Raw genomic sequence first — 72089 nt, 5'->3', positions numbered from 1 at the left:
TGTTTATCATAGCTCCCCTCCACCCCTCAACCCAGAGAATTGTGCCCAAGAGACCATTTTAAATGTTATTCTCTCTTCCTCTGCAAAACTCTGCTGCTTGAAACAAAAAAGGAAAATAAGTCTTTTTCAAAGAGTTTCTTCCATTACTGGTGCTGTAGCTGGTCACAATAGACAACAAAGAAAATTACAGGCCCTTCAGCCCTCCGAGGCTGCATTGACCATGTTGCCCGACTGAACTAAAACCCCTGACCCTTCCAGGGTCCGTATCCCTCTATTCCCATCCTATTCATGTACTTATCAAGATGCCCCTTAAAAGTCACTACTGTATCCGCTTCCACTACCTCCCCCGGCAACGCGTTCCAGGCACCCACCACCCTCTGTGTAAAAAAACTTGTCTTGTACATCTCCTTTAAACCTTGCCCCTTGCACCTTAAACCTGTGCCCCCTAGTAATTGACTCTTCCATCCTAGGAAAAAGCTTCTGAATATCCACTCTGTCCATGCCCCTCATAATCTTGTAGACTTCTATCAGGTCGTCCCTCAACCTCTGTTGTTCCGGTGAGAACAAATCAAGTTTCCCCAACCTCTCCTCATAGCTAATGCCCTTCATACCAGGCAACATCCTGGTAAATCTTTTCTGTACCCTCTCCAAAGCCTCCACATCTTTCTGGTAGTGTGACGACCAGAATTGAACATTATATTCCAAGTGTGGCCTAACTAAGGTTCTATAAAGCTGCAACATTACTTGCCAAGTTTTAAACTCAATGCCCCGGCCGATGAAGGCAAGCATGCAGTATGCCTTCTTGACTATCTTCTCCACCTGTGTTGTCACTTTTAGTGACCTGTGTACCTGGACACCCAGATCCCTTTGCCTATCAATACTCTTAAGGGCTCTGCCATTTACTGTATATATGTTCCCTAACACCCCACTTCAATGATGGCAATTGTAGATGATGCTGTAAAGGCAATTTGTTCATGTTGGAGATCTGACCCATTTGCCTTTTCCCTTGTTTGCAAAGGGAAAAGGCTATTGATATTGTCAGAACAACTGAACACTTTGCTTTGAGCTTGTCAAACATTCATTTAATGGACCGTCGTGTGATGCTGTTTACAACAGACACAATTATGTAGATAAAGTAAGGATAATGTTTGAATTACATGTTACCAGGATATTACAGACATGGTGCCAGGAAAGTTCCCTGTTCCTTCTTTGGATACTTTGTACACTGTAGACCTGCCAGTTTGCAGTGCACAATCATAGTCATAGAATCCCTACAGTGCAGAAGGAGACCATTCAGCCCATTGAGTCTGCACCAACTCTCTGACAGTGCATCTTTCCCAGGTCACTCTTTGTAACCCCACCTATTTATCCTGCTAATCCCCCTAACCTACACATCCAGGGACACTAAGGGGCAATTTAGCATGGCCAATCCACCTCACCCGCACATCTTTGGACTGTAGGTGTTCAGACCTTGTCTCCTCTGGAAAGGAAATAAAACAATCAGTAGCAGGTCACAGAAATAGCTCGACAAAGCACAAACTGCACTTTTTATTTTAAGTAACAAACACGTTCATTATTGTGGTTCAGTTACGTATCTTGAAGTCAGAAGACTGTGGGTTTAAATTCAATGGTGGGACCCACACACAAAACTCTAAGGCTGACACTCGAATGTGGGGCTTTTGTAATTTTAAAAGTGCGGACTTTGGATGAAATGTTAAAGCAAGATCCTGTCTGCTCTCTCAGGCTGACATAACTGATCTCTACTGTTGCAGAATCACAGAATTGTTACAGTGCTTAAGCAGGCCATTTGGCCCATCGTGTCTGCACCAGCCCTCCAAACAATTTGATTTGATTTATTATTGTCACATGTATTAATATACAGTGAAATGTATTGTTTCTTGGGCACTATACAGACAAAGCATACCATTCATAGAGAAGGAAAGGAGAGAGTGTAGAATGTAGTGATTTTACTCGATTTACAAGTTTGCTGACAACACCACCGTGGTAGGTCGGATTAGAGTCATAGATGTTTACAGCATGGAAACAGGCCCTTTGGCTCAACTTGTCTATGCCGCCCAGTATTTACCACTAATCTAGTCCCAATTACCTGCATTTGGCCCATCGTACCTATGTAACTGTCTAAATACTTTTTAAAAGAGAAAATTATACCCGCCACTACTACTACCTCTGTGTGAAAACATTGCCCCTCTGGGCCCTTTTGTATCTCTCCTCTCTCACCTTAAACCTATGCCCTCTAGTTTTAGACTCCCCTACCTTTGGGAAAAGATGCCAACTATCTACCTTATCTGTGCCCCTCATTATTTTATAGACCTCTATAAGACCACCCCGAAGTCCCCTACGCTCCAGTCTATCCAGCTTCTCCTTATAACTCAAACCATCAAGTCCCGGTAGCATCCTAGTAAATCTGGGTTCTGCGTGATCAACTCAGCCGAGCCAGCACCCACAAAACAAAAACAATCCTTAATTAAGAATAGACCCTCACTTTCTGGAGTTCAACCAGATCTCACACCTTAAACCTATGCCCTCTAATTTTAAACTGACCTACCTTTGGGAAAAGATGCCAACTACCTACCTCATCTATACCCCTCATTATTTTATAGACCTCTATAAGATCACCCTAAGTCTCCGACGCTCCAGGGAATAAAGTCCCAGTCTATCCAGCCTCGCCTTATCTTTTCAATCACAGATTTGAAAAGAAACAGCAAGTGCATTCAAGCATTCAGAAGTATTCCAAAGTGTTTGTAACCCAAGACAGAAAAAATATATCGTAAAAGTCAAACAGACGCAATGGAGAAGGTTTTCAGGGCTGGAACTGAAAACATGGGGGCAAATGTTCCCGTTCCGCCTGCCACGGGAATTGTAGTGGGCAAGAAGCGAACCATGGAAAGGTCCGTTAACCTCGGGTGGGATTTTCCGGTTTTGGGGCGAATGCAGCTGTAAAATCCCACCCATGGTGTTCCTCCCAATTTCTGTGATAAAATTCACTTGGACTAGCATTAAATATTTAAAAGGGCCAAGGTAAGAAATATGTGCGAGTTTCATCAAGTACAGTTTTGACATTTTAGGCAGGTTAATCACAATTATATTGTCTGGCATTCTTGTTGCAACTTAAATTACCAATGTTTCACTGTGCCCTTTACACAGAAATGTTAAACACATTGCTCTCCTTTGCCAAGCTTGACACTTAATCAGAAAAGCATTCAAGTACAAGTCTTAGCCAAAGACCAACAGTCGAGTCTGTGTGCCATATGTTTACTGACTTCAGGAGTGCTTATTACCAATGGATAGATATTCATCTGAGCCACTCACACTCAGGGTAGCAGAAGATTAGCTCAACATTTCATTCAACGCTAGGTTAATTAAGCTGGTCTAAGAGCCATCTCTCTGCCTCTCTTCATGCTCTGGAGGGAGTGCAGAGAAGGTTTGCCAGACTGATTCCTGGGATGGTGGGACTGACTTATGAGGAGAGATTGAGTTGGTTAGGATTGTATTAGCTGGAATTCAGAAGAATGGGGTGCCGGGGCCCGGGAGGGAGGGGGGGGGGGGTGGTGGAGGGAGGCGGTGAGCCCGTGGAAATCTATAAAATTCTAACAGGACTGGACAGAGTCAATGCAAGAAGGATGTTCCTGATGGTGGGGGTATCCAGAACCAGGGGTCACAGTCTGAGGATACAGGAGAGACCATTTAGGACAGAGATGAGGAGAAATTTCTTTACCCAGAGAGTGGTCAACCTATAGAATTCATTACCACAGCAAGTAGTTGAGGCCAGACATTGAATGTTTTGAAGAAGCAGTCAGATACAGCACTGGGGCTAAAGAGATCAAAGGGTAGGGGGGAAAAGTGAGATCAGGCTACTGAGTTGGATGATCAGCCATGATAATAATGAATGGCGAAGCAGGCTCAAAAGGCCGAATGGCTTCCTCCTGCTCCTATTTTCTATGTTTCTATTGTTTTCATTGTCCAAGGGTCGCTCACCAGGGTTTAATGAGACTATGAAATCACAATGAGGCAAGTAGAAGAGACAGGCCCCAAGAAATACCTCAGCCCAGCCTGAGGATTGAACCCATGTCATCAGCACCAAACTCTTAACCAACTGAGCTAAGCAGCAATACAGCACTAATGCCAAAGATACATTAGCAGAGTACTGTTCAAAAGCAGGAAATACAGTTAGACCATAAGACCATAAGACATAGGAGCAGAATTAAGCTACTTGGCCCATCGAGTCTGCTCCGCCATTCAATCATGGCTGATATTGTTCTCATCCCCATTCTGCCATTTCCCCATAACCCCGATCCTCTTATTAATCAAGAACCTATCTATCTCTGTCTTAAAGACACTCAATGACCTGGCCTCCACAGCCTTCTGTAGCAAAGAGTTCCACAGATTCACCACTTTCTGGCTGAAGAAATTCCTCCTCATCTCTATTTTAAAGGATTGTCCCTTGACTCTGAGATTGTGCCCTCTGGTTCTAGTTTTTCCTACAAGTGGAAACATCCTCTCCACGTCCACTCTATCCAGGCCTCTCAGTATCCTGTAAGTTTCAATAAGATCCCTCCTCATCCTTCTAAACTCCAATGAGTACAGACCCAGAGACCTCAACCATTTCTCATAAAACAAGCTCTTCATTCCAGGGATCATTCTTGTGAACCTCCTCTGGATCCTTTCCAAAGCCAGCACATCCTTCCTTAGATACGGGGCTCAACATTGCTCACAATACTCCAAATGGGGCCTGACCAGAACCTTATACAGTCTCAGAAGTACATCCCTGCTCTTGTATTCTAGCTCTCTCAACATGAATGCTAACATTGCATTTGCCTTCCTAACTGCCGACTGAACCTGCATGTTAACCTTAAGAGAATCGTGAACCAGTACTCCCAAGTCCGTTTGTGCTTCTGATTTCCTAAGCACTTCCCCATTTAGAAAATAGTCTATGCCCCCAATCCGCCTTCCAAAGGGCAAAACCTCCTACTTTTCCAAATTGTGTTCCATCTGCCATTTCTTTGCCCACTCCCTTAACCTGTCCAAGTCCTTCTGCAGCCCCCCTGCTTCCTTAATACTACCTGTCATAGAGTCATAGAGTCATAGACGTTAACAGCATGGAAACAGGCCCTTCGGCCCAACTTGTCCATGCTGCCCTTTTTTTTAAAAACCCCTAAACTAATCCCAATTGCCCGCATTTGGCTCACATCCCTCTATACCCATCTTATCCATGTAACTATCTAAATGCTTTTTAAAAGATAAAATTGTACCCGCCTCTACTACTACCTCTGGCAGCTTGTTCCAAACACTCACCACCCTCTGTGTGAAAAAATTGCCCCTCTGGACACTTTAGTATCTCTCCCCTCTCACCTTAAACCTATGCCCTCTAGTTTTAGACTCCCCTACCTTTGGGAAAAGATATTGACTTTCTACCTTGTCTATGCCCCTCATTATTTTATAGACCTCTATAAGGTCACCCCTCAGCCTCCTATGCTCCAGAGAAAAAAGTCCCAGTCTGTTCAGCCTCTCCTTATAACTCAATCCGTCAAGTCCCGGTAGCATCCGAGTAAATCTTTTCTGCACTCTTTCTAGTTTAATAATATCCTTTCTATAATAGGGTGACCAGAACAGTACACAGTATTCCAAGTGTGGCCTTACCAATGTCTTGTATAACTTCAACAAGACGTTCCAACTCCTGTATTCAATGTTCTGACCGATGAAACCAAGCATGCCGAATGCCTTCTTCACCACTCTGTCCACCTGTGACTCTGCTTTCAAGGAGCTATGAACATGTACCCCGAGATCTCTTTGTTCTGTAACTCTCCCCAACGCCCTACCATTAACTGAGTAAGTACTGCCCTGGTTCAATCTACCAAAATGCATTACCTCGCATTTGTCTAAATTAAACTCCATCTGCCATTCGTTAGCCCCATGGCCCAATTGATCAAGATCCCGTTGCAATTGGAGATAACTTTCTTCACTGTCCACTATGCCATCAATCTTGGTGTCATCTGCAAACTTACTAAACATGCCCCCTATATTCTCATCCAAATCATTAATATAAATGACAAATAGCAGTGGGCCCAGCACTGATCCCTGAGGCACACCGCTGGTCACAGGCCTCCAGTTTGAAAAGCAACCCTCTACAACTACCCTCTGGCTTCTGTCAAGAAGCCAGTTTTGTATCCATTTAGATACCTCACCCTGGATCTCATGAGATTTAACTTTATGCAACAACCTACCATGCAGTACCTTGTCAAAAGCCTTGCTAAAGTCCACGTGGACAACATCAACTGCACTGCCCTCATCTACCTTCTTGGTTACCCCTTCAAAAAACTCAATTAAATTTGTGAGACATGATTTTCCACTCACAAAGCCATTCTGACTGTCCCTACTCAGTCCTTGCATCTCTAAATGCCTGTAGATCCTGTCTCTCAAAATACCTTCCAACAATTTACCCACCACAGATGTGAGGCTCATTGGCCTGTAGTTCCCAGGCTTTTCCCTGCAGGCCTTTTTAAACAAAGGCACAACATTTGCCACTCTCCAATCTTCAGGCACCTCACCCATGACTATCGATGATTCAAATATCTTGGCTAGGGGACTGTGGTGGACCTCAGTTGTGCCTTTGACTTATTTGGACCACCGTTGTGTGTGTTTGTCATACCTGGACACATCCCCTTCCGGTTTGGTTCCTCCCCTCGGCACCTAGTATAAAGGTGGCTGTCTCCTCCCCCTTGTTCAGTCCTGGTCGGTTATTTGTTGGGAACTGCTCCTGATTCTGTTGTGAATAAAAGCCTACACTTGTATTGGCACACCGGTAGTCTTTCGCCTTATTGACAGCGCATCAATTTTATTCACAACAGTTGACCAGCATGGAGCAGTTTCTAAAACCCGACAAGTTAGCATTAGACCCTCAAGAGGTCGGAGCCTCTGATAAATTCGATCATTGGCTGGACTGCTTCGAAGCATTCGTCGACACCGCTACGGCCATCGACACCGACGACGCTAAACTCCACGTGCTCAGTGCCCAGGTAAGCGAAGCTGTCTATGGAATCTTCCGGGACGCTGCTACATCCGCGGACGCTATCGAACTCCTAAAAGGGCAGTTCCGAAAGAGCCCTAACGTGGTTTACGCCAGACATCTCCTAACTACCCGTAAGCAGCAGCCAGGAGAATCGTGTGCCCAATTTCTGCGCGCCCTGCGGGTCCTAGCTCGAGCTTGTGACTGTAAGGCTGTTACAGCAGCTCAGAACACGAAGGACCTGATCCGCGACGCCTACGTTGCGGGCATTGAGTCTACATACATCCGGCAGCGCCTGCTGGAACAAGATGACCTAGATCTCTGAAGAACAGCCACGATGGCTGAAACGCTAGAAGCGGCCTCTCACAATCTCGGGTCTTACCTTGCATCCCGTTCTATCGACGGCTCCACCGCGACGGCTGTTCCGGCGGGGCCCAAATGTTACTTTTGCGGCCTACCCAAGCACCCTCGGTGTCGCTGCCCGGCGAAGGACGCGATTTGCTCCGGATGCGGTAAGCTAGGCCACTTTGCTAAAGTCTGCCGGGCAAAGCCGCTTCCGAAGCCTCGTGGCGCCACGTGTGTTCCGTGGGCGCAGCCATCTTTAAGGCAGGCGGTGGCTGCGCGTGAATCGCCATCTTTAATGCGGTCACCGGAAGTGTGGGAATCGCCATCTTTGATGCGGTCACCGGAAGTGCGGGAATCGCCATCTTTGAGACTGGCATCAAGACGCGCCGAACAGGAAGCTTTATCCGTGACGTCATCAGACGGGGACGAAGATGGATTCTTCTTGGATTCGACGGTGGCATCGATTTGCCTGGACCAGTCGCAGCCTCATCAACTCTCCAAGTCAATAATGGAGATCAAGGTAAATGGCCATGCAGAAAACTGCCTGTTCGACTGCAGGAGCACAGATAGTTTTATACACCCTCGCACAGTGCGTCAATATGCCCTTCCCATGCGACTCTGGAGCCAGACCATCTCCATGGCCTCGAATTCCCACTCAGTGGAGGTCCTCGGGTGCTGTTTGGTGACGCTGACGGTACAGGGCACAGTCTACGAGCGTTTTTGGCTCCTCGTGCTGCCGCGACTCTGCGCAGCTGTACTGCTGGGGTTAGATTTCCTCACCCATCATAGGAGCGTCACCCTGCAGTATGATGGCCCTTATCCCCCGCTCTTCGTCTGCAAGGCGCCGTCACTGCAGTGCCCCTCGCGTACCACCTGCAGTCTCTCGACCCTCAAGATCACCCCCCCCCTTATTTGATAACCTCACCCCGGATTGTAGGCCTATAGCTACCAAGAGTAGGCGCTATATTGCGGATGACTGGGCCTTCATTCGGTCCGAGGTACAACGCCTGCTCCGGGAAGGGATTATCCAGGCCAGCACCAGCCCTGGAGGGCGCAAGTGGTCGTAGTTAAATCGGGGGAGAAACACCGCATGGTGATTGACTACAGCCAGACCATAAACAGGTATACCCAACTAGATGCGTATCCTCTTCCCCGTATCGCGGACATAGTCAACCGCATTGCGCACTATAGGGTTTTCTCGACGATCGATTTGAAATCGGCTTACCACCAGATCCCTACCCGCTCGGAGGATCGCCCATATACTGCCTTTGAGGCGGATGGCCGCCTCTACCAGTTCCTCCGAGTCCTCTTTGGTGTCACCAATGGGGTCTCAGTCTTCCAGCGGGCCATGGATCAAATGGTAGACCAGCACGGGCTACGAGCCACTTTCCCGTATCTGGATAACGTCACCATCTGCGGCCATGACCTGCAGGATCATGATGCCAACCTACAAAAATTCCTTCGTACGGCCACTCTCCTGAACCTCACATATCATGAGGCGAAGTGTGTTTTCCGGACACGCCGCCTCGCCATCCTTGGGTACGTGATAGAAAATGGTGTCCTTGGTCCAGACCCAGCCCGTATGCGTCCCCTTATGCAGCTTCCCCTCCCTACTACCCTCAAAGCACTGAGGAGATGCCTGGGCTTCTTCTCCTACTATGCCCAGTGGGTTCCCCGTTACGCGGATAAAGCCCGTCCGCTTCTAAAATCGACCTCTTTTCCCCTGGCGGAGGAGACCCGTCGGGCCTTCGACGACATCAAAGCGGACATCGCGAAGGCTGCGATGCATACTGTGGACGAATCCATCCCATTCCAAGTGGAAAGTGATGCGTCTGACTTTGCTCTAGCCGCCACCCTTAACCAGAGGGGCCGTTCGGTGGCCTTCTTTTCCCGGACCTTACAAGGCCCTGAGATTCGACACTCCTCGGTCGAGAAGGAGGCCCAGGCCATCGTGGAAGCCGTCCGGCACTGGCGCCATTATCTTGCGGGCCAACGATTTACCTTAATTACGGACCAGCGGTCAGTTGCCTTCCTGTTTATCACCAGGCAAAAGGGCAAGATTAAGAATGACAAGATCTTGCGGTGGAGGATTGAGCTCTCCACCTACAGATATGATATCATGTACCGGCCCGGGAAGCTCAATGAGCCCCCAGATGCCCTGTCCCGGGGATCTTGTGCCAGCGCCCAACTAGACCAGCTACAGTCCCTCCATAACGACCTCTGTCATCCGGGTGTCACCAGATTTTTTCACTTTGTCAAGTCCCGTAACCTGCCCTACTCCCTCGAGGAAGTCCGGACGATTACCAGGCAATGCAGGGTCTGCGCTGATTGCAAACCGCAGTTCTACCAGCCAGGTAGGGCGCACCTTGTAAAGGCCACTCGCGCGTTTGAGCGCCTTAGCATTGATTTTAAAGGCCCCCTCCCCTCCTCTAACCGCAATGTTTATTTCCTGAATATCACTGATGAATACTCACGTTTCCCTTTTGCCTTCCCCTGCTCGGACATGACCACAGCTACAGTGATTCGGACCCTGAACAAGCTCTTCACCCTGTTCGGCTTCCCAGCCTATGTTCATAGCGATCGTGGGTCCTCTTTCATGAGTGACGAGCTGAGGCAGTACCTGCTCGCCAAAGGCGTTGCCTCCAGCCGCACCACTAGCTATAACCCCAGGGGCAATGGTCAAGTAGAGCGGGAGAACGCAACCGTCTGGAAGGCCGTTCTATTAGCGTTACGGTCTAGGGGCCTTCCAGTCAGCCGTTGGCAAGACATCCTTCCGGACGCATTCCATTCCATTAGGTTACTCTTGTGCACAGCGACCAATACGACCCCTCACGAGCGGATGTTTTCATTTCCCAGGAAGTCCTCCTCGGGTACTTCGCTCCCAGATTGGCTGATGTCCCCGGGGCCCGTCCTGCTTCGGAAGCATGTCCGGACCCATAAGGCAGATCCCTTGGTCGAGGAGGTCCAATTGCTCCACGCTAATCCTCAATACGCTTATGCAGCGTACCCTGATGGGCGGGAGGACACGGTTTCTGTCCGTGACTTGGCACCTGCGGGTGCCCCTGAGGTCACCACGTCCTTCCGCCCCACGGTCCCTGGTGTTGTCCACTCGGAGACTGCTACGCCTCTTCCTCCCTCAGTCCCTGTCTCCAATGTGGTGCGCCCAGAGCCTGTTGCGGCCCCCCACCCCCCAGCTCCGGTTCCCACTGTTCCCCATACGCCACCAGGGCCACTGCTCACTCCTCTTGCCCCTGTGTACAGCTCGCTTGAGTCGCCGGAGCCGTACCCGACGACTGGACGGGACGACGGATCGGTCCGCTTCACACCATCTGGCGCCTTCTCTCGACGCTCACTGTACGGAGCCTGGGCCGACATCGCTCCCTGCTCGGACGACTCTGCGACCTGCACTACGACGATTGCGACGGTGGATCAAGCCACCGGTTCGTCTGGACTTGTAATATTGTTTCCGCTTCACCCCCGTGTTGTTTTTTAAAGGAAGGGGTGAATGTGGTGGACCTCAGTTGTGCCTTTGTCCTATTTGGACCACCGTTGTGTGTGTTTGTCATACCTGGACACATCCCCTTCCGGTTTGGTTCCTCCCCTCGGCACCTAGTATAAAGGTGGCTGTCTCCTCCCCTTGTTCAGTCCAGGTCTGTTATTTGTTGGGATCTGCTCCTGATTCTGTTGTGAATAAAAGCCTACACTTGTATTGGCATACCAGTAGTCTTTCGCTTTTTTAATAGCGCATCAGGGACCCGCAATTTCCTCTCTAGCCTCCCACAACATCTTGTGATATACTTCATCAGGTCCCGGGGATTTATCTACCTTGATGCGCTTTAAGACTTCCAGCACCTCCTTCTCTGTAATATGCACACTCCTCAAGACATCACTATTTATTTCCCCAAGTTCCCTAACATCCATGCTTTTCTCAACAGTAAATACTGACGAGAAATATTCATTTAGGATCTCACCCATCTCTTGTGGATCCGCACATAGATGACCTTGTTGATCCTTAAGAGGCCCTACTCTCTCCCTTGTTACTCTTTTGCCCTTTATGTATTTGTAGAAGCTTTTTGGATTCTCCTTTGCCTTATCTGCCAAAACAATTTTGTGTCCCCTTTTGCCCTCCTGATTTCTCTCTTAACTCTACTCCTACACCCCCTATACTCTTCAAGAGATTCACTTGATCCCAGCTGCCTATGCATGTCATGTGCCTCTTTCTTCTTCTTGACCAGGGCCTCAATATCACGAGTCATCCAGGGTTCCCGACTTCTGCCAGCCTTGCCCTTCACTCTAAGAGGAATGTGCTTACCCTGAACCCTGGTTAACACACTTTTGAAAGCATGCCACTTACCAGGCATCCCTTTGCCTTCCCACAGACTCCCCCAATTAACTTTTGAAAGTTCCTGCCTGATACCATCAAAATTGGCCTTGCCCCAATTTAGAATTTTAACTTTTGGGACAGACCTATCATTCTCCATAGCTATCTTAAAACTAATAGAGTTATGGTCACTGGTCCCAAAGTGATCCCTCACTAACACTTCTGTCACCTGCCCTTCCTTATTTCCCAAGAGGAGTTCAAGTTTTGCCCCCTCTCTAGTCGGGCCATCCACATACTGAATGAGAAATTCCTCCTGAATACACAACAAATTTCTCTCCATCCAACCCTCTAATACTATGGCTGTCCCAGTCAATGTTGGGAAAATTCAAATCTCCGACTATTATCACCCTATTTTTCTTGGAGCTATCTGTAATCTCCTTATATATTTGCTCCTCAATTTCCCGCTGACTATTTGGGGGCCTATAATACAACCCTATCAAAGTGATTTCCCCCTTCTTATTTCTCAGTTCTACCCATATAGACGCAGTGGCCGAACCCTCGGATATATCCCCTCTCAGTACGGCCGTGATGTTTTCCCTAATCAAAAGTGCAACTCCCCCTCCTCTCTTACCTCCTGTTCTATCTTTCCTATAGCATCTGTGCCCTGGAACATTCAGCTGCCAGTCCTGTCCCTCCCTTAGCCATGTTTCAGTAATTGCTATAATATCCCAGTCCCACGTACCCATCAATGCCCTGAGTTCATCTGCCTTGCCCGTCAGGCCTCTTGCATTGAAATAAATGCAGTTTAACCTGGACTTCCCTTCTATCTGTCTTGCTTTTGCCTGATCTGTCTGGTACTAGGATTATTGACACTGCCTTTACTAATTAATGTGCTCTCTTTAACTTCCGTGCTGTCCTCAAACTTCCCTTCTGCCTCCCTATTGCTTTGGATCCCACCCCCCTGCCAAACTAGTTTAACCCCTCCCGAGTGGCAAATCTAGCAAATCTCCCTGCCAGGATGTTAGTTCCCCTTCAGTTCAAATGTAACCCATCCCTCTTGAACAGATCAGCCCTTCCCCAGAAAAGATCCCAATGATCCAAAAATCTAAATCCCTGCCCCCTGCACCAGCTCTCAAGCCAGGCATTCATCTGCCTAATCCTCCTATTCCTACTCTCACGAGCATGTGGCACCGGTAGTAGTCCTGAAATTGCTACCTTCGAGGTCCTGTACGTTAGCCTTCTGCCTAACTCTCTATATTCACATTTCAGGACCTCGTCCCCTTTCCTACCTATGTCGTTGGTACCAATATGTACAATGACCTCTGTCTGCTCACCCTCTCCCTTAAGAATGTCCTGCAATCGCTCAGAGACGTCCTTGACCCTGGCACCAGGGAGGCAACACACCATCCTGGAGTCTCGATTGCGGCCACAGAAACGCCTGTCTGTGCCTCTAACTAGCGAGTCCCCTATTGCTACTGCTCGCTTGCTCTTTGCCCGACCCTGTCCCACAGCAGAACCAGCTGTGGTGTCACAGGCCTGGCTGCTGCTGGTATCTCCCCCTGACAGGTTTTCCCCCTCAACAGTATCCAAAATGATATACCTGTTTGAAAGGGGAATAGACACAGGAGACTCCTGCACTACCTGCCTGCCTCTCCTGGCAGTCACCCATCTACCTGTCTGAACCTGTGGTGTGACAACCTCCCTGTAACTAGCGTCTATCACACTCTCTGCCTCCTGTATGCTCCGCAGCGCATCCACCTGCTGCTCCAACCAAACAATGCGGTTTGTGAGGAGCTGCAACTGGAGACACTTCCTGCAGACAAAGTTGTCAGGGAGACTAGATTGCTCCCTAATTGCCCACATCTGACAGGAGGAGCATGCCACTGCCCTAGCTGCCATATTGCCCTTATACAAGTCAAAGGATAAAAGAATTGCAACTCACCTGTCCCTTGCTTGTGGTCCTCCTGCCGACTTTTTTTTTGGTTAGAGGAGGAGGGACGGAGGGAAACGCTCTACATATCTTTGTATCATTTGCAAACTTAGCAACAGTGCCTTCAGTTCCTTCTTCCAAATCGTTAATGTATATTGTGAACAGTTGTAGACCCACCACCAACCCCTGAGGCACACCACTAGTCACCGGCTGCCATCCTGAAAAATACCCCTTTATCCACACTCTCTGCCTTCTGCCAGTCAGCCAATCCTCTATCCATGCCAGGATCTTACCCGTAACACCATGGGCACTTAACTTATTTAACAGTCTCCTACGCGGCACCTTGTCAAAGAGCTTCTGGAAATCTAAATAAATCAAGTCCACTGGTTCTCCTTTATCTAACTTCCTTGTTACCTCCTCAAAGAATTCCAACAGATTTGTCAGACACGACCACCCCTTGACGGAGCCGTGCTGACTCAGTCCTATTTTGTCATGCACTTCCAATACTCCGCAATCTCATCTTTAATAATGGACTCTAAAATCTTGCCAATGACCAAAGTCAGGCTAACCGGCCTATAATTCCCCATCTGCTGTCTTCCTCCCTTCTTAAACAGCGGTGTTAAACTAGCTACTTTCCAGTACTCTGGGACCCTCCCTGCCTCCAGTGATTCCTGAAAGATCACCACCATTGCCTCCACAAATTCCTCAGCAATCTCTTTCAGAACCCTGAGGTGTAGTCCATCCAGTCCAGGTGATTTATCCACCTTCAGACCTTTCAGTTTCCCTAAAACCTTCTCCATTGCGATGACTACGACACTCGCCTGTGCCCTGATTCTCCTGGAGCTGTGGCATCCCACTGGTATCTTCCACCGTGAAGACTGATGCAAAGTAACTATTCAGTTCCTCTGCCATTTCTTTGTTTCCTATTATTACTTCTCCAGCCTCATTTTCCTGTGGTCCAATGTCTATTTTTGCCTCTCTCTTACTTTTTATATATTGAAAAAAACTTTTCCTATCTTCTTTTATATTACTAGCTAGCTTACATTCATATTTCATCCTCTCCCTCCTTATTGCTTTTTTTGTTGTCCTCTGCTCGCTTTTAAGGCTTCCCAATCCCCTGGCTTCCCACTAATTCTCGCCACTTTGCATGTTTTTTCTTTTGCTGTCCTTGACTTCCCTTGTCAGCCATGGATGCCTCATCCTCCCCTTAGCATGTTTCCTCCTCCTTGGGATGAATTTCTGTTGTGCCTCCCGAATAACCCCCAAAAGCTCCTGCCATTGCTGTTCCACTGTCTTCCCTGCTAGGCTCCCTTTCCAATCAACTCTGGCCAGCTCCTCACCCATGTCTTTGTAGTCACTTTTATTTAATTGTAATACCATTACATCTGATTCCAGCTTCTCCCTCTCAAACTGCAGGATACATTCTATCATATTGTTGCCACTGCTCCTTTAGGGTTCCTTCACCTTAAGTTCCCTAATCAAGTCTGCCTCATTACTCATCACCAAATCCAGAATTGCCTGTTCCCTAGTAGGCTCTGTCACAAGCTGCTCCAAAAAACCATCTCTTAGACATTCCACAAATTCCTTTTCTTGGAATCCACTGCCTACCTGATTTTCCCAGTCCACCCAGTTGAGAAGCAAAGGAAGTAGATTGAAGGGATCCAACTAGTTAAGGCTTCTGCCAGATGTTGGGCCAATAGTGAAGGCTATCTCTGGCTAGGCAACAAAATATACACGGGTCCTCATGGATCACTTTCTTTGAAGTGTCCTGCAATAAGCATGCTGAAACTTTTATTTTGACACCCAGTTTCCCAAAATTCTGGTGACAGAAATGTTTCCTGAATGTTTATTGAATTCCTCAATCAAGTTTCAGAGTATAAGGGACGTATGGAATTAGGTCACAAATCAGCCATGGTCATATTGAATAGTGGAACAGGTTCTAAGATCGAAAAGGACGACTCTTGTGCCCAACTTCCAAGGTTAGAAAATGGGTCCACCTGTGAATGAGTGGTGGCATTCCAGGATAAAGTGAAGACAACTGGAGAGTGGCACAGTGCCTCACTGTTAGCACTGCTGCCTCACAGCGCCAGGGGCTGGGTTCGATTCCCGGCTTGGGTCACTGTCTGTGTGAAGTTTGCACGTTCTCCCAAGTCTGCGTGGGTTTCCTTCAGGTGTTCCGGTTTCCTTCCAAAATCCGAAAGACATGCAGGTTAGGTGCAGGTTAGGTTTGGCCATGCTAAATTCTCCCTCAGTGTACCCAAACAGGTCCTGGAGTGTGGCGACTAGGGGATTTCACAGTAACATTATGGCAGTGTTAATGTAAGCCTACTTGTGACTAATAAATAAACTTTAAAACTTTTCACCATGTTCACTGATCTAACTGCACCTGAAGCGTATGATGTCTCAGAATGCCTACCTTAAGCTTAAAATCATCACAAAGATCTCAAACTGAAGATTAATGGCCTACTCCTGCTCCTATTTTCTAAGCCTACTTGTGATGCTAACGCATAATAAATAAAAAAATAGAAACAATCCTGGGGGGTTGAGTTTATCTCTAAGAGCTTTCAGTATGTGATGTTAATTTGGCTGTTGGGTTGTTTTACATAAACCAACCAAATTATCCTTATTTAAATCACGGTGCATCACAAAGATATCAAAAAGTGGATAAGACAAGACTTGCTGCATGGCAAAAAAAACTATTTCAATGAATTACTTCTATGCAGTGACCTTACTCATCAATATTTTTGCTTTATTCTTTCATGGGACGTGGGCATTACTGGCAAGGCTGCATTTGCTGTCTGTCTCTACTGAGCCAGACTGGGCAAGGGTGGCAGATTTCCTTCTTGAAAGTACATTGGTGAACCAGGTAGGTTTTTACAACAATCAGTGATAGTTTCATGTTCACTTTTATTGAGACTAGCTTTCTATTCCAGATTTATTAATTGAAGTTTCTTTTCCACCAATTGCCATGGTGGGATTTGAACCTACGTCCTTGGCAAATTAGTCTGGGCTTCTGGATTATGAGACCAGTGATAAAACCACTGCGCTACCATGGGATAATGGAATGGCTATGGAATTACAATAATACATAGAAATATACATAAAATTCACAGCACGGGAGCAGGCTATCAAGCTCAACCATGCAAGAAACTATCTCTAATCACATTTACCTGCATTGCCTCCATGTCATTTCAACCCCCTTTCCTTTGAAATGGGATAATTGAAATAATTCAGCATTAAATATAATAGCTTTGAAGCAGACACATGTAGCTATGAGCTTAACAGCTTTAAAATAAATTAGATCTCTTTCTCAGCAAGCTGGCGTGGGAAAGTAACGACTACAAATTTAATGGGTAGGATTTTATGGTCTTGCTCGTCCCGAAACTGTAAAATCCTGCCTGAGGTCAACAGACCTTTCCATTGTCCGACCCTTGCCCACTCCAATTCCCATGGCGGCGGGAGGTAAGTGTACTATTTTCCTCTCCAGATGTTTGGGAGATTGTGCATCACTTCTCTTTGTCTCCAGAAGGTCATCACAGTCTGTCCCTCGTCAAATACCACCAGAGCGTACATTTCTCGCTCCAGATACAAATTGCAATATTTCAAATAAAAACGGAGAAAAACCAGCCATTGATCCCAAGGTTAAAGTTTATGTGAACTTACTCCAGATACCGTAACTGAGCTCTGCTAGAATTGTTTAAACTTGCTAACCCATCAGCACTCTCTTCCCATGCAGTATAAATTGTTGTTCCCTTTACATTTGGTATTCTTGGGAATCTGTCCTGATGAGTGCAAGCCAAAAAGCTTTGACAGCATGTCTCCTTTTTCAGCAATAATCAATTTAGATTTGTTAAGGGATTATAGGAGAGGAAAGAGAGGTCAGGTTAATAAATCAACATCACAAACATGTTAGAGGAAATAAATCCCTTTGTGAGATCTGCATATATTACATATATGTGTGTATAGTCATAGAGGTTTACAGCATGGAAACAGGCCCTTCAGCCCAAATTGTCCATGCCGCCCAGTTTTTAACCACTAAGCTAGTCCCAATTGCCCGCATTTGGCCCATATCCCTCGATATCCATCTTACCCACATAACTGCCTAAATGCTTTTTAAAAGACAAAATTGTACCCACCTCTACTACTACCTCTGGCAGCTCGTTCCAGACACTCACCACCATCAAAAGAAAAATTTGCCCCTCTGGACCCTTTTGTATCTCTCCCCTCTCACCTTAAACCTATGCCCTCTAGTTTTAGACTCCTCTACCTTTGGGAAAAGATATTGACTCTCTAGCTGATCTGTGCCCCTCATTATTTTATAGACCTCTATAAGATCAACCCTCAGCCTCCTACGCTCCTGGGAAAAAAGTCCCAGTCTATCCAGCCCCTCCTTATAACTCAAACCATCAAGTCCTGGTACCATCCTAGTAAATCTTTTCTGCACTCTTTCTAGTTTAATAATATCCTTTCTATAATAGGGTGACCAGATATTCCAAGTGTGGCCTTACTAATTTCTTGTACAACTTCAATAAGACTTCCCAACTCCTGTATTCAATGTTCTGATCGATGAAACCAAGCATGCTGAATGGCTTCTTCAACACCCTGTCCACCTGTGACTCCACTTTCAAGGAGCTATGAACCTGTACCCTAGATCTCTTTGTTCTGTAACTCTCCCCAACGCCCTACCATTAACTGAATAAGTTCTGCCCCGATTTGATCTGCAAAAATACATCACCTCACATTTATCTAAATTAAACTCCATCTGCCATTCATCTGGCCCATCATCGGCCCATTGTATATCTAGAAATATGGCCCATATCTTCCGATCAGGAGCAGAAACCCTTATTTCTGACCCTAATCAGACGAAACAAAATACACATTTATCTTGCTCCAATTTTTATGAACAATCTCCTGAAGGAGCATCCTTCAGATCTGATTCAGTGCAGTAAATCTCACTGGGAGTAGCACAGAGAACCAGTGCAGAAGCCACACTCCCTTTTATGGCACTAGCTGCCATATTCCACTAATTAAAGAGTTTAGAAGTGTCCCAAAGTTTCTTTGCAAAGCCAGGAGAGAAGTTTTGTGCATACGGGGTTAGGGTGGGGAAGATATGTGGGTAACATGGCAAGGTGGCAGGTGGGTGAGTGAGGTAAGCAGGTTGGAATTGGTCTGGACAGTCAGGCCAGTCCAAGATAGTAAAGGTGGGTCATGGGGGAGTCAGATCTGGTCAGGGGGTAGTTAGGGTGGTTAGGGGTGCATTCAGTAGTTAAGGGGAAGGTCTGGTGTGGGGGGGGTGGTGATGGTTAATGTGAGTGATTGGGGATGTCAGTTGTATAGGCGCCCTGGAGTTAGGCTTGAGTTTTGTCTGGATAACTAATACGTTCACCAAGGTCAGTCCTCCAGCACAACAATGTTTTAGTAAAACAAAGAAAAGGTCACATCTGCGGCTTACAACAAACCGAGGCCTGTGGTCTCAGGCTGCACAACACATGGTCCAGGCCATGAGTGCAGGGTTTAAACTCCCGCTATTCGTCTCTCATTGGACAAGCTCCCACTCACTCAATAGGGAAACCCATACTCCGCAAAGCCCATAGGGAGACGTATCAATGATGCCTCGTGTCCCCGTGGCCACCAGAACAGTAACTATCCAGGTAAGTAAGTCAGAACCATCCAAACATTTCCGACTCTAAATCTGATTGGGAGACCTTTTCGGAGGGCCCCAGGAGGCAGGGGAATTGTTTGAAAGTTCAAACTTCCCAGGCAATTCCCACAGAGGCCCTTGCATTTGGGCCTCTGTGGGAATTGTGGGGGGGCGGGTGTCCTATCATGAACCTTCCGGGGTGCGTCTGGACTGTGAGCATCCGGATACCGGGGCACCTGGCCAGTAATTTCTTTGAGATATCATATATATAAAGTGTCTTTGGGGATGAAACATCAAAGTGCTTCACAGATTGAGCCCCTTTTTGAAGTGCAGTGACCTGTGATGTAAGCAAATACAGCAGTCATTCTGTGGCAGCAACATCTCCCTTCAAATCATGAGATAAATGGCCACTTAATCTGTTCCTGGTGGTATTGGTTTACTGAGGAATGTTGGCCTGGACACTGCGCAGCTTCAAGCAGTGCCCTGAGCAAAGGGAGACCTCAGTTTGAGATCTTAATCAAAGATGCAGCTGCCTGACAGCTCTAAGTAGATTATGTGCATATGGCCTGGTTTGGGGTTTATTCCCATAGCTTCTGACCCACAGTTGAGATAGTTGAGCCAAGTTGAAGCAGAGAATTTTGTCATAGTTTTGCGGGGGATTAATAACGTGGCCAGATTTGTATGATGTTATTGGAGAAAGACAATGATATAGAGAATAAGCCGATTCTGAGGGAATAAGCATGAATAGGACCACACTCATATCCGCCCCCCCCCACCCTCTCCCCCCGACCCCCCACCCCACACCCCACAAAGTGCGCCAATTGTGATGTTTTTCCCTTTAAGGGCAACACAGCAGAAATGGGTCACCTGGCTGGAGGGACCAATTGGAATTGAGAGTGGGTAATCATCCCTGGGGGTGGAGTCCTCTCTTAGGCACAAGACATCTAGAAGGCATGTTGTAGATGTGGAGGGACTGGACCAGCTGGTGGGTTTCCCTAGGGCAGTGGGGGGAGAGAGGGGGGAGGGGTGGTGGTGTTGAGGCCGCAGTTTTTCCTTATTTAATATCCCTTGTGTTCCTGATTAAGTCTGTGAACGTGCATCATTACATTGGCGACAAGGATGGGATGGATTACGAGAACACTGCCTCTGGCCCGACACGTGTGAGTATCCTGTTTTCATCAAAGTCTGAAGGATAAAGATACTCAGCTGAAAGTCTGCCTTTGGGTGAATAGACCCAGTGAGATGCTGCCAGAGGCTGACAGATGGACATAGAATGAGCCTGGATTGGCCAGTACAGTCAGAAGTTTAGAAATATATTTGAAAAAAAGAGAAAATAACCTTCAGAGTTTAAGAAAAAGAGGAACTCAAGTTAAAAATAAAAGATAAAGTATCTGCAAAGTTTTTTTAAAGAAATCATAGAAATCATAGAAACCCTACAGTACAGAAAGAGGCCATTCGGCCCATCGAGTCTGCACTGACCACAATCCCACCCAGGCCCTACCCCCATATCCCTACATATTTTACCCACTAATCCCTCTGACCTACGCATCTCAGGACACTAAGGGGCAATTTTAGCATGGCCAATCAACCTAACCCGCACATCTTTGGACTTTGGGAGGAAACTGGATCACCCGGAGGAAACCCACGCAGACACGAGGAGAATGTGCAAACTCCACACAGACAGTGACCCAAGCCGGGAATCGAACCCAGGTCCCTGGAGCTGTGAAGCAGCAGTGCTAACCACTGTGTTACAGCACAGAAGGAGGCCATTTGACCCGCTGTGTCTTCACTGGTTCACTGAAGGAGCAATCCACTGGTGCCATTCGCCTGCCTTCCTCCCTGTTTCTGTAGAGTGTTTAAATTTCAGTGTTTTTTTCCCCAAAGCAGTCAGTATGTCTGGAGGGAATGCAGCAGATGCTGGAAAGCAGGGTAATTAATCATTTTAACCCTGTAGTGTTTACTTAGAATGAAACTAATTGCTTTTTGTTAGAGAGGATTCCTGGCATTCTTTTGATTAAAGTAATGGAAGGTGAGTTAAGTATACAAGGTCATATAGTCATGTGATATGAGAGGTGGGAGGAGTTAGGTTTGTAGCAGAAACAGTTTTTTTTCTGTGTTCAGTTGCTGGAGAGGGCTGATTCTGTATACCTAGTCTAAACTCCAGGAAAACCTAAGCAAACAAAAGGTCCATTAACTCTACAAATTTTGCTTTATTTATTAGTGCCACAGGTTACTGCAATGAAGTTACTGTGAAAATTCCCTAGTTGCCACACTCCGGCGCCTGTTCGGGTACACTGAGGGAGAATTTAGCATGAGCAATGCACCTAACCAGCACACCTTTCAGACCATGGGAGGAAACCACGCAGACACGGGGAGAACGTGCGGACTCCGCACAGACAGTGACCCAAGCCAGGAATCGAACCCGGTAGAGTGGTCCCCGAGGATAAAGAACTTACAGGGTAGTGGACTGTAGGAAAGGCTGCTCTTTCTGAGAGCTAGCATCAGCAAATGGGATTCTTCTCTTTGCTGCAAGTTTCTCTGACTCTGTGATTACATAAACACGGTCTCTGTGCGTCTCTTGGACTTCATTGTCCAATAACTAGTGGAGCTTAGCCAATAGGAACTCAGCAGAACGCCAAAGCTGGAGAGAATTTGAAGATTATTTTTGAGAACAGATGCAACTCACTGACAGGCACCCTGAAACAGTCCTAGTTAGAGGCAATTCATTACTGTCCCACTTTCCTCTTTACCCCTGCCGTGTCACTGCCAGACACCACTTCTTGGTTGCCTACCAAAGGCAACAATTCACAAAGTATTAAAAGTTAGCTCCAGATGACATGGATTTAATATTAAAAAATCCTTCCCAAATGTTCAAGTTAATGAATCTGAAAGGCTGTGTAAATGCCTGCCCAGTGACTTTTTACAGAGCTGTAAACATAGATGATTGGCAAGCTGCTCCAACACCAACTTTTCCCTTATTACTTTGCGTTTAAAACTTTAAAATTTATGACAGGGTGGGGCCCTTTCTATTTTTAATAGCCTGAAGGAGAGCCAGGCAGGTTAACAAAGGAAGGAATTGTCTTCCAGGAGACCACGGCCTCTCCTTAGTTTTCTGCAGGCAGCAGTTTGCTAATTGTGACTGAGATCAGTTCAGTGCCAGCGGTTGAGAATTGGACTTTTGGCGCATCTACTTGGACGCATTCAGCAGGCCAGCTACTGATGGTTTGGAGTCATTGTGTTTTTGTATGGTCCACGCTGAGCACATGCATGTGGACATCATAGAATGGTAGAATCTTTCAGCACTGATGGAGGCAGTTCAACCATTGTGTCTGTGTGATGATACTGTACTGTTGATATATTTTATGTTTCTGTAGAGCGTTTAAATTTCAATGTTTTTTTCCCCCGAAGCAGTCAGTATGTCTGGAGGGAATGTAGCAGATGCTGGAAAGCAGGATAATTACTCCTTTTAACCCTGTAGTTTTTACTTAGAATGAAATTAATTCCATTTTGTTAGAGAGGGCTTCCATTAAAGTAATGGAAGGTGAGTTAGGTATACAAGGTCATATAGTCATATGATATGAGAGGTGGGAGGAGTTAGGTTTGTAGCAGAAACAGTATTTTTTCTGTGTTCAGTTGCTGGAGAAGACTGATTCTGTATACCTAGTCTAAAACCCCAGGAGAACCTAAATGAATAAAAGGTCCATTAACTCTACAAAGTAACACATGCCTGGCTAAAATCGGTTATTATCCTGAATTCCTAACACTTGAGCTATATGGTTTCCCAGACAAATTAACTCCTGACTCTTAAACCAGCCTCCCATCCATTGACTCTGTCTACACTTCCCGCTGCCTTGGCAAAGCAGCCAGCATAATTAAGGGCCCCACGCACCCCGGACATTCTCTCTTCCACCTTCTTCCGTCGGGAAAAAGATCCAAATGTCTGAGGTCACCGACTCAAGAACGGCTTCTTCCCTGCTGCTGTCAGGGAATGGACTTACCTTGCATTAAGATGATCTTTCTCTACACCCTAGCTATGATTGTAACACTACATTCTGCACTCTCTCGTTTCCTTCTCCATGAATGGTATGCTCTGTCTGTATAGCGCGCAAGAAACAATACTTTTCACTGTATCCCAATACATATGACAATAACAAATCAAATCAAATCAAATCAAAAAAGCAACTCCACTTTACAAATAAAATATATTAAAATAGCAAAGTATTATCACACACCTGAGATGAAGCATCCTCTCTGCACATTTATGCCAAAATAGAAAAATTGCTCGCGTCTAGTTTGGCTTCATGATATACCTGGAGGTTGGGATCCAGTACTCTAACACCTGTGTCAACTCTTTGGGCTATCAAACTCATCTCCCTGCTTCCATTCTTTTCCCATAGGCCCTCAAAATTCCCTCAAATATTTATCCAATTCTCTTTCCAATGTTATTATTGATCCTGCTCCTGTCAGCCTTTCAAGCAGTGCATACTGGATCAAAATGATTTGCTGTGTAAAAAATATTTCCTCACATGGTGCTTCTTGTTCTTTTACCAATTCTGCCAGAGCCACTCAGTTCCTGACCTCATCACAACCTTATTTCAAACATGGACAAAAGAGTTAAACTCCAGAGATGAGGTGAGGGTGACTGCCCTTGCCACCGAATGTGGCATCAAAGAACTCAACAAAACTGGGATCAATGGGAATCGGGGGTAAACTGCACTGGTTGGAATCATACTTGGCATAAAGGAAGATGGTTGTGGTTGTTGGAGATTAATCATCTCAGCTCCAGGACATCACTGCAGGAGTTCCTCAGGGTGGTGTCCTCGGCCCAACCATTGTCAGTTGCTCCATCAATGGCCTTCAATCCATCGTAAGGTCAGAAGCAGGCTGTTCAATAATAACTGCACAATGTTCAGCATCATTCATGACTCTTCACTTAGTGCAACAGTCTGTACCCATATGCAACAAGACCTGGACAATATCCAAGTTTGGGCTGACAAGGGGCAAGTAACATTTGTGCCACACAAGTGGCAGGCAATGATCATCTACAAGAGAAAATCCAACCATCACCCTTGACATTCAATGGCATTACCATTGCTGAATCCCTCATTATCAAGGTTGTGGGGGTTACCATTGACCAGAAGCTGAACTGTACCAGCCAGATAAAATACTCTGGCCACCAGAGCAGGCTAGAGGCAGAAAGTTCTGTGGAGAGTCCTGACTCTCGAAAGCCTGCCCACCATCGACAAGGCACAAGTCAGGAGTGTGATGGAATACAAGAAACTCAACACCATCCAAGACAATGCAGCCTGCTTGGCACCCCTTCCACCACCTTTAACCTCCACCGCAGCAGTGTGTGCCATCTACAAGATGTACTGCAACAACTCACCAAGCTCCTTTCAAACCTGCAACCTCCACCATCTAGAAGGGCAAGGGAAGCATCTGCATGGGAACATCACTAACAGCAAATTCCTCTCCAAACCACAGACCATTCTGACTTGGAAACATTTTGGCTGTTCCTTCACTGTCATTGAGTCAAAATCCTGGAACTCCCTCCCTAACTGCGCTGTCATATAGTCATAGAATCGTACAGTGCAGAAAAGGCCCTTCAGCCCATTGAGTCTGCACCAGCAATAACTACCACTAAAGTCACGCCAATCCCATTTTCCAGCACTTGTCCCATAGTCTTGAATGTTACGATGTTTCAAGTGGTCACCCAAATATTTTTTAAAGGTTGTAAGGTTTCCGGCTGCCACTACCTTCCCAGCCAGGCAGTGCATCCAGATTCTCACCATCCTCTGAGTAAATTTTTTTTCACACAAATCCCCTCTGAATCTCCTGCCCCTCACCCTAAAACTATGCCCCCTCGTGATTGACCATTGAACCAAGGGGAACAGCTGCTTCATATTCATCCTGTCCAAACAGGGACAGCAGAGGCGATGGCCTAGTGGTATTATTGCTAGACTATTAGTCCAGAAACTCAGCTAATGTTCTGGGGACTCAGGTTCAAATCCTGCCACGGCGGATGGTGGAATTTGAATTCAATAAAAAATATCTGTAATTAAAAATCTAATGGTAACCACGAAACCATCGTCGATTGTCGGAAAAACCCATCTGGTTCACTAACGTCCTTTAGGGAAGGAAATCTGCCGTCCTTACCTGGGGTTTGCGGGGGAGGGCGGGGGGGTTGGGACCCAGATCATCCTCTGGTCAGGGGGGGGTTCCGCTGCCAGTCTGCGGCTGATCGGTGGAGAGGGAGGGGACAGGGGGTTCCGCCGCCACTCTGCGGGCGATCCCTCCTCCCCACCGGAGGAACGAATCCCTCCTGCCGGAGTGGACGTGCGGCCATGCCATCCAACAAAACCTTCAAGATGAAGCGATTCCTCGCTAAGAAGATGAAGCCATCTCTCCTGCTCTCTTGCCCCTGCAGGCAAGAGTAATCTTTGGCTGGTAGTGTACCAGTTTTGGTGTATCCATTTACAGGCCCAGCTTGGTCCCTCTCCAGTGTCTCCTCTTGGACTTGTACTGATCTTGTAGCTGGTTTTCATGTGGATCCACTGTGGAATCGGCCGGTTCTGGTTCACCTTCTTAGCGAGGAATCGCTTCATCCTGAAGGTTTTGTGGGATGGCATGGCCACACGTCCACTCCGGCAGGAGGGATCCGTTCCTCTGGTGGGGAGGAGGGATCACCCGCAGAGTGGCGGCGAACAACCCTGCCCCCTCCCTCCCCACCGATCAGCCGCAGACTGGCAGCGGAACCCCCCTGACCAGAGGATGATCTAGGTCCCACCACCGCCCCCCCCCCCCCCCCTCCTGACCAGAGGATGACCTGGGTCAGAGAGCCCTTGCAGGCTCTGAGCCCGCTCTTCGGAAGCTGCAGCGACGATTTCAGACTTTTATTTACCAGGTCGTTAAAAGCGCGGATCCGGATCGGGCCAGAAGACGGTAAAGTGGAATTTGGCGGTAGAGTTGGGCGCGCAGTTCATTAAGTCGATTTAATGATCGGGAGTCGGTAAAGCCATGATCTGCTCGAATCGGGTGCAGATCGCGGTATAGGCCCGACGCCCAACTTTACCGCGATTACGCACCCAAAAACGGGCACGACGTTTTGGTAAAATCAGGCCCTATGTGTAGCGTGCTTTGGAAGACCAGGAGTAACTTTGGAATACGATTCCCCAAGCTCATCACCATTGTCATTTCCCTCTCCTCTGTTCACATCTACTGGTGAAGATTGTTTGCTGTGATGAGTCAAGAATTCCATTCTCATTGCATAATGTGAACACCTGTAAAAGATGAACTCAACTACTTTTTTTCCTCTGTTGATTCTTATGTTCCTGTAGTTTTGTGCTCTGAATTCTTTTACAGTTGAATATCACTTATCTGATCTCACTGCACTCAGGAAGGTTAACGGTTGTCACAGAGTGTAGAGTGTGGAGCTTGCTCATCTGAACAGGGATGAGAGAGCTAGGACTGGTATAGCACTATTTCGGGCTATGCTAGCAATTCCCCAGCTCTCAATAAGTGCCGATAAAGATTTGAACTGAGGATGGCTTCCTGTGCTCGGATTTACAGTACATCTGTCCACCCCCATTTCACTTAAAGAGCCTGCCAGGAAGAAGATGTCTTTAATCCATCTGTCTGAATCAGCTTTAGATCTCACTGGGACAAGCACAGTGCTTGCCCCTGCAGTTTTGCACACCAGTGTTATCACAGCATCTAGTTTGTTTCTAGTGTGAATAAGACACGGTTTGAAAAACTTTCAAACATCTTGAATATTATTGATCTCCACACAGAATAGAATCAGTTCAGCAAAGTGGGAGCAAAACGTATTTAGACAACCTGGCTCAGTTATACACAATACACATACACACATTACATACACAAATCCTTGATACCTTCTGCCACGTCTTAATAAATTCTGCTACTGAATCAGGATCACGATAATTTTTAATGCTCCCTCCTTTGGACCATTTACTGCTTTATATAGCAGTCAATTCCACAACTTAATTAAATGTTAAACAACTATGCAGTTTAAATTTCAGCTAGCAATTTGTTTAGCTCATAATTACATCCTTTAAGTCCCTAATTCAGCTCAAAAAAAACTCACATATTCCCATCACAATTTCAAGAATTTGCATTTTTTCCCTTTTAAATTCTCTTCTAAACCATAACAGGTTTATTAACTCCTGCAGTCTTTCATAAAATCCATAAGAATCTATAGAATCCCTACAGTGCCGAAGGAGGCCATTTGGCCCATCGGGTCTGCACCAAGTCACCAAAAGAGCATCTTACCGAGGCCCATTCCCTGCCCTACCCTCCGTAACCCTGCACATTTACTAGGGCCAATCCAGCTAACCTACACATCTTTGGACACTAATTTGGACTCTTGAATATGAACTTCATCACATGGGTGAAATTTGAGACATGGCAGTATACACATCTCAAAATATATAGGACAAGCAGTGAACCATTTCTGATTCACACTGGGAAAGCCAGTCTCTGAATTGGTAAAGTTATTTGGGCAGGGATCGTATGACAGTATTGTTATTTTGGTGAGGTGAAATTATATTTATAAAAGACATTTCATATTTCCACATAATAATCATCTGCCACATGTTACAATCCATGTAGAGACTGATAACTTAAAAAAAAGAGATTTGATTTCCCAGTGACCGATCTAAAGGAATCACGTGACAAGACTCCATGTTTTAAGATGTTTACTGCAACTAATAAACTAAAATCGACATCAGATAAACATTACTTAGTAAGCAACTATACTCTGCACGACAAAACAGGTATTTCTTCTTAGCTTCTTAACACGACCAATTATCTCACATTACGGCTGAGATTCTTCCAAAAGTGCTGAATTGGCGAGAATTGCACTCTGTGCCCAGCCGTGAATCTCATTAAAAACCCAGGGGGGCAGGGCCTATTCGCGCCGGAGTCTGACAGTCTGACACTGCGCATGCGCAGTGGTCCCGATCTATCAGTCTCCCCGTTTGCTGGCCAGCTCGATCACTGGCCAGCCCAGGACCCCAGCAGTGTTGCCCGTCCTGCCCCGCCCACGGCCCGATCGTGGCCCCCACAGCAATTCCCAGGCCAGACCTGACCTCCCTCATCCCAGAACGCCCCAATGTCCAGCCCACCCTCCCCCAGCAGTGGCGATCCCCCCACCTCCCTCACCCTGGCAGACCGCCCCCTCCACTGGTCCCCCACGGGTCAGACCCCTCCCCCCCCCAGAGGCAGGCCCCCCTTGGCAGACCACCCCCCAACCCGCCCCAATCATTGCCCTCTCCCCATCCCAGACCAAACCTGTCTGCAGACTGGCAGCAGGACCCCCCCACCCCCACCGATTGCCCTAGGCCCTGCCCACAATAGGCTCTGCCCCCTTGGCACTGCCCAAAGCCCAATGGGCACTGTCAAGATGCCCTCTGGGCATGGGCACTTTTCCCCTTGGGCAGTGCCAGAGGCACAGGGTGCCCATGCCCAGAGGCACCACCCCCCACCACCCAATCCTTCTGGGGGACCCCAATTGCCCCCCTTCATTCTGGAGGGGTCTCCCGCTAGTTCCCCGAATGCTAGTTCCTGCCGGAATGAAGTGCTCTTGGCGGGGTGGGAAATTCAATCGGGACCCTAAGGTTCCCGATAATTAGGTTTAAAACATATTTAAAATACATTTTAAAAATATTTAAATTACTTCCTTGCCTTCCTGCCGGTTTCCAGCGTGGTCTGACCGGTGACTGTTCGTCGGCTCTGGGAGATGTGCATGTGTTCCCGGTGCATGCGCAAATCCCGGTACAAGGCCGGCGACGTGCATCTCCCACCGTGACCTGCCAGAAAAGTTGCAGGTCGCGATGGGAGAATCGCGGCCTACATTTCTATACTACGCTGCACACTGTTACACTGCACACTCTGCGAAATCTTTATGGAAACTAGTCCAAAGTTACTCCAAGCTTCCAGATACACTTCTCCCCATTTCAATGAATCATAACATCCAATGTCCATCAGAAGTTGTTTTTCTTATTCTTCTGGGAATCTCTGAACTGGCTTACAGCAGCAAGGTCCACTACAGTGATTCCCTCTCCTGGAAACTACAGGACAAATCTCCCAAGTGTCCTTAAATTTCTAGTGGTCCAGTCTCTTTGACCAAAAAATATGCTTTCACCTGCATTTAGTCTAGTAGCTAAGAGAAAACAGCGTTTCCTCTTGTCTACAGCAGCTGTCTTCCTCGTGCCTCTATTCTAGGGGCACAATTTTCTGATCTTGCTCGCCTCAATGCTGGGAAATCCCGCTCAAGGTCAAAGACCCTTTGCATGGTCTGTGTCCCACATGCTACGATTCCCGTGGCGGGCGGGGTGGGAAAATTCTGCCCCAGGAATCTCTCTCTCTGAGTTAGTAAATTGGAGCATCTGTAATTTTGCACGAAGACAGTCCAACTGGCTCTGCCTTTGTGTTCAGCTTTTAAATCTGGCACTTGAGATTCAAGAGGACTTGAACTGGAGCCTGGTCCTCATGGCAATCAGGTCACATTGACTTATTCCAAGACAGCAAAGGTCAGATGCTCCACCTTACCTTGAATTAAAAGAGACAGTTTAAAGTATAACCACCTTGTAACATTTAATGGGAACTAAAGGGACTTCTCTACCTGTAATTATATTTACAGGCAACTTTAGAAAAGGAGACCATTCAGCCTAACTGGTCTATGAATCTAACCCAGAAAAGGTTAGACATCCATTTACAGGAGTTTGAGCTGCTGTATTTCTCACTGAGTAGTGCCAAGCTATACTAGTGTTTATTTTTCACATGAGCCACCTCCCATCCTTCTTCAGCTAACACTGCTCACATTATCCTTTTTGTAATGACCTAACTATGTTCGAGGTTGTGGGTTTAAATAAAAAGAAAAAAACCTGGTATGCACACGTAGATTCAATCTGACAACAACACGGTTTATTGAGGAGCTGTTGCCCGTACAGAGTACAAAATGAAATTGAAAGCAGGAGCCTGTGAAACACTCCAATAACTTCACTTTCTCCCTCATTTACTTATCTAGCTCCCTTTAACTTTATCAATGTTAATTGTCTCAACTGCTTCCTGTGGTGGCAAGTGCTAAATTGTTACCAACTTTGGGGTAAAGAAGATCCCCTTAAAACCTTATTGAATTTGCTGGAGGCTATCTTACTTTTAAACAATAAATGGCTATATCTATTTAAACCCCACTTTGGAGTCCCCCATAAGTGGAAAACTTCTCTTGATATCCAGCTTATTAAATCCTTGCATTATTTTAAAGACCTCCATGTGTCCACCTTCATCTTTTCTTTTCTGAAGTTAAGAATCTTTCCTGGTGATTATGAATTCTCCGTTCTATGATTCTGTGAATCATAGAATCACAGAATCCCACAATGCAGAAGGAAGCCATTTGGCCCATCAATTCTCACCAACAATAATCTCACCCTATCCCTATAGCCCCATGTATTTACTGTGTGCTAATGCCCCTGACACTAAGGGGCAATTTATCATGGTCAATCCACCTAACTTGCACATCTTTGGACTGTGGGAGGAAACCGGAGCACCCGGAGGAAACCCACACATTCAGGGGAGAAGGTGTAGATTCCACACAGGCAGCGACCCGAGGCCGGAATTGAACCCAGATCTCTGGCACTGTGAGGCAGCAGTGCTAACCACAGTGCTGCCCATCATAGTGTAACTCATTTGTTTTCACCTTCTCTAGTACATCTATATCCTATTTGTAACATAGATAATAGATTTGTATGATATATGAGCAATAGGGGCGACATAAGCAGAGGCCATGTAGCGGGCTGCCCGCTGGGTACCACGGCCTCGGTGTGTCTCCGGCTGCTGGATTTCCGGCGTCATCAGCTCTATGCAGAAATCGACGGGCAGCTGAATAAATTATTTAAATTATCATTTTAATATTGTTAGCGGGCCCACAACTAAAATCTCTGGGCCCACTAGCCGCCCCCACCCCCCCCCCCCCCTCCCCCCCCGCCCCCAGCCAGGAGTGTTTCACTTCAGTGGGGTTTACAACAGCTCTCCACTAACAGGGAGCTGGCGGCCCAACTCAGCTGGAGTGAAGGGGGGCCATAGAGGCCCCCCAGAGGGTCAGGGTATGGGCGTGACCCCTGGGCATTGCCAACCTGGCAATGCCAGCCTGGCCTCCTGGCACTGCCCAAGGGGCAAAGTAGCAATGCCCACGGAGCACCTTGGGCAGCTCATTGGGCACGAGCAGTGCCAAGAGGGTGGGGTCAGAGAAGGGCAGGGCCTAGTGTGGGGGGGCAGGGCCTATGGGGGGGAAATTGGTGGGGGTGAGGTGTCCCGCTGCCACTCCGCAGTTGGGATCGTGACCAGAGAGAGGGAAGGGTTGATTGGGGCTGACCATTGGGGTGATGGAGGGTTCGGATCTACTGGGGTGGGGGGGGGGGGGGGGGGGGGGGCGGGGGCGGCAGAAATTGGGAGATCTGGACTGCAGGGTTGGGGGGGGGGAATCGGGGCTGGCCTGGACATGTCCAGGAGGCCAGCGATCAGAGGGTGGGGGAAATCGGAGGGCGATGTGGGAAATTTCTAACAAATCAGTGAAGTTTTTAGACAGCGGACATTAAAGCACTGACAGAATTACTGGCAAAGAGTTAAATAATTCTGAAAGCAGGATTATAAGCTAACAAGAGAATAGTTTACACATATGTGAATGCAGTAAGAGAATTAAACAAGTAATTATGATTGAAAACATGTATGTTAATATTTCAAATGTATTTTAAGTATTGTATGAATCATTGTTCACTTCAGCCAAAGGCAGGTTGCCGCAAGGTGTGATGGTAAAGGTGAATAGCTCAGAACCAAAACCCTGGGAACCCTATAGTTAGCAAAATTCATATCAGAAAGTTTCTTACGCAGGGATACAAATTGCAACATTTATGAAAAGGTATATTCATTGTCTAGACTCAGGACAGAAACGTGCCCAGACGCGGGATCACGTGTCAATCCAGTTTGGCAATGATCCAGTGGGAATAGTCCCTTTGAACCCTATAGTGAGTGTCTAGGGTAACCTGGCAATGGGGAAGTGACTTAGCCAAGATAGGAGTTAGCGTCCGGATTTAATGGATGAATGAGATATCATTATGCTGGACGGTGAGATGCAATTGGCTGAGGTGCATGACAGGGATTATTATTGATGTCTGCATTTTAAAGATGATTGATTTTAAGCTAATGTAAGGCAGGAATGATTGATAATTGATTGATAGTCCAAAGATGTGCGGGTTAGGTTGATTGGCCAGGTTAAAAATTGCCCCTTAGAGTCCTGAGATGCGTAGGTTAGAGGGATTAGTGGGTAAATATGTGGGGGTAGGGCCTGGGTGGGATTGTGGTCGGTGCAGACTCGATGGGCCGAATGGCCTCCTTCTGCACTGTAGGGTTTCTATGATTTCTATGATAAGAAAAACTATAAGTCATCTGTTTCGAATTGTAAAGTTCAGATCTATTCGGAGTGGTCTGGCAGCTCCAGCCGAGAGCTTATTCAACCCTCTGATGATCTCCTAGCAGCTGCTGGTTAAATAGAGTGATGTATTTGGTTCAGAAACATTATCTTTGTGAGTCTTGTATCGTCTAAGTTTTCCTGACAGTACTGGTCACCTCGGGTACCCCACCTACAGGGGGCAGCGTTGCAGGGTTGTAGGCTGGCCAGTGATCGGGGGGTGGGGGAGTGTACAGTGATGTAGTGTCACTGTGCTGGCCAGCGATTGAGCTAGCAGTGATTGGGAGGCCAACAGTGCAGGGCTCTGCGTATGCGCTGATCACCGCTCTGAGAGATCGGTGCATGCGCAGTGGCCTGCTCAGCGCTATGCTGCCGGCCTCTCCAGCGGGAATAAGTGCCACCCACTGATTTTTAGAGTGATTCATGCTAGGACACTCTGCAGTGCACAGAGTGTGGGAGATTCAAATTGAAAGTCTTGCTGAAAAAACCTGTTTTTACGCAAATTCGACACTTAGAATTCTTTTGGGAGAATCCCACCCAGAGTCCAAACTGTGAGTCCTTATAAACCCAGAAATATCCTGATTCTGAATGCTGATTGTAACTGAAAAGAAAGAATTGCATTTATATAGCACTTTTCATGATAACTAGATGTCTCAAAGCAGATTACAGCCAAGGAGTCACTCTTTGAAGTGTGGCCGCTGTTGTAACAAAGGAAACACAGCAACCATTTTGTACACAGCAAGATCTCACACATGTGAGAGTGACCAAATCATCTTTTGTTTGCGATGTTGATTGCGAGATAAATATTGGTCAGGATACCCGGCAGAACTTTCCTGCTCCCCTTCAAAACCGTGCCCCACCGAATCTTCTTAATCTATCCAAGACAGCAGGTGGGACCTGCCTTTAATATACTCATCTGAGAGGCAAGACCACCAACAGTGCAGCTCTCCCTCAGTACTGCACTGGAGCATCAGCCGTAATCTTTGTGCTCAAGCCTTGGGCAGGACTTGAATGTGGAACCTTATAATTCAGAGCCAGGAGCACTAACAACTGAGCCACTGCTGACACACAGCAGCAAGTGAAATTGTCTGGATTGAGATAGAATAGTCATTCATTACTCGTCTATTAAACTGTCTGAGGTGGATTTGTATTAACTCGGGGGGAATCATTTGCAGATTCATTTCACTGCATGCAGTGCTGTTATTAGCATAGAGCAACATGTTCATACAGACCCCGTCACTGCATTAAGCTAAATTTCACGTGGTGCTGCAAACTTGGCACTGTTGGGTGGCATCGTCTTACCTTGCCTGGGTGGCACGGTGGCACAATGGTTAGCACTGCTGTCTCACAGTGCCAGGGACCCGGGTTCCGGCTTGGGTCACTGTCTGTGCAGAGTCTGCACGTTCTCCCCATGTTTACGTGGGCTCCTCCGTGTGCACCAGTTTCCTCCCACAGTCCGAAAGACGTGCTTAGGTGCATTGGCCATGCTAAATTCTCCCTCAGTGTACCCGAACAGGTGCCGGAGTGTGGCAACTAGGAGATTTTCACAGTAACTTCATTGCAGTGTTAATGTAAGTCTACTTGTGACAATAATAAATAAACGTTAAAACTTTTCACCATGTTCAATGATCTAACTGCACCTGAAGCGTATGATGTCTCAGAATGCCTACCTTAAGCTTAAAATCATCACGGGGAGAACGTGCAGACTCTGCACAGACAGTGACCCAAGCCAGGAATCGAACCCGGGTCCCTGGCACTGTGAAGTAGCAGTGCTAACCATTGTGCCACCGTGCCACCAGGTGAGGCAAGCTGATGATTATGGCCTACTCCTGCTACTATTTTCTCTGTTTCAATGTTTCTATAACATGTGACAAGCCAAAGACTGCCACAGTAACACTGGGAACATTCGCAAGAGATGCTCCTATAGCCTTCATAACTGTGGTCGCCACTGCAGATGACAGAAGGAGTGCCTTTCATGACCTCAGGATATCTCATAGCACTTTACAGCGAATGAATCACTTCCTGAAGTGTGATCAGTGCTGTAGGGAATGTGATGGCCAATTTGCGCACAGCAATGTCCTGGCAACCAGCAACATGATAATGACCAGATAGTCTGCTTTCGGTGTTAGCGTTTGAGGTAAGTATATTGGCCAGCACTCCAAGGAGAATTCCCGCTTCTTTGAAAGAGCACCACAGGATCTTCTCTGTCCACCTGAGAGGGCAGATGGGACCTCAGTGTACAATCACAACAGGAAACACCCCATATTGCAGCTGCCACTCAGCACTGCACTGAAATCCCAGCCTAGACATTGTGTTCAAGTCTCTGGGATGGGACTGTGAACATACAACCTCCGATTCAGAAACTGTCACCACTACAATTGAAACATGGACAACACAGGTGCCTCATAGAATAATTCATAGAATCCCTGCAGTGCGGAAGGAGGCCATTCAGCCCATCGAGGCTGCACCAATTCGCTGACAAAGTGTCTTACCCAGGCCCTCTCCCCTGCCCTATCCCTGTAACCCGAACATTCACCATAGCTAATCTACCTAACCTACATATCTTGGGACATGAAGGGGAAATTTAGCGCGGCCAATCCTCCTAAGCTGCAGATTTTTGGAGTGTGGGAGGAAACCGGTGCACCCGGAGGAAACCCACGCAGACACAGGGAGAACATGCAAACTCCACATAGACAGGCGTCCGAGACTGGAATCAAACCTTTGTCCCTGGCGCTGTGAGGCAGAAGTGCTAAACACTGTGCTACCATGTCGCAACACAGAAGGAGGCCATTCAGCCCGTCGGAACTGTATTAATTATTTGCAAGAGCAGCTTCCTAATCCAAAACCATTGCTTATTTCCCATAGCACTGAAAATATTTTCTTTTTAAATAATAGTCCAATTCCCTTTTGAGAGCTGCAGTTGAATCTATCGCCATCACACTCGTGCATTCCAGATCCTAACAACTCGCTGCATAAAAATATTATTCCTCAAATCACCTTTGGTTCTTTCGCCATTCACCTTAAAATGGTGTCCTCTGGTTCTCGACCCTTTCCCTGCAGGAGACAGTTAATCTCTATCTCCTCATGATAGGCCCTTCATGATTTTGAAACCTCTATCAATTCTCCTTTCAATCTTCCCTTCCCCAACTTTGCCAATCTGGTCATTCGAGTCTCTCATCCTTGAAACCATTCTCATTGACCAATAGCAGGACTTGTTTCTTCACAACACCATTCATGTAGGTGATAGTGTCAAATATCTGGGTTTTCTGAACTCCTTTGAACTACCCAGGTCACCTTTCTTCTCTGTGTGCCGAGAGACGTAAGTGGCTCTGCAGCTGCATCACTCTATGTATCTAAGTAGCCATATTAATTCTCTATTCCTCTGCTTATGCCAGACTTTCAGTCTGAACCAGTTCGCCCCTCATCAATACTAGCCTTGCTCAATGTCCTATTCTATGAAGTATTTTTCTCTCCTGTACCTTGGTTGATGTTTTTTCAGCCCGGGCCGTGGCAGCGCTATCAATGGTAGCAGTCCTGAAATTGACCTGAGATGTGCTCAGAATGGTTCAAGTTCACCGCTAGGTTTTCTGCAGCTATTAACTGAGACTTCGGATATAGACTTGGTGGCACAGTGGCACAGTGGTTAGCACCGCTGCCTCACTGCGCCAAGGACCCGGGTTCAATTCTGGCATTGGGTGAATTTCTGTGTGGAGTTTGCACGTTCGCCCCGTGTCTGCATTGGTTTCCTCCGGGTGCTCTGGTTCCCTCCCACAGTCCAAAGATGGGCAGGTTAGCTGGATTGGCCATGCTAAATTTTCCTAAGATATATATAGATTAGGAGACTTAGTGGAGTAAATATGTGGGGTTACGTGGATAGGCCTGGGTAAGGTACTCTGTTGGAGAATCGCTGCACCACTTGATGGGCTGAATGGCCTCCTTCTGCACTCTTGGGATTCTATAAAGGGGATAAAATTGGTCTGTGTGAGGAGTAAATCAGCAGCAACTCCTGATATTCTTTCCACTGAAATTCACAGACTCATTTTCCAGTCTTACTGTCACATTGAGTTGGTTTGAAATTAAAAATCTCAATGATATTTTCCAAGTCAGTGGTAATAAAATTGGTACAGTGAAAAATCAACTGCCTATTCTCTATGAAACTGTTACTTCTGGCAATTCCACCCTCAAAGTAACTTCCAACTTATTTATGATAAAGTCACATTGATTTGAGATTAGCAGCCACCTTGGTTTTAATCTACTGAGATGGTCTTAACACTTGTTGAAGTTCTTTTTCCTTTCCAAAACTAGGGCAGGTAAAGGATCGGGTAAACCCAGCAGTTTCCACTTCCTAGGCTCTGATCTCTGGCCAACAGCAGGGCTTCCTGAAAAGCTTTGGTTTTCCTGTGGTTTGTCTCTGGGTTTTGAACTCACATGGACTCAATTTTCTTTCAAGTGGTTACGATTACCAAGGACCCACTTGAAACTGATTAGCTTCATTGAATGATGGCCTTTGCGTGGAGCTTTCTTGTTGGTTAGGATGTCGTATTGATTCTCAGGAAAGCTACATTGGCCATAGATTTACCTGTCACCGTTTCCTCTATCGAGCTCTGAGAAACCCTCTTCTTTCTAACAGACTGTGACGCATTAACATTGTCAGATGTAGTTTGATGGCACAGTACGCCTTTACTCTCAGAGGAAGCTATTGGTTGAAATTGTTAATGAACAAAAAATATTGTTTAACAAGCAGCTTTCTAATGAAATAATTGCAATAAAAGTCTCAAATTGGGGAAAAGTTCAGCAGTTTTTACGTCTCTCCCTTTCTCTTTTGCCTTCTGTGAGACTGGTTCACTCTTTACGGCCATGCACTTCTGCAGAATTCATCCCAATTTGTTAACTCAAGCCTTCAGCTTTCCTGCCCGAGCCTCTCAGGCTCTGCAATTTCTTATCTTCTTCTTCAGTCCATTGAATAAAGGCAGGTCCAGCTCACAACCCCAGCCAGGACAGTGTTTGAACCCTTCTGGACATCCAGCACTCCATTCCCCAAGAGCCATGTTGCAGGGTTGAGCAATGAATAGAGGTTCCAATTTTCTTTCTATCACATATCAGACCTGTTCTTAACGCCTGCCATTGGCACGTGTTGGAAGGATTTACAGGTTGGTATTCAACCTGTCTGTTTGCATTATGAACATACCTTCCTTGGCCATCAAATTCTGGAGTAGGATTTGAACCTCAGAGCTTCTGGTTCAGAAGCAGGCACACTACCAACAGTGCCCCCAAGACCTCCTGACATACAACCAGAAAAAGAATTAACTCTGAAAGAACTAGCAGAGCTCAAGATGTGGGTGCTTGGCCAGACTGTTAAAATAAGTCAAAAATTAGTTAATAGAAGTTCTGAACATACTTAAGTATGCAAATTGCAGCATGAGGCTGGAGTGTAAGTAATAGAACACCTTCGTCCAAGAAAATTGATGAGTGGATTACCAGAGGTCAGGTTTACAAAAATCTAGAGATGCAATGAAGAGGAATCTTTTCATTCAGCGGGATGCTGGGATCTGGAAAACTCTCCCTGAAAAGGTGGTGGAAGCTGATTCCATAAATTTGATTTGATTTATTGTTGTCACATGTATTAGTCTACTTTAAAAATCATTGTTTCTTGCGCGCTATACAGAAAAGCATACTGTTCATAGAGAAGGAAAGGAGAGAGTGCAGAATGTAGTGTTACAGTCATAGCTAGGGAAATAACTCTAAAGGGGAGTTGGACAGGTATTTGAGGAGGAGATCTTAGATAGTGCAGACCAAAAGTGAAGTGAGGCTAACAGCTGCACTTCCAAAGAGCCAGAACAGCTATGATGGACTGAATGGCCTCCTGTGCTCCCTGCTTCTATAACTTTATGTTAAATTACAGGTTAGTTATCACAGTGAATGTCAAGTTGCGAGAAAACTCTTTGGATCCTTAGTTCAAGATGAAATCAGTCAGTATTGTGAAATGCACTGGTCTATCAAGGCCAGTCAATGTGGATTTGTTAAAGGCAAGTCATGTTTCTCTTGGTCAAATCACAATTGTGTAGCTAAAGGGAATGCAGTGAAGGTGATGGCTGGGACTTTCTGGCCGTTCACACCCCACTGCAAGCTAGGATGAAGGGAACATGGTACTCTGCCAAATCACTGCAGCGGGATCCCGTCGGCGTGGAGGGCCAGAAAATTCCGGCTGATATTTCTGAATTAGGAAACACTTGATGAGGTATAAGATGTTCGTCACAAAAATTCAGGTGTATAATATAAAAGAAGGAACATAATATTTAGAAACAATTATTTATCACAGATGGACTGGTGAAGGGTTAGAACAGTATATCATAGAGCCACAGAGATATATAGCACGGATCTGGCCATTTGGCCCAACTCGTCCATGCCAACCAGGTTTCCTAAACTGAATTAGTCTTATTTGCCTGCGTTTGGCCCATATCCCTCTAAACCTTTCCCATCAATGTACCTGTCCAAAGGTCTTTTAAATGTTGTAACCACACTCTGCCTCTACTACTTCCTCTGACAGTTCATTCCATACATGCACCACCCTCTTTGTGAAAAAGTTGTCCCTCAGGTCCCTTTTAAACCTTACCCCTCTCACCTTAAACCCTCCAGATTTGGGCTCCCCTACCCTGGGGGAAAAGACCTTGGCTATCTATGCCACTCATGATTTCATAAACCTCTATAAGGTCACCCCTCATCCTTCTACGCTTCAGGAGAAAAATGTCCCAGCCTATTCAGCCTCTCCTTATAAGTCAAACCTTCCAGTCCCATAACATCCTTGTAAATCTTTTTTGCATCCTTTCCAGTTTAATAACTTCCTTCCTATATCAATGCTACATCTAATCTTGTTGCGTTAGACATGGACATAGAAAAAACATTTGCTGACAGCACACATGTAGGAAGTTTGGCAAAAGGTGAGGAGGATTGTAAAGCACTTCAGGAGGACAAGGTTTGACTGGCAAACAGATGCCAACTAAGTTGAATAATTGTGAAATAATATGTTTGGGAGACGGGAAGTTGGGGAGTGTACATTCAGTGGGAAGATGCTGCAAGATATAAATGAACAGAGACACCTGGAGGTTCAAACATATAATTCCCGAAGAGTTTGGGTACAGGTAGATACCGACATGAGACCAAGAACAGTTTGTATTTTATAAATAGGAATAACGAGTACAAGAGTCATGAAGTGATGATAAATTTGTATACATTGGTCAGAATAGACCTCTATTTCTTAAAGTTTAGAAAAATAAGAAGTGATCTCATTGAAAAGTATAACGATATTATGGGCACAAAGCAAAATACTGCGGATGCTGGAAATCTGAAATAAAAGCAGGAAATGCTGGATAAACTCAGCAGGTCTGGCAGCGTTTGTGTGAGAGGGAGAAACAGAGTTCATGTTTTGAGTCCGCCTGATTCTTCTACAGTTCTGAAGAAGAGTCATACGGAAACGTTAACTCTGTTTCTCTCTCCACAGAGGCTACCAGACCTGCTGGGTTTATCCGGCATTTTCCATAAGTTATTATGGGGTTTGACAGGGCAGACACTAGGCACTATGGAGTTGAGAACTAACCTCAGAATGTGGGGCAAAGGCACATTTAAGGCTGACCTGAGGTGATATTTCTTCACTCATTGGAGTAAGGTGCCTCGGAGAGCTATGAATGCTCAGTCAAGTATATTCAATAGATTTTTGGATTCTGAGGTAATTGAGGGATTGACAATAGTGTGGGAAAGTGGACCTGATCTTATTGGATAGAGGCTCAAGTTCAAATGCATTATGGCCTACTCCTACTCCTAATTCTTATGAATACAATTTTGAATGCACCATTACACAAAGGAAGTGTAAAGCTTCAAATAAAGGGAATAGAAAATATCCAGCATAAGTTCACGGGGAAAATGCCTGGGGTGGGAGTGCAGAGTCATGCAGGAATACTTGAGATACTGGCAGGGGTACTTCCAGCAGAGCAGAGAAGATTGAAGAGATTTAATAGGGGTTTTTATTTACTTCATTTGTTCATGGAATCCAGGCATCGCTGCCCAGAAAGAAAAAAACAGCAAAAACTGAGAAATAAAATACTGGTCTGAACTGTTTTTCTTTCCCAAATGGCTGGCTAGACCATTGCCCATCCCTAATTACCCTTGAGAAGGTGTTGGTGAGCCAGTTTCCTGAACTGCTGCTGTTGTAGTGACTTCATTGAGGCCCATGGGTTGGCCTCTTGGAGTGTGAGCTCCCTGATTGAGTTTGTAATTGCCTGCCCAATCAGGGAGCCTCCTCTGCATATAAATCTGGGAGTGTCAGGTCCACTGGGACTCCTGATTCTGGCTGTGTCCCTGAAGCACTCGAGGAGTGGAACAGAATTTGTAAATAAAGGGAATCTGGTGAAGGAACACTGGCCTCTGAGGAGTTATTTAGCATGTATTGTAGGAACACCCACAGTGTTGTTAGGGAGGGAGTTCAAGCACTTTGACCCAATGACAGTGAACTACGAAGATATCTGATGCAGTGAGTCATCCAGTTAGGAAATCAGTGACAAGAGGGTGCCGAAAAAAACAAAGTCAATACAGTGGTGAGGAGAAAGCTCAGAGGAAATGTCTTCATGCAAAGGATTGTTTCCTTCCTTTTAGTCATTCTCCCATGTTTTTGTTTCATATTTAGTCTTTCTGCCTTAATTACCTTTTCCACTGGCAAATATTCCAGACCATTTCCTGTTCTTAGTGGCTTATCAGCCACTTCCTCTTAGCATCTTTATTGTCACACATTTCTTCCATCTTCAGATACACCTCTCCTATTCACACGACCACACGGTCTATTACTCTTTCATAGAACAGAATCCCTACAGTGCAGGAGGAGGCCATTTGGCCCATCGAGCCTGCACTGACAACAATCCCACCCAGGTCCTATCCCCGTAATCCCAAGTATTTTACCCACTAATCCCCCTGACACTAAGGGGCAACTTGGCATGTCTTATCAACCTAACCCGCACATCTTTGGACTGTTGGAGGAAACTGAAACACGGGGAGAACGCGCAGACTCTGCACAGACAGTGAACCAAGGCTGGAATCAAACCCAGGTCCCTGGCACTGTGAGGCAGCAGTGGTAACCACTGTGCCACCGTGCTGCCCACGTGATGGGAGGGAGTTCGAGCACTTTGACCCAGCGACATGACGTGTCTCCCATTTCTTGCTTAGGTTCCTAGCCTGTCCGAGCCAGCTTCCTTTAAAGAAATACTGAGATAAGAAAGAATGGAATACACTTCATGTGTACTATTCCTTTCACAGCCCTGCAGAAACCTCCATAAATAATTTCACACAAGGCATCAAAATATTTATGCATGCGCACATTTACACATTTACACCACACAAGCATCATTCCTCTCCCACAGCAACAGAGAAATCAATGCATTATGTGGAGATTTTGACCATCACAGTCCCAACAGGAATGATCCCAGCCTGAGATGGGATGTAAGTTGATGAGCGTGAGGATTGCATGCATCTTTTATTCTGACACCCCGGGTGTAATACCACATCTGCCAAAATCCAATGAATAAAAATCAGGATGAAATGAGATTTTTTAAAACATAAAGATGTTGATGCGGGACAGAGTCAGAGTGCATTAGGAACACAGGGAGGAGGAGAGGACTGCCACCACATCCAATTAGGGTACTGTGGGAGATGGGACAGGAGGGAAGGATTGCATTCCTCGAGAGAGGAGGGGACAATCCTTGTAGAACAATCAAACAATAAATGTATTGATAAACAATACATTAGGTTGCACAGGCCAAAAGATTGGGGTACAGAGGGCAAAACTGGCACGCAATGGCAAAACCTGAACCATTTCAATGTAATTTGCTTCATTGCCAAATTGGATTGACCAGGAAATGATCTGTAGTACAGCTGGCACCATTCGGCAGCACGGTGGCGCAGTGGTTAGCACTGCTGCCTCACAGCGCCAGGGACCCGTGTTCAATTCCCGGCTTGGGTCACTGTCTGTGTGGAGTTTGCATGTTCTCCTGTGTCTACGTGGGTTTCCTCTGGGTGCTCTGGTTTCCTCCCACAGTCGGAAGATGTGCAGGTTAGATGGATTGGCCATGCTAAATTGCCCCTTAGTGTCAGGGGAACTAGATAGGGTAAATGCCTGGGGTTATGGGGATACGGCCTGGGTGGGATTGCGGTCGGTGCAGACTCGATGGGCCGAATGGCCTCCTTCTGCACTGTAGGATTCTATGATTCACAACTGGATTGCAACTTTATGCAGTCTTAATTATTGGTAATACAAATCACAACTCTCAGTCCTCGAGGCGCTTATAGTTAATTCAGTTGTTTATTCAGGTTCTTAAACATGTTGACTGTTGGAGTGTCGGCACAGATTGTACTCTCTTCAATTCACAACATGACCCCCCCACCCTTGAATGCCCCACCTCCCCCCACCACGTTTTGTTCCTCAAGTTAATCACATTATGCCCTCTAGTGGCTGTTAGCATTGGCATTCTCGAGAATATCATTGTGGGCCACTGAGCTCAAAAACCCAATCAGTAATGTCAGCTCACAAAAGAGCTAACGATGCCAACCACATTACAGCTCCGTTCACGATAGTGTAGAGTTTGTGCTGAAACTTCAATGAGAGATGGAGGGGGCCGTTACTCTCACTGCCCTTGAACTCATTTTCTTGCACGACGGCCAATGTCTTTGAAAACAAATCATTTCATGCGAAAACGTGAGACAATTCTAAGATGGACGAGGCACCACATGAATTCAAGGTTTCTTCTGCACAAAAAATAAATTCAACTCGAGAACAGAGCTGCTTAGAGGCAACATGCAACTCTCAATAGATTCGAAGTGTTTGGAATAGAGAATTGTTTTCTATCTTCTGCACTGAATAACATGCAACATTAACCTTAAGCTGTCCTAGCAGTACAAAGTTGGGCTGGAACATCGCTGCATAGATAGGGATACACGCACCAAAGTCCCTCATATTGACCATGAAGTAACCTTGGTGAAAAAAATAATCTGGGAACAGCTTCAGCAAGAGTCTCTGCCTCGATTGTGTGAATGGTGTGTTTGAATTCCAGAGATTTATAGATAATAAGAACTACCACGATCTGGCTGCAAGTTTTCAAAACCTACCTCCTAAGTAGATTTTTGTTAGAATTTTTCTGATTGTTTTATTTACGGCCTCTGGGTAAAATGACTAAGTTACCCCAGGATGTTGGGGAATTTAATTGTGGTGTGAATGCAACTTAGAGGTGAATGTTTGTTGGCCAACATTCCCCAGACAACCAGATCACTGTTAGAGGTTTCATAATCCACTTCCACTCTCATCTTTTTTCAATTAGAGTCAAATCATTGGACGTCCGCCTCGACTAGTGGTAACACTCTCACTCTCAGGTCAGGAGGTAGTGGGTTCGAACCTCAATCAAGAGACTTGAACACATAATCCAGGCGGATGCTTTAGTGTAGTACTGTGAGAGTGCTGCACATCAGAGGGTGTCATCTTCCAGATCAGACATTAAGCTCAGGCCCCGCTTTCCCTCAAGTGTGAAAAAAAATCACATGGCATAATGTCATAGGAAAGCAAGGAAAATCTCCAGATCTTCCAATGATTTTCCATCAAACATCACCGTACAGCAGAAGATCTGGTTATTGCTGTTTGTGGGAGCTTGCTGTGTGCAAATTAGGCTGCCGTGTTCCATACATGACAGCAGTGGCCACACCTCGCACTTGGAAGAGATAGCAAATGGAAGAACCATAGATCCATACTATCCCTACAGTGCAGAAGGAGGCCATTTGGCCCATTGAGCTGCACTGACTCTCCGAAAGAGCATCTTACCCAGGCCCACCCACCCCCAGCACCCTATCCCCATAACCCTGTAAATTTACCATGGCTAATCCACATCATTGGACTGCACTCTATTAGAAATAGAGAAACATAGAAAGCATATAAAATAGGAGCAGGAGGAGGCAATTTGGCACTTTGAGCCTGCTCTGCCATTCATTATGACCATGGCTGATCATCCAACTCAATAGCCTGCTCTTACCTTCCTCCCATATCCTTTGATTCCATTTGCCCTGAGTGCTATATCTAACTGCTTCTTGAAAACATACAATGTTTTGGCCTCAGCTGCTTTCTATGGTAGTGAATTCCACAGGCTGACCACTCTCTGGGTGAAGAAATTTCTCCTCATCTCAGTCATAAAAGGTTTACCCCATATCTTTAAACTGTGGCCCCTGGTTCTGGACACAACCACCAGCAGGAACATCCTTCCTGCATCAACCCTTGCCTATTCCTGTTATAGAAAGATGTCTATCACAGTATACAAACACTGTCATTGTTAATTGTCTTGTCGTAAAGTTTATTTATTATTTATTTATTGGTGTCACAAGTAGGCTGACATTAACACTGCAATGAAGTTACTGTGAAAATCCCCTAGTCACCGCACTTCGGCGCCTGTTCGGGTACACTGAGGGAGAATTTAGCACGGCCAATGCACCTAACCAGCACGTCTTTCGGACAGTGGGAAGAAACCTGAGCACCCGGAGGAAACCACGCAGACAGGGGGAGAACATGCAGACTCTGCATGGACAATGACCCAAGCTGAGAATCGAACCTGGGTCCTTGGCGCTGTGAGGCAGTAGTGCTAACCACTGTGCCACTGTGCTGCCCTTGAGGGCAATGGGAGATATCCTAGTTTTTGGCAGAGTACTCGGCACAAGTAGTCATGCATTGGATGGTATAAGTACTTATCCAAAGGTGTTGTCTCTCACAGCCTGCCTTTGCTGAGTGCTCTGCAGTCACCTCTTCCACCCCACACCTCTCCCTTTCTGTTCTCCTATTGAAAAGATAAAGTTATGTCAGGTGCAGCAGCCAACAATAATCTTGGGATACTTTGACCAAGTTGCACTTCATGAGTCCATTGATTGGGCAAGGCACCTGAACTGTGGCTTTAATGAACTCCCAATTAAAACAGTTCCTGCTCTCCTGGGGGTAAATGTCCCAGGCAGCGGGCTCCCATGAATGAAACCGTTCCACATTCTGGTCTCTCTCCCAATGGAGGATGTCCTGACAAATGTCATTGACTCCAGCTGATGTGGCAGGCATCAATAGCATCCTGGATTCTGATCTGAATCCTCACACTCTGATTTCATTTTTTTCTAAAAGCTCTAATATAGATTAACCCCCAAACTCTCCTCGGTTGAATAGTATGTGCAGAAGGTGGCTGTTCAGTCTGTTGTTTCTGTGCCATTGCTCGCTCTTCAGCTGGAGATTGTTACAGTAATTACATCTGTTTGTTCTTTGAACAGAATCGCTTTTATACTGTGGAGAGAGAATAGAGCCAACCTTTCTGGTAAATCTCTGCTGATTTTCTTTGCTCTTAGCTCTGACGAAGGGTCATCCAGACTCGAAATGTTGGCTCTCTTCTCTCTCCACAGATGCTGTCAGATCTGCTGAGATTTTCCAGCATTTTCTGTTTTTGTTTCAGATTCCAGTATCCGCGCAGTATTCTGTTTTTATTTTTGCTTTTATACTCTTGCTTTCAAAAACACTTCTTCTGTTTCGTTTTAGATGGTGTGAGTGTTCCTTCTTGCAGTTAAGCATTCCCTATACCAGTAATCCTCTGGGTGAAAACTACTGTTCCCCATTCCACTGTTGAGTCATATTACGGGAATAAAAAGCAAATAATAAATTGCAAAACCCTTCTATAAAATGCCTGGTTTTTGGCTCCCATCAACAGTACTGTACAGAATAAACCAGATCCATTCAATCCTGGCAGAGGAATAGTTACAATTCATTTTCATTTCCAGTGTTCCATTTTTATTTGAAGTTTTTAATCCTGCGGTTTCTTCGCAGCTCACACGCTTACTGCCTAATTAGAGGGTTGGGCTTCAAAAAATCCCCTTCTACTGGATAGTTCCTCACTTATGACTAACAGATGAAAGCACTTGCCAACAAAACTAGGAGATGCGCACACTGAGGAATACAAAGCAGCAGCACTCTGCGTGGCCCCACAGCCGAGAGTTACCAGCATCATTCTACTCGAGACCTGTGCCTGCTAATGGCCATGTCAAGCAAACGGGTCTAAATTAGAAGAAATCTAGGAAATTGGCCAAAGCTGTGCAATCTACCTCTCCTCACATCTCCACTGAGATTACAGCTCAACAACAGCACTGACATGTGAACCTTGCAGCATCCAACACTCCTTCATTAGCATCGGATGATAAGAAGTACCAGGCCTTGAAAGGGAAATCCAAATGCTGCAGGAACAAAATTGATGGCTCATTTTGAGGGAGTGGATCTGGGAAAATAGTCACCCTGAAAAATTGAAGTATTTTTAATTTGAAGCATTTTATCCATCACAATTAATCAGCTTTTAACCGGAAGAGAAAATAAATACTTGGGCTGGAATTCTCCGGTCATTCTTTGCTGCCAGCAAGGATGGCCAATTTGGCACTCAGCCAAGTCTCTGTTCACTGCAGTGGGACTGGAAAATCCTGCCGGCGTGAATGGTCAGAGAATTCCACCCTTGGGGGTTTTACAGACCAGCCAAACAATGACTCACCCAAAAGTTACTTTGAAAGTAACACTACTAAATCCTACCCTCCCCACCCCCTCCTTAACCTAATGACACTCAACCCTTTCTGGACCCCGTTCAGAAGAACTTAACCCCTTCCAATTGTCAAAGAGACTGTGCCTATTCTCGTCATCATTGTACTCCTCTTCCCACTCCCATTCCCTCACTTCACTGTAATCCACTCCTCCCAGCCCACCTCTATAGCACACCACTCCCAGTGCTAACGCCAGAAGCTGCAGTCTCGATATACTAAGTCAGGATGTTGTGGGTTCAAGTCTCACTACAGAAACTTGACCATACAAATCAAAGCTGAAACTCCAGTGCAGTACTGGAGGAGTGCAGCATTGTCAGAGTGGCTGACTTTCGGGTGAGATATTAAGCAGATGCCCCACCTTCTCTCTCTTCTTTTTGAAAAGAATTTTTACTCCATTCTTAAAGCTACAAAGCCAATGCTCAGAATGAACCAGACAGACACGAATCTATTCCTTGCTTGTTCCAAAAACCAAATTCAAATTCCAATTGAATCCAATTCACGGTCCCCACAAGAGAGACAAACAAGATCCAAGCTGACAAGATAAGACATTCCACCCCATCTTGGGCTTGATCTGACACTTGATCTTAGCCAAAAGACTGGTCCTCTCTCTCTCTCAGGCAGATACAAAAGACCCGGTGGCACTACATTGAAGAATAGCAGGGGAGTTCACCCTCGTGTCCTGGCCAATATTTACTGTTCAGTCAACATTGCCAAAGCAGATTGTTTTGTCACAATCACATTGCTGTCTGTGGGAGTGTGTTGCGCTCAAATTGGCACGTTACCATAGTGACTATACTTCAAATATACCTTGGCTGCAAAGTGGTTTTGGGGATGGTATGGCATTAGGCAAATGCCAATCTTCCTTGCTTTCTTTCTGGAGGAGAATGTCTTGCGGTAATTCCCAACCAGAATATACAGAGGCTGAAGTTGCTGCTGTTGTACTGGGAATGACGCTCCCCCATCCCTCCCCCAAACCACCCCCCCCCCCACCCCTCCCCACCCCCCCCACCCCCACCCCGAATCCCCACCCCCTCTCCCCCATTCCTACCCCCACTCCCAGAATCAAAGACGAGCAGGACAAGTATTGCCGATCTTTCTCAGCAGATATTGGCACACTAGCTCAGCTCTCAAATACTGACTATCGTCATGAAATGTTCATCGTCAATATGTATGTTTCCCTGAGTATCAAACTGGATGCTAGCCTAGAGCATGTGCCAAGTCTTGGGGTGGAGCTTGAAGCCACAATCTTCTGACCAAAGTGGCTCCCATTTAGCCAAAGCTGGCACTCAAACAAGATGACTAGCTTCATGCTGCCCTTTGTGTCCAGTGAGATATTGCACATTTACAGAACTAATGCAGTCCAAATGATGGACTTCAAACTTCAAAGTTTGCAGATGACACAAAGATAAGTGGAAAAATGAATCGTGTGGAGGGCGTAGAAGGTCTGCAGAGAGATTTGGACAGGCTGAGTGAGTGGGCGAGGATCTGGCAGATGGAGTATAACGTTAACAAATGCGAGGTTATTCACTTTGGAAGAAATAATAGCAAATTGGATTATTATCTAAATGGAAAGAAATTACAACATGCTGCTGTGCAGAGGGACCTGGGGGTCCTTGTGCATGAGACGCAAAAACCCAGTCTGCAGGTGCAACAGGTGATCAAGAAGGCAAATGGGATGTTGGCCTATATCGCAAGGGGGATAGAATATAAAAGCAGAGATGTCTTGCTGCATCTGTACAGGGCATTGGTGAGGCCGCAGCTGGAATACTGGAATACTGTGTGCAGTATTGGTCCCCTTATTTGTGGAAGGATATATTGGCCTTGGAGGGAGTGCAGAGAAGGTTCACCAGGTTGATACCAGAGATGAGGGGTGTTGATTATGAGGAGAGACTGAGCAGATTGAGTTTGTACTCGTTGGAATTTAGAAGGCTGAGGGGGGATCTTATAGAGACCTATAAGATAATGAAGGGGCTGGATAGGGTAGAGGTGGAGAGATTCTTTCTACTTAGAAAGGAAACTAGAACTAGAGGGCACAGCCTCAAAATAAAGGGGGGTCAGTTTAGGACTGAGTTGAGGAGGAACTTCTTCTCTCAGAGGGTGGTGAATCTCTGGAATTCTCTGCCCATTGAAGTGGTGGAGGCTACCTCGTTGAATATGTTTAAATCACGGATAGATGGATTCCTGATCGGTAAGGGAATTAGGGGTTATAGGGATCAGGCGGGTAAGTGGAACTGATCCACTTCAGATCAGCCATGATCTTATTGAATGGCGGGGCAGGCTCGAGGGGCTAGATGGCCTACTCCTGCTCCTATTTCTTATGTTCTTATGTTCTTATGGAATAGAAAACATGAAAAATTAAAGCATTGAAAAAGAAACGTCAGTAGTGTCTGCTGCATTGACTGTAAGCTTCCTGAAGAGCAGCCATTCCAATCTTTCGATCAGACATTATCCCGACTTGGAACTGTTCCTTCATGGTTGCTGCGTCAAAACCTGGGTCTCCCAGCCTGACAGCACTCTGGGTGTACCTACACCAGATGGACTGCAGCTATTTGAGTGTGGACTGAGATGAAGTAAAAATACACACAACATTGACAAAGATGTAAGGTATAACCAACACAGCGTACCCCGAATCAATCATCTCCCCAGTGTCAGTGCAATTGCTCTGCAAGTGAATTAATTGTTTATTCTAGGACCATTCATAAGCCATTCCTCACAGACATAGCCGGGACAGAGGCTGGATGGTGGGGGGCTGTCCCCAACTTCCCACCTTCCCGTCCACTTAAATGCCCTTTTGATTTGATTTATTGTTGTCACATGTATTGGATACAGTGAAAAGTATTGTTTCTTTTGCACTATACTGACAAAGCATACCGTTCAAAGAGAAGGAAAGGAGAGAGTGCAGAATGTAGTGTTACAGCCATAGCTAGGGTGCAGAGAAAGATCGACTTAATACGAGGTAGGTCCATTCAAAAGTCTAATGGCAGCAGGGAAGAAGCTGTTCTTGAGTCGGTTGGTATATGACCTCGGACTTTTGTATCTGTTCCCCGATGGAAGAATGTAGAAGAGAGTATGTCCGGGGTGCATGGGGTCCTTGATTATGTTGGCTGCATTTCCAAGACAGCTGGAAGTGTAGACAGTGTCAATGGATGGGAGGCTGATTTGAGTAATGGACTGGGCTTCATTCATGACCCTTTGTCATTTCTTGCGATCTTGGGCAGAGCAGGAGCCATACCAAGCTGTGATACAACCAGAAAGAATGCTTTCTATGTTGCCTTTGTAAAAGTTGGAGAGAGTGGTCGTGGACATGTCAAATTTCACTAGTCTTCTGAGAAAGTAGAGGCATGATTGAGCTTTCTAAACTATAGTGTCGGCATGGGGGGACCAGGACAGGTTGTTGGTGGTCTGTACATCTAAAAAGTTGAAGCTCTCGACCATTTCTACTTCATCCCCATTGATGCAGACAGGGGCATGTTCTCCTTTTTGCTTCCTGAAGTTGCCGCACCAGTTCACCAGATTCTTTATCTCATTCCTGTATTCTGTCTCGTCATTGTTTGAGATCCGACCCACTACAGTGGTATCATCAGCAAACGTGAAAATTGAGTTGGAGGGGAATTTGGCCACACAGTCATAGGTGTACAAGGGGGCTGAGAACACAGCCTTGTGAGGCACCGGTGTTGAGGGTGATCGTGGAGGAGATGTTGTTGCCTATCCTTACTGATTGTGGTCTGTGGGTTAGGAAGTTTAGGATTGAGTTGCAAAGGGAGGAGTCGAGGCCCAGACCACGGAGTTTGGAGATGAGTTTCATAGAATAATGGTGTTGAAGGCTGAGCTGTGGTCAATACATAGGAGTCTGACATACACATCTTTGTTATCTAGGTGCTCCAGGGCTGAGTGCAGGGCCAGGGAGATGGCATTTGCTGTAGACCTGTTGCGATGGTAGGTGAACTGTAGTGGATCCAGGCAATCTAGGAGGCCGGAATCGTTTCATGCCGTGACTAACCTTTCGAAGCACTTCATAATGATGATGTCAGAGCCACCAGAGGATAGTCTTTAAGGCACGCTGCTTGGCATCCCATCCGAGCCAGTCACTTTGCGTGGATTCATAGAATCATAGAATCTCTACAGTGCAGAAGGAGGTCATTTGGCACATCGAGTCTATATCGACCACAATCCCACCCAGGCCCTATCCCCACAACCCCATGCATTTACCCTAGCTAGCCCCCCCTGACACTAAGGGGCAATTTAACATGGCCAATCCATCTAATCCATACATCTTTGGAGTGTGGGAGGAAACCGGAGCACCCGGAGGAAACCCACGCAGACACGAGGAGAACATGCAAACTCCACACAGACAGCGACTCAAGCCGGGAATCAAACCCGGGTCTCTGGTGTTCTGGAGCAGCAATGCTAACCATTGTGCCACCCTGCTGCTCCTCGGTAGATCCATGGAATGGCCTTTGCCACCAAACCCGCCATGGGAAGGGCATTAAATTCAGCCTTTCATGATTCTGCTTCTCAATCGCTGCCACCCAGCTCAGTCAATACCTTACATAATGCCTTGTCACCTGATGTGGTTGAGTCCGCCCCTGCACTGATACAGGGGGGACAGTCTTTGACGAGCTCCTAAACCCTGAGAACATCAATCAAGGGCATCGCATCAACCCGAGCAGGTATCTGATCAGCCTGTCTCCGCTGAAGGCAATGGGGTTGCTGTGAAGAAGAAGAATGAATATTTGAAATCGAAACAGAAAATGCGAGAAATATTCAGCAGCTCTGGCAGCATCTGTGGAGAGAGATACCAGGGAAGGATTTTCCACACCTGGTTTTGTTTTAAACTGTCTTTTTAAATCAAGGTAAGAAGAGAGCATGTGACCTTCTGTTAATCCTGCCCAGCGATAAACCAATCTGACCTGGGGCCCAGGTCAAATCCTATTGAAATCCAACTTTAACATCTGAGAACAAACAGCCTGAGCAGCTGACATTGCCGTGGTTAGGCTTCCTGAGTCTCAGGCACTCTGATTAAAACAAACCTTCAAACCAGAGGGAGATCGAACCCAGGAGAGAAAGACAGGGACAGCAGCTGCTGCTCTAAGCAGAGGGGGAAAAGGCTGTTTGTCTTGTGTTAGCTATAAGGCAGAGTGTGGGTGAGAGGAACACATGGAAATATAAGGATCCTGGAAGATTCATCCTGGTGTGGCCAGGGGAAGGAATCAACGGAGTGAGACATGTTGCTGGAAATCTGTTCGGACTTTCTTGGAAGACTGAGGGAGGGATTTGCAATGGCCACTAAACATTTTATCTTTGTAAAATGAGGAGAGGCAAACCTGAAGGAAGCAGCGGGAAACTTTGACCTGTTTCCTGTAAAGGCTGCAATACTGCGGAGAGCGTGCTGTAAATTTGGAATGAGGTTTTCGAGTGTGTTAAAACATTAATAAGGGATGCCTTTCCTGTAGTTCAGCATTATTAATTGCTCACTAAGTATGTTTAGTCACTGTTGATTTTAGTTTGTTTGTTACAGTAAAACTCTTCACATGTGAACCTCTTCATATGATCTATTGAGTCAGTCACTGGGAATTCTTTTTATAAGTTATCTGTTCACAGAAAGCAGTTGTTTCTGTTGCTGGTCATCATCTCAGGTCCAAAGTAACGGAGCGCATGTGCAGCCCATCCTGATCTGATGGATCAGAGTCCCAACTTGCAGATCAGGCCACCCAAATTGCATGGTGACACAGTGGTTAGCACTGCTGCCTCACAGCACCAGGGACCCAGGTTCGATTCCGGCTTGTGTCACTGTCTGTGTGGAGTTTGCATGTTCCCCATGCGTGGGTTTCCTCCGGGTGCTCCGGTTTCCTCCCACAGTCTAAAAGACGTGCTGGTTAGGTGCATTGACCTGAACAGACGCTGGATTGTGGCGACTCGGGGAATTTCACAGTAACTTCATTGCAGTGTTAATGTAAGCACAGTGGCAGAGTGGGGCGGCATGGTGGCAGAGTGGTTAGCACTCTTGCCTTACAGCGCCAGGGTCCCGGGTTCGATTCTCGGTTTGGGTCACTGTCTATGTGGAGTCCGCATGTTCTCCCCGTGTCTGCGTGGGTTTCCTCCGGGTGCTCCAGTTTCCTCCCACAGTCTGAAAGACGTGCTGGTTAGGTGCATTGGCCCGAACAGGGGCCGGAGTGTGGCGACTCGGGGGATTTCACAATAACTTCATTGCAGTGTTAATGTATGCCTTACTTGTGACTAATAAATAAACTTTAAATCTTCAAAGTGTAGATCAGATCTCCAAAGTGTGTGGAGCACTGAGAACAAACACTTGCACACAGGCAGGAAGGAACGCAGCAGTGAGTACTGAGTATTCACTGGTATATTTCTCTGTGTGAATTCATTCCCTCAATTGATGCTATTACTTCCCTTGTTTTCACTGGCAAGCTCCTTCCTACATATTGGAGTGAAAGAGGGAAGCCGGGGGTTGGAGCCAGAGTTATGACAGAGTCGCGTTTTCCAAGCATTTCAATTACTGACCCCCACCCAAACCCGCATACGCACACACATTAAAATCCAGCCCCAGCACCCTGCATAATTCCCAGCAACACAGGGGAGCCACCTCCTTCCTGTATGTGGTACCTTGCCATGTAGAACTTTTGGCTACATCACATTAATCACTTCAAAGTAATCCATTGTGTCAAGTACTTTTTTAAAAGTTTATTAATTTTTTTAAAGTTTAAAGTTTATTTATTACTGTCACGAGTAGACTTACATTAACACTGCAATGAAGTTACTGTGAAAATCCCCTAGTCGCCACACTCCGGCGCCTGTTCGGGTACACTGAGGGAGAATTTATCACGGCCAATGCACCCAACCAGCACGTCTTTTGGACTGTGGGAGGAAACTGGAGCACCCGGAGGAAACCCACGCATACACGGGGAGAATGTGCAAACTCCACACAGACAGGGACCCAAGCCAGGAATTGAACCCAGGTGCTGTGAGGTAGCAGTGCTAACCACTGTGCCACCATGCCACCCTGATACTTTGATATGTTTCTCAGAGGCATGGTAAAGCTCTACACAAATGCAGGTGTCTTTCACTGTATCAAGGAGCACAAGGTTTAGTTCAAGAGTTCACAATAGACCAAACAAATTGTAGGACAGGATTTAAGTTTCTGGAGCCCAGAGAGACTCTTGCTCGGTCGTCAGACTAACTGTTTCAGAACATTCCATCCATACAGATATCTCCCAACTAACAGAAAAATAAACAGCAGTTGTGTGTTTTGTTTCTTAACCTTCCTCAGATATACCGTGAGCTCAGGGAGTAATTAGTTTCATATTCTGACAGCAAACAGCGCCTTTTCCCACCTCACTGCTCACTCCCAGTAGTTTTATTTCCATTTTGTGAGTTTTTAAAAGAGCTATTTAGAATGAGTTGATGATATTTCTAATAACTTTATTTCCCAGAAGATACAAGGAGAATTCTGAAGCAAACGGTCAGACGAGTTGCCTGCGAATTGTGTGGAGTGATAAGGGGAGCTGGCAGTGAGGGCTCGGAACAGGACCAGTGAGAGGCTCTGGTAGCTTTAGAGAAAGGGCCATTCAGCCCATCGATCCCAGGCAGTGCTGTACACGGTTGAAACTAATGCAGGTTATTGCGAGACAAGAAAAATAGGTTAACATTTGGCACTGTGCAGAGCTACAAAGCAATATATAGATAAAAGTACTCTCAATGTACTTAGGCCAATCGTCAAAATCTTCACCTTATATACAGACCATTTCTGTTCCAATTTATACAATTCCCCATTAATGGCAGTCTACCCGCTCAGAAACTGCACATTGTTGACTCTGGCATCAATACAACCCGTTCGCTTTCAAGTTGTGTTGAGTATGGGCGACCCTACCATGAGTGAGATACTTCCCAATGGCATCGCAGTAAGGTCGGAGGGTGGTGCCAGGCAAAGTCCTCAATGGTGGAACAGGTGAAGGAAGCACCTCATCATGCATCTCATTGGCTATGAAGGTGGAAGAGGACTGCAGCAGTAAGGTAGTCCCAGTCACTGTGGCTTGACACATAAGTGAAGTCTGACCACCAATACTTAAGATCACGTGAATAACGATGGTACCCCAGGGTCCCCATGTTAAACAATATCATGTGCAGACTTCTACTGGCGTCCATTTGCCAAGTCCTGTGGGATTGGAGAATTGGCAACAAGGACAGGCCAGGGAACATGGGAGTGCCTAGTCAAGGATCCACACACGGGCATGAAGGTCATTGGACACCTGTGTTGAGACAGAGATGTCTTTGGGCAGGAACACAAGTGACAGGACAGTCCCTTTCCCGATATCCTCTGCTTGCCCCTATTGGGGAGAGGGCTGGAAAATCCTTGAAAATAGATTGTTGCACTTCCTCCTGGCTGGGGAACCACATATCCTGTGGGATCATCATCTCTGTGGTGAAAGAAAGAAAAGTTCAAATTTTACAACTTGGAATGTTGGAACACTTCTGGATCATTTGGAGAGTGATTATCCAGGAACAAGAACTGCAATCGAATCATTTCAGAGATCAAGATTCCAAATGGGCATCACCACCCTCTGTGAAATTTGCCTTCCTGGGAACTGGAACTAACGCAGGGATAGACATTCTACTGGAAAGGAAAGGCAGAAAGTGACTCTCATTCCCACAGGACAAAGAACCCATAGAATCTCTACAGTGCAGAAAGAAGCCTTCCGGCCCATTGAGTCTGTACCGACTCTCCGAAAGAGCATCCCACCCAGACCGAGCCCTCCAAACTATCCCCATGACCTCACATATTTACAATGGCTGATCCATCTAACCTACCCATCTTTGCAGTTGGTTTTGCCATCAGAAATGGATCTTTGTTGTACTGACAGAACTCCCCAACTGTAGAAATGAAAGACTTCTGACACTTCACCTACAGCTCAGCCATAACCAACATGCCACCATCATGAGAACTTATGCCCCAGTGCTCGACTCTGATGAAAGTGTTAAGGAAAAGTTTTATTCTGACCTTGATGAAATCCTTACTGCCATCTCAAAAGGAGAATAGATCATCCCCCTCACACCTTTTCTAGCCCCCTCCCCATTTGGAGTGTCACTTCTGTTCCTTCCCAATGATACCTCTGTCCCAGCACAGGTATCCAATGACTTGAATGCCAGGATTGGCCATGACTCCGATGTCTGGAGCAGAACCGTTGGGGAAAATGGAGTGGGAAAAGCCAATGCAAATTGTGTCCTCCTGCCGTCAGTGTGCTCAGCACGGCCTCAGTATAACCAACACCCTCTTCTGTCAGAAGGACAAATACAAAACCACATGGAGACATCCTGAATCAAAGCACTGACACCTCCTGGATTCTGTCATTGTTCAAGTCAAAGATCTAAGTGATATCTGTATTACTTGATGTATGTTAGGGGATTGATGCCTGCTGCTCAGATCATCGACATGTTCAATCAGTGATGAACATCCACCCAGCACCAAGAAATCACAAGGTGTAAAGATCCAAGGGGAAGAAGGTCAACGTCTCGATCATAACGTAGCCCGAACGAAGAGAGGAATTCCAACTGCAGCTCATGACCAATCTGGGAAATCTTCACACACCCAAACCAATTCCCAAACTGTGGAATGACATGAAGTCAGTTGTACTAGATTCCTGTGTCCAGACCATTGGGTTTCCAGCATCATCAGCACCAGGACTGGTTAGATGAAAATGATGCTGAAATATGTGACCTTCTAGAACAAAAACAAGTAGCCTTCATTGCCTGGAAGGACAACCCAAGGACACAAGCCAGTAAGGCAGCATTCCAACAGCTCGAGGCTAATGCCCAAAAACAAATCCAGAAGACAAAGGACATGTAGTGGGAAAAGAAAGCCTGAGAGATCCAACAATATGCTGACTGTCATGACATGATAAGCTTTCTTGAAGCCACCAGGGCCATCTATTGGCCAAGGTCAAATGGGAAAAAACTCAATCGCTCTGCATAAAGATGACAATGTCATCCATCAATGCTGGCAAGAACATTTTCAACAACTCCTCAACCGTGAATCCACAGTGGCAGCTGTTCCTCTCCAGGCTATCCCCATTACCCTGTGGTAGAATCCACGGTAAACTAACATTGAGCTGAAACAAGCAATCAAATGGAAAAAGAAATGAACAAAGCCTGCAGCCTGATGGTATCCCAGCTGAGTCTCCAAAGCTGGTGGGCATTTGCTTACATCAAGATTACATCCACTCATCCTAAAGATTTGGGAGGAAAGAGAACCCCCTCCCCCTATTCCTGAGTTCAGGAATGTGACAAGTGTAAATATCTTCAAGAAAGGGAATAAATAATCCTGTGGAAACTATTGGGATATTTCTCTCTGGTCCACAGCAGGGAAAATCCTGACACAGATTCTTCGGAATCACCTGCTTCCTGTGGCTGGGACAATCCTCCCAGAGACACAGATGCCGGAATTCTCACGCCTCGCCCGCCACGGAATCAGAGCGGGCGAGGGGCGGACAACGGAAATGTCCGTTGTCCTTTGGAGGGAATTTCCGGTCTCGCTCGAACAATTATCGACCTGACCAAGACATTAGACTCAGTAAATCATGAGGCTCTGTGGATTGTGCTCCAAAGGTTGTATGTCCAAAAAACTATCTCACTCTTACAATTGCTTTGGGGTGATACAGTTGCAACTATCTTGAATGGGAGATCGGAAACAGACACCTTCAAAATCTGGACTGCGATTAAACAAGGCTGTGATAGCCCCCATACTATTGGCAATTCACCTCATCAAAGATCCGCTGCCCTCTGGTGTCAGTATTAATACCATTGAGATGCAAAACTCTTTAACCTCAGTTGTTTCTGTGCCAAAACTAAATTGACCACCATCGACCTATGTGATCTAGTTTGTGGATTACTGCAGTATGTCTGCATTCTGGTCTCGCTCTCCTCTCTGCTTTGCTGCTGCTCTCTTACTTCCTCGCTCATCTCACTGTGCTTTCCACCATCTTTCCACAGGACCTGAACAGTTTAGCAGGGTGATTTGAGACCTTTGGGTGGTCCTCCTTGCTCTTTTCTGAGTGCCCCAGGCCCAGGCAAGGGTCCCATGCTCAGGTTTATGAACCATGGTCAACAGTAGTGGAGGAATGAATATTATGTGGTGATGGTGGAAGAGCCAGAATTTTGAGAGACATTGGCTCCTTACAGGCGGAGGAGGATCCCCTGGGAATAGGACTTGTATTTCCATTCAGCAAACTTGGGGAAGGCAATGGGAAACGTGTCCTATGTTGTCTGTGAAATATTCTATACAGTCACTTCGACCAGTTTATCACATACGGCTGAAGCTAGGGAACACACAATCATAATTTATTCTGGCTGAGTACCTCCTGATGGGTTTCAGGCTATAACGACTCTTCCATTGTAAAGTTTGAGCCTCTCTATTCAATATGGAAAAGGTTTGAATTCTGCTTTCAGTCATGATGACTTTCCTATTGTTAAAGTGAAGTATCCTTGTTCAATATGTGAGACAGTTCTGGCGTGTGTCCCTGTTGGCTTTTGACCTGTGGTAACTTCGTCAGCAGGTTTAGCTGCATTAATTTAAAGTGTCTAATTTTATGTTGGGCCTAATTTCTCAGGCCTTTGTTCATTTGACCACACCCAAGTTATTTCACCTGACCTACACATCTTTGTGATACTAAGGAAGAATTTAGCGCAGCCAATCAACAAAGAACAAAGAACAATACAGCACAGGAACAGGCCCTTCGGCCCTCCAAGCCCACGCCGCTCCCCGGTCCAGGATTGAATCCTGAATCCAGGATCCCCGCCCAATTTTCCAGCCTATCTACATACCAATATCCTATCCACCGAGCTGTCCCTCACAGCTACGATGCTTTGTTCATCACAACCTATTAACTCACCCCCACCCCCCCATTCCAGACCATGTGATCTCCAGGGAGAGGCGAAAACCCAGAGTGAAAACCCCAGGGCCAATATGGGGAAAAAAAATCTGGGAAATTCCTCTCCGACCCCATGAGGCGATCGAAACGAGTCCAGGAGATCACACTGGCCCTGATCGGAAAATGCTTCCCAACCCTATTCATTTCCACTTCCACGAACACCATATGAATTCCCTGCCCCCGAGACAGGTTCCCAACTGTCCGCAGTCTCGCTCTGTACTGGCACCAGCAAGTTGATCATAGAATGAAGCCTTGAAACGAGAAACAAAGAACAATTAGCCTGCGCCGCTCCCTGGTCCAAACTAGACCACTCTTTTGTATCCCTCCATTCCCACTCCGTTCATATAGCTGTCTAGATAAGTCTTAAACGTTCCCAGTGTGTCCGCCTCCACCACCTTGCCCGGCAACACATTCCAGGCCCCCACGACCCTCTGTGTAAAATATGTCCTTCTGATATCTGTGTTAAACCTCCCCCCCTTCACCTTGAACCTATGACCCCTCGTGAACGTCACCACCGACCCGGGGAAAAGCTTCCCACCGTTCACCCTATCTATGCCTTTCATAATTTTATACACCTCTATTAAGTCTCCCCTCATCCTCCGTCTTTCCAAGGAGAACAACCCCAGTTTCCCCAATCTCTCCTCATAACCAAGCCCCTCCATACCAGGCAACATCCTGGTAAACCTCCTCTGTACTCTCTCCAAAGCCTCCACGTCCTTCTGGTAGTGTGGCGACCAGAACTGGACGCAGTATTCCAAATGCGGCCGAACCAACGTTCTATACATCTGCAACATCAGACCCCAACTTTTATACTCTATGCCCCGTCCTATAAAGGCAAGCATGCCATATGCCTTCTTCACCACCTTCTCCACCTGTGACGTCACCTTCAAAGATCTGTGGACTTGCACACCCAGGTCCCTCTGCGTCTCTACACCCTTTATGGTTCTTCCATTTATCGTGTAGCTCCTCCCTACATTATTTCCACCAAAATGCATCACTTCGCATTTATCAGGATTGAACTCCATCTGCCATTTCCTTGCCCAAATTTCCAGCCTATCTATATCCTTCTGTAGCCTCTGACAATGTTCCTCACTATCTGCAAGTCCTGCCAGTTTTGTGTCGTCTGCAAACTTACTGATCACCCCAGTTACCCCTTCTTCCAGATCATTTATATAAATCACAAACAGCAGAGGTCCCAATACAGAGCCCTGCGGTACACCACTAGTCACAGGCCTCCAGCCGGAAAAAGACCCTTCCACTACCACCCTCTGTCTTCTATGACCAAGCCAGTTCTCCACCCATCTAGCCACCTCCCCCTTTATCCCATGAGATCCAACCTTTTTCACTAGCCTACCATGAGGGACTTTGTCAAACGCTTTACTAAAGTCCATATAGACAACATCCATGGCCCTTCCTTCGTCAACCATTTTGGTCACTTCTTCAAAAAACACCACCAGGTTAGTGAGGCATGACCTCCCTCTCACAAAACCATGCTGACTATCGTTAATGAGTTTATTCCTTTCTAAATGCGCATACATCCTATCTCTAAGAATCTTCTCCAACAACTTCCCCACCACGGACGTCAAGCTCACCGGCCTATAATTACCCGGGTTATCCTTCCTACCCTTCTTAAATAACGGGACCACATTGGCTATCCTCCAATCCTCTGGGACCTCACCTGCGTCCAGTGACGAGACAAAGATTTGCGTCAGAGGCCCAACGATTTCACCTCTCGTCTCCCTGAGCAGCCTTGGATAGATTCCATCAGGCCCTGGGGATTTGTCAGTCTTTATATTCTCTAACAAACCTAACACTTCCTCCTTTGTAATGGAGAATTTCTCCAACGGTTCAACACTCCCCTCAGAGACACTCCCAGTCAACACATCCCTCTCCTTTGTGAATACCGACGCAAAGTATTCATTTAGGATCTCCCCTACTTCTTTGGGCTCCAAGCATAAGTCCCCACTTTTGTCCCTGAGAGGTCCGATTTTTTCCCTAACAACCCTTTTGTTCCTAACGTATGAATAAAATGCCTTGGGATTCTCCTTAATCCTGTCTGCCAAGAACATTTCGTGACCCCTTTTTGCTCTTCTAATTCCCCGTTTGAGTACTTTCCTACTTTCTTTGTACTCCTCCAGAGCTCCCTCCGTTTTTAGCTGCTTGGACCTAACATACGCCTCTCTTTTCTTTTTGACCAGTCCCTCAATTTCCCTGGTTATCCACGGTTCTCTAATCCTACCCTTCCTATCCTTCTTTTTTACAGGCACATGCTTGTCCTGTAGCCCTAACAACCGTTCCTTAAAAGACTGCCACATACCAGATGTGGAGTTACCCTCAAACAGCCTCTCCCAATCAAGAGCTGCCAATTTCTGCCTGATCCCAATAAAGTTAGCCTTCCCCCAATCCAACACCTTACCCTTGGTAAGTACCAGGTCCAGTATGGCCCCCTCTCTAGTCGGGCTGTCTACATATTGTTCCAACGAACCCTCCTGTACACATTTTACAAATTCCTCCCCATCCAGAGTCCCTGCCCTCAGCGATTTCCAGTCTATACCAGGGAAATTGAAGTCTCCCACTACAACAACCCTATTTTTCCTGCACCTATCCAGTATCTCCTGACATATCCATTCTTCCACTTCCCTTGGGCTGTTGGGGGGCCTGTAGTACACCCCCAACATAGTGACTGCGCCTTTCCTGTTTCTAAGCTCCACCCAGAGTGACTCGTTACACGACCCCTCTGAATTGTCCTCCCTCTGCACCGCTGTAATATGCTCTCCAACTAATACCGCTACTCCCCCACCTCTTTTGGCCCCTCCTCTGTCTCGCCTAAAACACTTGTACCCTGGAATATTCAGCTGCCAGTCCTGTCCCTCTTTCAACCAAGTCTCTGTCACCGCAACCACATCCAAATTCCTCGTGCGCATTAAGGCCCCAAGTTCGTCTGTCTTACCTGCTACGCTCCTTGCATTGAAGTATAAGCACTCCAGACATCCAGGCCCAGTGAGGTCATCCTCCCCCAGAGTGCTCTTCTTCTTTGCCAGCCTTGTCCCAGCCCCAAGCTCGTCCCCAGCCTTCACACTTATAGACCTAATAGTTTGATCCCCACCCCCCTGCCATACTAGTTTAAACCCCCCCGAACTGCACTAGCAAAGCTCCCAGCCAGGATATTTGTGCCCTTCCAACTTAGTTGTGACCCCTCCCTCTTGTATAGGTGCCATCCTCTCCTGAAAACCTCCCATTGATCTATGAAAATGAAGCCCTCCCTCCTGGACCAGTCCTTTAGCCAGGCATTCATTCTTGCTGGGCAACAACAATTTATACATGTATAAATATAGCACCCATCATGTAATGAAATGTCCCAAGGTGCATCACAGGATTAATCTAATGCCAAGTAGAAAACAGAGCCACGTTGGAGATATTATTGTCAGATAGGTTTTACAAAGTGAGGCAAATGAGGTCACGAGGTGGAAAGGCAAAGGGAAGGATTTCCAGACACTGGTAGGTGAAGGCACCAATGGTGGAATGATTCAAATTAGGGATCCACAAGAGACCAGTATTAGAGAGTGCAGAGATCTCAGAAGTTTGTGGGGCTGGAAGAGATTACAGAGATAGGGAAGGGTGAGGCCATGGAGGGATTTGAACACAGGGATGAGAATTTTAAATCAGGATATTGCGTGAATGGAAGCCAATGGAGCCCAGGCTAACGGAGACTGAGAACTCATGCAAAATAAGATCCAGGCAGCAGAGTTTAGATTTACCTCAAGATTACAGAGCAGATCTGAAGTATTTCTTTTCAGGAGAACTAATCATCTTTATTGTTACGATGGCCACGAAGGGCATGGGGGGACATCAATAGACCTATCCATGAGCTTTGTGGAGTACGAGCTGTCTTACTGAGTGAGCAGAGGCCACCCAATTGGAAGCAGCAGGCGGGAGTATATAAGCGTGTAACGTTACCCAGACCGGAGGTGTAGGTCCCGAGGTGAAGACTACCTGACTGTAAGCCGCGGGAGCAGCCTTTCCCTTTGGTGCACAGTAAAGGGGGTCAGGAAACTGGTGTTTGGTTGAATTACTACATTGATATTTAGTTTTGGGGTGTATTAATACTATGAGTTTAGATTAGTCACAGCTCTGTACTAATGCTAAACCTGTGTTGTGTAATTTGGATGTTGAGTCCTGAATAGCCTCAAAACTCAAGCATGGTGTGATTCCCTCCCACAGCGACAAATTTGATAGTTGTCCCTATCCTCCCCCAACCCTCCTCACCCCTGTAGCAGCTGACAACATTAGTGTAAGATACCTACAGACGTCCACATCCTCACACACGGCTGGAATTGACCACTGCTTACTAAAGGACATTGACCTGAAAAGTTAACTTTCTTTCCCTCTTCACAGATACTTCCGGCAGTCCGGCATTTTCTGTTTTTGTTTCAGATTTCCAACATCCGCTGTACTTGATTCTTACTATTGTTTGAGAAGAAGGAATAAACTGTTAAAGATCAGGGCACTGCAGAAGGAAGCTTTGCTTTTATATCAAGCTCAGTTTCTCACCAAGGAGTTTCAAGGTCGGGTGTCAGTTTAGAGTGTGGCCCTGAATTCAGGCTGCGTTTACACTCTCCTCAATGATGCTGATTGGAAATGCACCACACCAACACTACAGTAAAAAATGTACTGTTGGTTGGTTGAGATGGCACAGTGACACAGTGGTTAGCACTGCTGCCTCACAGTGCCCGGGACCGGGGTTCAATTCCAGCCTTGGGTCACTATCTGTGCGGAGTTTGCACATTCTCCCTGTGTCTGCGTGGGTTTCCTCCGGGTGCTCCGGTTTCCTCCCACAGTCCAAAGATGTGCTGGTTAGGTGGATTAGCCATGTTAAATTGACCCTAGTGTCGGGGGATTAGCAGGGTAAAGGAGGGTTACGGAAATAGGACCTGGGTGGGATTGTGGTTGGTGCAGACTTGATGGGCCAAATGGCCTCCTTCTGTACTGTAGGGATTCTATAATTCCATGAAAGATTCATCAAAAGAAATACAGTATTTATCATTCAATAATGGAATGTGCTCTATTCTTTTATCTCAGAGAAAGGAACTGGGATCAAAGAGTGACAATCATGTTATTAAACATCGAGTATATAGGCTTCACCAGTCATGGCTCTTGGTTGCCAAGTCGGAATATCATTTCCAGACAGTAACTAGCTCACACTCAATGTTCTTTCTGATTTCAGTTGTGTTACCATGGTGAAGCACAAGGGAAGCAATTTCCCTGAACTGTTCCTAAGTACTTCCTGCTGTCAAATCTCAAAGCGTCAATCAAAATGAGAGTAATTATTGGGTGCAGATTTATAGCTTTTGCCTACGTTAGAATTCTATTTATTTTTAGCAACTCCTCCAGTGAATCAATAATAGATTTAATTTGTTTCACATCGCAAAGACATCCAGAGACTAGGTGTATCGAGATGTGAGGCCAGAAATGGAGATATACCTCAGCCCAGTTATTACTCAACAATTGGAAAAGGAAGATTTGCATTTATATAACACCTTCCACACACTCAGGAGTTTCCAGCATGTTTTACGGCCGATGAATTAAGTTTTAAGTTTATTTATTCGTGCCATAAGTAGGCTTACATTAACACTGCAATGAAGTTACTGTGAATATCCCCTAGTTGCCACACTCTGGCACCTGTTCGGGTACACTGAGGGAGAATTTAGCATGGCCAATGCACCTAACCAGCACGTCTTTCAGACTGTGGGAGGAGACCGGAGCACCCGGAGGAAACCCTTGCAGACACCGAAACAATGTGTAGGCTCCCCACAGACAACGACCCAAGCCAGGAATCGAACCTGGGACCCTAGCGCTGTGAGATAGCAGTGCTAATCACTATGCCACTGTGCATTTGATATTCGCTGAATTCATCTTTGAAGTGTAGCCACTGCTGTTAATTAGGAAGTGCAGCAGCCAATTTGTACGCAGCAAGCTCCCACAGAGAGAAACATGTTAATCGCCAAAACATCTGCTTTTTATGATATTGATTGAAGAATAAATATTGACCGGGGCACTGAGGAAAGCTGACTTACTCTAGAGAGGAAACAGGCAGCTCCGACAGTACAGCACTCCCTCAGTACTGCATTGAGAGTGGCGGCCTGGGCTTTGCGCTCAAGTCTCTGGAGTGGGATTTGAATCAACCTTGAATTTCCTAGGTGAGAAACTGAGCTTGATATAAAAGCAGAGCTTCCTTCTGCAGTGCCCTGATCACCTGGGTCAGCTCGGGACCTACAACTCCAGCCTGGGCAACATCACAGGCTTAAAAACCCCCACTGGCTGCTTCCCATTGGGTGGCCTCTGCTCACTCAGTAAGGCAGCTCATACTCCACAAGCTCAGGGTAGATCTATTGATGACCCCCCCACAACTTTTATGGCTGTCGTAATAATAAAGATGACTAGTTCTCCTGAAACAAAATACTTGATACCTGCTCTGTAACCTTGAGGTAAATCTAAACTCTGCTGCCTGGGTCTTAACTCACAGAAAGTCACACACCCCATCAACCTAGGCTTGCTGACCTCCACTGGGGCAGGGTGGTGTGGGGGGAGGGTGAGGGGGAGCGAGGTGGAGGGGGGGGGTGACCATCTTTAAAGGGTTGTTTGCAGCCGACATGTTGTCTGACCCTGAGCTGTCTAAGTATCTAAAGTGCATTATCAGAGGCCAATTTCTTGCTCAATGGCTATCCTTGTTATTCGATGGCAGCTGTTGTATGATTCCTCTGCTGCAGTGTTGGGGTTCTGGTGTTAGCATGGCCATCCCACCAAACCTACGCATCTTTTGGACACTAAGAGGCAATTTAGCATGGCCAATCCACCTAATCCACATACTTTTGGACACTAAGGGGAAATGTAGCATGGCCAATCCACCTAACCTGCACATTTTTGGAGTCTGGGAGGAAACCGGAGCACCCAGAGGAAATCCACGCAGACACAGGGAGAACGTGCAAACTCCACACAGTCGCCAAAATTGAACCCGGGTCCCTGCGCTGTGAGGCAGCAGTGCTGATCACTGTGCCACCGTGCCACCCTCCATCACCTGCTTGATGGAGTGATGGGCCATAGTTTTCAAGATCCCGCTAATGGTTCCAACTGCTCCCTGGAACAACCCGGAAGAAGAGTCATACGGACTTGAAATGTTAACTCTGTTTTTCTCTCCGGAGGTACCGCCAGACCGGCTGAGTGAGTTTTTTCCGGCATTTTCTGTTTTCACTGCAGCAACAAAGTTGAGGGTCAGGCAGTGGGTGCCCTCCAGATCACAGCAGCCTCAACACCTTCAGCATTCACAAAGATCAGCAACAACCTGCCTTGAGAAACACAGTCTTCAGAAACACCTGGTGCTCTGACAGATCCATGAATCGGAATCGTTGCCTATAGACCTGGTGCGCTGGGTAGCACCATCTTCCAACGTACACCTGCCTCACTGTCCCTCTGCACCTTTCGCAGGCTGCTGGAGCCTCTCTGCCTGCTGCAGCCTGTTCCCATGTAGATGTTGAAGCTCCTCACCTGCTCCTGGCTGGAGGAGGCGATCTCTGAGTGCACGACACCCACCTTCCTTTGCAACCTTCCAGTTACTGGCCTCTTGAGTGCCCTCCCATACAGCGGTCACTTAAAGGCACACATCTTTTGATCGACAGCCCTGAGCTAGACTGCTCGGAAACTCTGCATGTGCCTATCAGTCGCAGGCAGTAATGGCCTCTTGCTGTGCCCTCACCTAATCTGGGCTGCTGAGACTCCGTGGGACCAAATGCACAGAATACAATCAATGGGCAAAATGATCTTTTATGACCCCCTTACGGAGCCTCAATTGGATGTCTACCATTGGTCAACAGGCTCCCAATCCCAATTCCAATCCACCCCTGGGAAATTGGCCCAGAGGTGGGAAGGTTTTGGGGGAGATGCCCCAGAGTGATCTCTCCCTATTTTTGTGCCCCCACAGCCTCAGACCCTGTTTCTACTGTGCTGAATAAACCAATAACTCCCATTCTCTCTCCAAAGATGTTGCTTAACCTGCTGAATATTTCCAGAATGTTCTGTCTCAGTGACATTAAATTTTCTTGAATCTACTGGAGGTAGATCTAGACTTTCTGTGACAGTCTAAGGCAAGTGTTAGCAAATCAAGTCACCATTTTACTTTTTTCCCAATTTTGACTCCATTGAAGTCAAGATTTGCTCCCTAGAATTTAGCACCTGTAAATAGCACCAGGTATCAGTGAGGAGGATGCTTGAATCACGGAGGTAATTTAAAGTTTATTTATTTATTTATGTCACAAGTAGGCTTACATTAACACTGCAATGAAGTTACTGTGAAAATCCCCCTCGTCGCCACACTCCGGCGCCTGTTCGGGTACACTGAGGGAGAATTTAGCGTGGCCAATTCACCTAACCAGCACATCTTTCAGACTGTGGGAGGAAACACACGCAGACACGGGAAGAACATGCAAACTTCACACAGACAGTGACCCAAGCCAGGAATCGAACCCGGGTCCCTGGCGCTGTGAAGCAGCAATGCTAACCACTGTGCCACTGTGCCACCCATTTTAACACAGACAAATAAATCTATATACAGGCACAACAGCTATAACACAGGCTTACACTGAGGGTCTTTCACTCCCCGGAACCTGTGCACTTTCTCTCCATTGGTTGAGGTTCACAAGCTTCCATGCAATAGGCCCCAGGTGGGCCACGTGACCTGTGAAGAATCACCCCTTAAAAGGGACATGCCACAGCAGCACCCATTGTCCGTTTCATTCTTGGTGAGTTTGTGGTGGTTTCTAATGTCCCAGGACTGGAGCCATTAAATCTACCACAAGATAATGCCACGGCAAGTCCACAGTGAGAGCATCATTGGGTCAGTCTTAAAAGAATTTGGCAAAGTGTCAGGGTCTGACTGAAAACCAATGTATTTCTCTCCAGATTGACACTTTGTCAAATAAAAACAGGTGGGTGTGTTTTACACTAGCATGCTGAGGGGCGGGACTTACACATGCCGAAAAACTCAGCTGGGATCTGGGCGCCATGTTTAAAGGGAGCCCTGATGGGAGGGAAAAATAATCTCCTCCTCCCCCAGCCACCACGGAGAACTCCATGGTAGCTGGGCGCGGGGGGGGGGGGGGGGGGGGGGGGGAGGTGGGGGGGTGGGGGGAGGAGATTATTTGGCCTCTTTGTGCCCCTGCAATCAGAGTCGGCATTTCTCTCCCCACAACTCCCCCTACTATCCGGTGATCAGAGCCAGCATCCCCAACACCCTCCTTGGCAAACCGTCGATGCTGTTATCCACCCCCTTCTCCCCCCCCCCCCCCCCCCCCCCCCCCCCAGGCAGCCCCCCACTCACCCGCCGCCCACCCCCCCTCCCCCCCCCCCCCCCCCGCCCCCCCCGCAAATATCGCTGACGTCCAGCTCTGCTGCGAAAGCACTTCATAAGGGTAAGGGAATGAAGGAGGAGTGAGTGATTAGCCTGGGACCCCAGGCAGCCGAGGCAGCGAATGTTTTTGGAGTTTGCCACATCTTTGATTCCTTCAAAATTTTTGTCCACGGAGCAGACCTGTCTGGCAAGGAAACCATCGGCCATGTCTCTGGGGGGGAACATAAGAACATAAGAACATAAGAAATAGGAGCAGGAGTAGGCCATCTAGCCCCTCGAGCCTGCCCCGCCATTCAATAAGACCATGGCTGATCTGAAGTGGATCAGTTCCACTTACCCGCCTGGTCCTTATAACCCCTAATTCCCTTACCAATCAGGAATCCATCTATCCGTGATTTAAACATATTCAACGAGGTAGCCTCCACCACTTCAGTGGGCAGAGAATTCCAGAGATTCGCCACCCTCTGAGAGAAGAAGTTCCTCCTCAACTCAGTCCTAAACTGACCCCCCTTTATTTTGAGGCTGTGCCCTCTAGTTCTAGCTTCCTTTCTAAGTGGAAAGAATCTCTCCACCTCTACCCTATCCAGCCCCTTCATTATCTTATAGGTCTCTATAAGATCCCCCCTCAGCCTTCTAAATTCCAACGAGTACAAACCCAATCTGCTCAGTCTCTCCTCATAATCAACACCCCTCATCTCTGGTACCAACCTGGTGAACCTTCTCTGCACACCCTCCAAGGCCAATATATCCTTCTGCAAATAAGGAATGAAGGTGAAGGCGGACAGAGACCAGGCCTCCCCCTAAGCTGCCATGTTGGCCACAAAGGATGTGTGTCAGAGATGCAAGGAATTGGGCATCAACACACTACGCATCAAACTGCGTGCCACTGGAGGCAACAGGACTCAGACCCTTGGACCCAATGCCCAGTCAACCCTGAGAGCTCTGGCTAGATCTGGGATGTCAATTGGCCGGATCGAAGATGTCACTCCCATTCCGTCAGACAGCACTCGCAGAGAGGGAGGTCTCAGGGGTCACTGTTTGTGAATGTTTCTGATTGTGCCAGTCAGACTCCTTCTCCCCCCAACCCTCCCATCCAATCAGCCATTGCCAACATCCCCAGTTCCCATGTCTGCTTCCCCTCCCGTCCCCCCCTTCCCCCCCACCGCCCCCCCCCCCCCTACCTACACAACCACCACAGATACATCAATCCCTCCACCATGAGGCTCCCACTAGGGTGCCAGCCTGTATCAGTAGGCACTGCCAGGCCACCGCCTGGTTACGTCGCTCTCCCCCGAGGGCTATACTCACCTTTGTACCCCGGGGCGGTGACAGTTTCATGTCTGGGTGAACCTGTTGTAAACTGTGTCGATGTTACGTCACGTCGGCAAGGTTTGAAGATTCGGCTGGGAGGGAGATTCACCAGGGTCACGCTCATCGCCAACAAGGGGCAGCAAAAATCGGAGACTGTGAGCTTGCTGGCAGGGTTTGCGATTTCTGCGTTTCACCTGATCTTGAGCCCCCGTCTGCGATCCCGCACACGGAGAGAGTGGGCTCAACATCCTGCCCATTATCTATACGCGCTGACTCAATTGTCTGCCCTGCAGGTTTTGGGGCCTTGCTTGTGTTGTTGTGAGGATGTACAAAAGCGGTGGACTCGCTAGGTTGCCGGGAAGCTTCATTGACAGGTGGTGATTAGCCTGGTGAAAGCAAAGGGAAGAAATCCCGCTCCAAATCCAGGCGTTTCCACTCTTTATAAAAAACACACAAAGGGCAGAATTTAATTCCCCAAACCAACACATTTGGATGGGGCAGGGTGGGTTCCAATTAGATCTGTGGCGAGGTTTATGGATGTCCTTACCAGCAAATATTTGAGGCCCTAAAGTCAGTCAATGATGCCCGTTTCATCCCAATATTCAACTGGCATTGTGTGAGGGATTTGCCACACAGGAATTGCAGGTTCCCAGGGATTCTTCCAGGGGACCAGCATTGGGAAGCGAGGAGTGGAGTACTCACAGCAAGGCATCCTTCTGCCTGTCCTTCCTTCGTTACTTGGTCCTACTAGCCGGTGATGCTCTCCCCCGCATCCCCATCCCGCCCTCACTCATCTAGGCTGCCTCGAGGAACTGTGGAGGCACCAATGATCTATAACTAGGAGTCTGCTGCCGAGTTGCGGGCAGCCTTAGCGAGGGATGTCGAGCTGATCTTTACTAAGCAATTACAAATGACACCTGATAATGACCCCGAAACCAGACCTTGGCCTGATTGGCTGGTTGCCTCTAAAGAGCCAGTTTCTGATCCTCAATGACAGTTTGCCCAAAAACTTGCCACATAGACGGGACTGTATCGGAAAGCCAATGGGATTTTCAGCTTGCTTCCCAGTGCCCCCATCACCACTGGGACATGGATTTTCCGACCCACATCCTTGGTTCTTGATCCTCCCTCCAAAGGGAATAGTTTCTCCGCATCCACTCCAGTGAATCATTTGACCGGATAATCTCTCCATCTTCACATCTGCTCAAGGGAATCGAAGCCCCAAGACCTAGCAGCCTGTCCTCACAACTGAACCCGGTAAACTCCGAACCCTGCTGTCTATTTTGGGTGCTTGAGGGCATTAAACAGCAAACTAACCATTTCAGAGAGCAATTCATTCTGATCAATTTTGCTGCTTTCAGTCTATTTCATTCTGATTTGGATGTGAACACATTGGCTTCAGCTTTTTGGATTAGTTAAAGCAGAGATTGCAATGATATCACTGTAGTCGTGACAAATAACTTGGAGCAACCCCCATTATCAGTAGCATGTGTAATTTATCCATAGCAGATGCGTGCAGTTGGCTAGAAGCCTTAACAGTTGTCACTGGAGAATAGACGTAATGCAGGGCTGATGTTGATGAGAGGGCTCCTGGTATAACATTGCAAGTCTATCCCAGTAACAATGCATCAATATTGCAACACCAAGCTGCTGATTAAAGTCTTTTCATATTAGGAGCAAGTCCGGTGGCAAATTCTGGGGATTTAATATGGACAATAATGACCCGAATAAACACAAGTTCATTCCAGGCAAAGGAATGCTATCAGCTGGGGCTCGGTTTGTACTGCCCCCACCTCTCAGTCAGAGGGTTCTGGATTCAAGCTCCACTCCAAAGACTTGAGCCCAGTGATTCCCAACTATTGTGCCATGGCTCATCAGCGTTCCCTGAAGTTCCCCCCAAGTGTGCCTTGAAAAACATTTTAAAATGATTCAAAATGGCGGCATGGTGGCACACTGCTGCCTCACAGCGCCAGGGACCTGGGCTTGATTCCCGGCTTGGGCCACTCTCTGTGTGGAGTCTGCACGCTCCCCCCGTGTCTGCATGGGTTTCCTCCCACAGTCCAAGAATGTGTG

At 46.7% G+C, this 72089-nt stretch overlaps 1 pseudogene; it reads left to right on the top strand.

The window, feature by feature from the left end:
* Positions 1 to 19226: 19226 nt before the first annotated feature.
* LOC144502031 (small ribosomal subunit protein uS11-like) lies at positions 19227 to 69749 on the top strand (annotated as a pseudogene).
* The last annotated feature ends 2340 nt before the right edge of the window (positions 69750 to 72089 follow it).

The sequence above is a fragment of the Mustelus asterias genome, chromosome 12, assembly GCF_964213995.1.
Source record: "Mustelus asterias chromosome 12, sMusAst1.hap1.1, whole genome shotgun sequence".
Lineage (NCBI taxonomy): Eukaryota > Metazoa > Chordata > Chondrichthyes > Carcharhiniformes > Triakidae > Mustelus > Mustelus asterias.
The sequence above is the reverse complement of the archived record's forward strand: the minus strand, read 5'-3'. Positions and strand labels throughout refer to the sequence as shown.